Raw genomic sequence first — 72,089 nt, 5'->3', positions numbered from 1 at the left:
ACCCTGTCTCAGTGTATATTAACCTAGGCCCTGCATCAGAAATTACTGTACTACACTCAGTATCAGATTATATCAATTCAGACTGTGTATCAGTAGTCGCAGTAATACACCCTGTCTCAATTTACACCAGCCCAGACCTCGTATCAGTAAACACGGTAATAGACTGTCTCATATTATATTAATGCACGCTTTGTATTAGTAATCAATGTAATGGATCCTGCCTCAGTTGATGTTAATCCATGCCTTGTATCAGTAACCACTAAAAGAGACCCTATCTCCATTCATATTAATACAGACATTTTATAATTAGTCACTGTGTAAGACCATCTTTAGGTCTATTTCAATCCATGCATTGTAACAGTATTCACTGTAACAGACCCTGTCTCTGTTGATATTAATCAATGCATTGTATCAGTGACCACTGAAGTAGACCGTGGCTCAGTTTATATCAATACAGGCCTTGTGTTGGTAATCACTGTAATAGATCATGTCTCTGCTAATCTTAATACACACCATGTATCAGTAATCATTGTAATAGACTCTGTCTCAGTATATATTATCCCCATACCCTGCATTAGTAATCACTACAATAAACCCTGTCTCAGTTTATGTAAATTGATACCTTGTATCAATGATCACTGAAATAGGCCCTGCCTCATTTGAAATTAATCCATACATTGTATCAGCAAACAATGTTAGAGACCCTGTCTCAGTTTACATTAACACAGACCTTGTCTCCGTAATCAGTGTAAAGGACCCTGACTCGGTTTATACAAATCCATTGATTGTTACAATAATCACTGTAACAGACCCTGTCTGTGTTGTTATTAATTAATGCCTTGAAGCAGTGATCACTGAAGTAGACCCGACTCAGTTTATATCAATACAGACCTTGTCTTGGTAATGACTGGAATAGTCCCTATCTCAGTTTATATCAATCCAGGTCTTGTATTGGTCATCACTGTAATAGACTCTGTCTCAGTTTCTTTTAATCCATACCATGTATCAATAACCAATCTAACAGACCTTGTCTCACTTTATTTTAATCCATACCTTGTATCAGTAATCACTGTAATGGACCATGTTTCATTTTATATAAATACAGGCCTTGTATCATTAATGACTGTAAAAGACCCTATTTCAGTTTATATCAATCCAAATATTTTAACAATAACCACTGTAACAGACCCTGTCTCAGTTGATATTAATCAATACCTTGTATCAGTAATCACTGAAGTCGATGCCGACTAAGTCTATATTAGCACAGACCTAGTCTCGATAATGATGGGAATAGACCCTATCTCAGTTTATATCAATCCAGGTCTTGTATTGGTCATCACTGTAATAGACTCTGTCTCAGTTTCTTTTAATCCATACCATGTATCAATAACCAATCTAACAGACCTTGTCTCACTTTATTTTAATCCATACCTTGTATCAGTAATCACTGTAATGGACCATGTCTCATTTCATATTAATACAGGCCTTGTATCACTAATGACTGTAAAAGACCCTATTTCAGTTTATATCAATCCAAATATTTTAGCAATAACCACTGTAACAGACCCTGTCTCAGTTGATATTAATCAATACTTTGTATCAGTAATCACTGAAGTCGATGCTGACTAAGTCTATATTAGCACAGACCTAGTCTCGATAATGATGAGAATAGACCCTATCTCAGTTTATATCAATCCAGGTCTTGTGTTGGTCATCACTGTAATAGACTCTGTCTCAGTTTCTTTTAATCCATACCATGTATCAATAACCAATCTAACAGACCTTGTCTCACTTTATTTTAATCCATACCTTGTATCAGTAATCACTGTAATGGACCATGTCTCATTTCATATTAATACAGGCCTTGTATCACTAATGACTGTAAAAGACCCTATTTCAGTTTATATCAATCCAAATATTTTAGCAATAACCACTGTAACAGACCCTGTCTCAGTTGATATTAATCAATACCTTGTATCAGTAATCACTGAAGTCGATGCTGACTAAGTCTATATTAGCACAGACCTAGTCTCGATAATGATGAGAATAGACCCTATCTCAGTTTATATCAATCCAGGTCTTGTGTTGGTCATCACTGTAATAGACTCTGTCTCAGTTTCTTTTAATCCATACCATGTATCAATAACCAATCTAACAGACCTTGTCTCACTTTATTTTAATCCATACCTTGTTATCAGTAATCACTGTAATGGATCATGTCTCATTTCATATTAATACAGGCCTTGTATCATTAATGACTGTAAAAGACCCTATTTCAGTTTATATCAATCCAAATATTTTTAACAATAACCACTGTAACAGACCCTGTCTCAGTTGATATTAATCAATACCTTGTATCAGTAATCACTGAAGTCGATGCTGACTAAGTCTATATTAGCACAGACCTAGGCTCAATTATGATGAGAATAGACCCTATCTCAGTTTATATCAATCCAGGTCTTGTATTGGTCATCACTGTAATAGACTCTGTCTCAGTTTCTTTTAATCAATACCATGTATCAATAACCAATCTAACAGACCTTGTCTCACTTTATTTTAATCCATACCTTGTTATCAGTAATCACTGTAATGGACCATGTCTCATTTTATATTAATACAGGCCTTGTATCATTAATGACTATAAAAGACCTTATTTCAGTTTATATCAATCCAAATATTTTAACAATAACCACTGTAACAGACCCTGTCTCAGTTGATATTAATCAATACCTTGTATCAGTAATCACTGAAGTAGATGCTGACTAAGTCTATATTAGCACAGACCTAATCTTGATAATGAATGGAATACACCATCTCTCAATTTATATCAATCCAGACCTTGTATTATTAATCACTGAAAGAGACATGGTCTCTATTTACCTGAATCTAGACCATGTATCAGTAAGAACTGTAACAGATACTGTCCCAGTTTATTTTAATCCATACCTTGTATCAGTAACCACTGAAAGAGACCCTGTCTCAGTTTATATTAATACTGAACTTGTCTCATTAATCACTGTAAAAGACCCTGTCTCGGTTTAAATCAATCATGCATTGCAACATTAATCATTGCAACAGACCCTGTCTCAGTTGAAATTAATCAATATCTTGTATCAGTAATCACTGAAGTAGGCCCTGACTCAGTTTAGATCCATCAAAGCCTTCTATTGGCAACCACTGTAATAGAGCCTGCCTCTGTTTTAATTAATCCAGACTCTGTATCTGTAAGCATTGTAAGAGACCCTGTCTCAGTTTATTTCAATTCATACCATATAACAGTAATCACTGTAGTAGGCCTTGTCTCATTTTATATTAATACAGACCCTGTATCAGGAATCACTGTAATAGCCTCTATCTCAGTTGATATGAATCCATATCTTGTATCAGTGTAAACACTGTAATAGACCCTGTCTCAGATTATATTAATAGAGACACTGTATTGGTAATTAATGTAATAGAACCTGTTCCAGTTTATGTTAATCCAAGACTTGTATCAGTAATCAATGCAATAGACTATGTCTCCATTTATAGTAATGCAGGCCTTGTATCAGTAGTCAGTGTAATAGACCCTGTCTCAGTTCATATAAATACGGACATTGCTTTGGTAATTACTGTAATAGAACCTGTCTCAGTTTATATTAATCAATAAGTTGTATCATTACTCACTGAAATAGACGCTGTCCTGAGTCCATATTAATGTAGATCCTATATCAATAATCATTCTGATTGACACTGTCTCCATTTATATTAATCTAGACCCTGTATCAGTAATCACTGTAATAGACCCTGTCTCAGTTCATATTGATACTGACTGTGAATTACTAATTAGTCTAATAGATGCTGACTCAGTTTATATTAATCTAGACCCTGTTTGAATAATCGTTGTAATAGACCCTGTTTCAGTTTATATTAATCTAGACCTTGTATTAGTAATCACTGTAATAGACCCGATCTCAGTTGATATTAATCCATGCCTTGCATCGGTAATCATTGTATTAGGCCTTCTCTCAATTTATATTAATCTTGATCCTGTGTCACTAATCATTGTAATAGGCCTTGTCTCAGTTGATATTAATCAAAACCTTGAATCAGTAATCACTGATGCTGACCCTGACTTAGTTTATATCAATACTGGCCTTCTATTGGTAATCACAGTAATATACCTTGTCTCAGTTTATATTAATTCAGATCTCGTATTGGTAATTATTCTAATGGACCCTGCCTTAGTTTATATTAATCTAGACCCTGTATCAGAAATCAATGTAACAGACCCTGTCTGAGTTTATTTTAATCCATACCATATATCATTAATCATTGTAATAGGCCTTGCCTCAGTTTGTATTAATCCATAACTAGTATCAGTAATCACTGTAATGGACCCTGTCTCAATTTATATTAAGCCAGATGCTGTATCAGTAATCACTTTAACTGACCCTCTATCAATTGATATGAATCCATATCTTGCATCGATATGGTCTGTAATAGGCACTGTCTCAGTTTATATTAACACAGACATTGCATTGGTAATTACCGTAATAAATCATGTCTCAGTTTATGTTAATCTAAAAACTTGTATCTGTAGTCACTATAACAAGCTCTGTCTCAGTTGATATTAATCCATACTTTATATCAGTAATTGCTAATTAAGACAGGCATTCTATTGGTAATTACTGCAATAGGCCATGTCCTTAGTCTGTATTCATCTAGATTCTGTATCAATAATCATTGTGATTGACCCTGTCTCCATTTACACTAATCTAGACCGTGTTTAATAAGCACTGTAATAGACCCTGCCTCAGTTGTTATTAATCCACACCTTGTATCAATAACAACTGTTAGATACCCTCTCTCAGTTTATAGTAATAAAGGCATAGTTTTTTGTAATTAATGTAATACACCCTTTCTCAGTGGATATTAAGCCATTACTTGTATCACTAATCACTACAATAAACTCTGTTCATCAATTTATTAATCCATACCCTTCATCAGGAACGACTGTAATACGCCCTGTCTCAGTTTATGTTAATCCATTACTTGTAACAGTAATTACTCCAATAGACCTTGACACAGTTTATATTCATCTAGACCCTGTATCAGTCATCACTGAAATTGACCCTGACTCAGTTGATGTTAATCAACACCTTGTATCAGTAACCACTGTAATAGACCATGCCTTGGTTTATATTAATGCAGACCTTGTCTCAGTAATCAAAATAAAAGTCCCTGTCTCAGTTGATATTAATCAATACCTTGTATCCATAATCACTGAAGTAGACTCTGAATGAATTTATATCAATCCAAGCCTTGTATTGGTAATCACTATAATAGACAATGTCTCTGCTTATATTAATCTAGACCCTGTATTGGTAGTCATTGTAACAGGCCCTTTCAAGTTATGTTAATCAGTACCATATATCAGTAATCAAAGTAAAAGACCTTGTCTCAGTTTATGCTAATCCAGACACTGTATCAGTAATCACTGTGATAAACCCTATCTCAGTTGATACAAATCCATGCCTTTTATCTGTAATCATTGTAATAGACCCTGTCTCAGTTTATATTAATCCATAATTTGTATCAGTAATCACTGTAACAGACCCTGTCTCAGCTTATATTAGTACATACCTTGTTTCAGTAATCACTGTGATAGACCATGTTTCAGTTTATATTAACATAGACATTGTATTGGCAGTTACTGTAATAGACCCAGTGCTAAGTCTATATTAATGTAGATCTTGTATCAATAATCACTGTGATTGACCCTGTCTCCATTTATATTAATCTAGACTCTGTATCAGTAATCACTGTAATAGACCCAGATATAGACCCTGCCTCAGGTTATATTATTCTAGACCATGTATCAGTAATTACCATAATAGACCCTGTCATAATTGCTCTTCATCAATACTTTGTATCAGTAATCACTGAAGTAGACAATGACTATGTTTGTATCCATCCAAGCCTTGTATTGGTAATCATTGTAATAGACCTTGTCTCGCTTTATATTAATCCATACCCGGTATCAGTAATCACTGGAAGAGACCCTGTCTCAGTTTATATTAATCTAGACCATTTATCATTAATAAATGTAACAGACCCTGTCTCAGTTAATTGTAATCAGTACCATGTATCAGTAATCACTCGAATATACCCTGTCCAAGTTTATATTAACCCAGATATTGCATCAGTGATCACTGTAATAGATCTTGTCTCAGTTGATATGAATCCATTCCTTGAATCAGTAATCACCGTAACATACCATGACTCAGTTTATATTAATCCATACCATGCACCAGTAATCACGGTAATATTCCCTGCTTCAGTTTATATTGAGCTAGACCCTATATCAGTAATCACTGTAATGGGCCATGACTCAGTTGATATTAATCCATACCTTGTATCATTAATCACTGTAATAGACTCTGTCTCAGTTTATATTAATACAGACCTTGTTTCAGTAACCACTGTTAGAGACCCTGTCTTAGTTTATGTTAATCCATACATTGCATTGCTAATCGCTGTAATAGTCCCTGCCTCAGTTTATATTCATCTAGACCCTGTATCAGTAATCACTGTATTGGACCCTGACTCAGTTATGATTAATCCATACCTTGCATTGGTAATAACAGTAATAGACCCTGTCTCATTTTATATTAATCCAGGCCTTGTATCAGTAATCACTGTAATAGATCCTGTCTCAGTTAATATTAATAAGGACATTGTATTGGTAATTACTGTAGTATACTCTGTCTCAGTTCTTTTAATCCATACAATGCATCAATAATCGCTGTAATAAACCCTGTCTGATTTTTTTATTAATCCATACCTTGCATCAGTAATCACTGGAAGAGACCCTGTCTCAGTTTATATTCATCTAGACCAATTATCATTGATAAATGTAACAGACCCTGTCTCAGTTAATTTTAATCGATACCATGTATCAGTAATCACTCGAACGTACCCTGTCCAAGTTTATATTAACCCAGACATTGCATCAGTGATCACTGTAATAGACCTTGTCTCAGTTGATATGAATCCATTCCTTGTATCAGTAATCACTGTAACATACCATGACTCAGTTTATATTAATCTATAACTTGCACCGGTAATCACTGTAATAATCCCTTCCTCAGTTTATACTAATACAGACCCTGTTTCAGTAACCACTGTTAGAAACGCTGTCTCAGTTTATATTAATCCATAAATTGCATTGCTAATTGCTGTAATAGTCCCTGCCTCAATTTATATTCATCTAGACCCTGTATCAGCAATCACTGTAATGGATCCTGACTCAGTTGTGATTAGTCCATATCTTGCATCGATAATCACTGTAATAGACCCTGTCTCGTTTTATATTAATCCAGGCCTTGTATCAGTAATCAGTGTAATAGACCCTGTCTCAGTTAATATTAATAAGGACATTGCACTGATAAATACTGTAATATACTCTGTCTCAGTTTATTTTAATCCATACAATGCATCAATAATCACTGTAATAAACCCTGTCTGATTTTTTTATTAATCCGTACCTTGCATCAGTAATCACTGAAGCTGACCCTGACTTAGTTTATATCAATCCATATCTTGTATTGGTAATTGCTTGTAATAGTCCCTGTCTCTGTTTATATTAATCTAGACCAGGTATTAGTAATCATTGTAACAGTCTCTGTCAGGTTATTCTAATCCATACCATATATCAATAATCACTTTACTAGAACTTGTCTTTGTTTATATTAATCCAGACCCTGTTTCAGTAATCACTGTAATCGGCCCTGTCTCAATTGATATGAATCCGTACTTGTATCAGTAATCATTGTAATAGACCCTTTCTCAATTTGTATTAAAACATAATTTGTATCAGTAATCACTGTAATATACCTTGTCTCCGTTCATATTAGTCTAGACTATTTATCATTAATAACTATGACAGACCCAGTCTCAGCTTATATTAACCCAGACAATGCATCAGTGACAACTGTAATAGACGGTTTCTCATTTGGTATGAATCCATTCTTTGTGTCAGAATTACTGTAATAGACCCTGCCTCAGTTGATATGCATTCACAGCTTGTATCAGTTATCTCTGCAATAGACACTGTGTCAGTTTATATTAATACGGGAATTGTGTTGGTAATTATTGTAGTAGATCCTGCCTAAGTTTATGTTAATCTAAAACTTGTAGCAGTAGTCACTGTGACAAGCACAGCCTCAGCTGATATCAATCCATACCTTGTACCAATAATCAGTGTAATAGACTCTATCTCAGTTTATATTAATACAGACCTTGTATCAGTAATCACTGTGATAGACCATGTCTCTTTTTATATTAATACAGACATTGTATTGGTAATTACTGTAATAGACCCTGCCCACAGCCAATATTAATTTAGACTCTGTATCAATAATCATTGTGATTGACCCTGTCTCAATTTATATGAATATCGACCCTGTATCAGGAATCACTGTAATAGACCCTGCCTCAGTTTATATGAATCTTTACCTTGCATCAGTACTCTCTGTAATAGATCCAGTCGTAGCTTAAATTAATCTCGGCCCTGTATTAGTAATCAATGTAAAAGGCCCTGTCTGAGCTTATATTAACCGAGGCACTGTATCAGAAATTATGCTAACAAACCCTGTCTCAGTTTATATAAATCTAGGCCCTGTGTCTGTAATCACTGTGGTAGATGCTGTCTCAGGTTGTTTTATTCTAAGTCATGTATCAGCATTCACTGTAATAGGACCTGTCTCCGTTTATAGTAACCGAGGCACTGTATCTATAATTGCTGCGCAATGACCCTACTCCGCTTATAATACTTAGGGTCTGTTATGTTATTGGTGCACTAGACTCTATTTTAGTCAATACCAATCTCTCCCCTGTTTCTGTAATAGACGTACAGATTAATCTAGAACCTGAATCAGTAATCACTGCACGATGTTCTGCCTCGGTTTAAATTCATCTAGAGACTGTCTCCTTCTTCTCAGTCATTCCCTCAGGATCGAGGATGACATGCTGCCATGCCACTTCGATATGTTCTGATTTGGCTGTTAAGCCCAATGCACCATCTGCAGACTCTGCTAAAGATGGTTGGACCTAGGGCATTACTCTAATTAACAACTGCAGTGATGTTCTGGATAACTGAGATGGTTGATCTCCAACAACCACAACCATCTTTGTCTGTGTTACATATGACACCGAGCAACAGAGAGTTTCCCCGCAGATTCCCATTGACTCCAGTTTTGCTGAGACTCCTTGATGCCACAATCTGACAGATGCTGCCTTCATATCAAAGGCAGTTACTTTCACCTCAACTTTAGATTTTAGCTCATTTGTCCATGTTTGGGCCAAGGCTGTAATGGGATCAGAGCTGAGTGACCCTGGCGTGACTCCCCTGAAGGATATTAGTGGACATCAGCCTTCCGAATAAGCTTCTTTGATTTTGGTCAGCCACAAACTAGGGACCCCCATGAACTGGCAGATATTTTCGAACATTTCTGGGATGCTTTGAGCACATCCCTCAAGCACTCTATTTGCCTCCTGCCATGACAGAGTTCCAAGTGGATTAATGACTCTCGGAGTTTTGTGTTCGGCATACGAACCATACGTTCCACCCAGCAGAGCTGGTATTGAGTGATGAGGGTCTCTCTGTTGGGCATGTTGGTTTGAGAGAGGACACTGCTGTTTGACTGCCTTTCCTCACAGTGGGTTTGTAGAACCTCCTAACGGCACCGCTGGTGTTAATCTTTCAGAGCATAGAGGTGCCTACTCGACGTTGTCCAAGTCTCCGAAGCATTTAGGTGCACAGAGATCACTGCTGCCCAATATACCATGGCCAGAGACTTGGGTTTGGAATTCTAGTCCTCAAATACACTGATCGTCTGTCGACCAAAGGCTGGCCGGCCTCATTAGACTCGATGATGAGTTTTGCTGCCTATTTCTGCCTTCCTAGCGAGGAGTCTTCCAAGGTATTGAAGAAGGTCCACATTTTCCGGATCTTGCCAATGGGGGAGGTTTTGTGGTCTGGGGGCTGTTTGGAAGTGAGTCTTATCTTTCTGGGTGTTTAATGAAAAGCCAATTTTTTCATATCCTTCAAAGAAGTTGTCAGCAATAAACTGGAGCTTGGTTTTCAGTAAGGGCGCACACAAGAACCAGAAGATTACTGAAGCTTGATGAATGATGCTGGGAGATTTTGGTTTTGGATTGAAGGTGGTGTAGGATCAACAGTTTCCAGTCTGTTCACTTGATAATCTCCACAACTGTGGGTAATCTTCTGGAGGTGAGGTGAACTATTCCATAGAGAAAACAATGAGGAGAGGGTTGTTGCAGTGACACAAGCCTGTTTGACCCCAGTTTTCACTGATGTAGGGTCCGTGCTGGTTCCACTGGTGAGGATCAGGGCTTGCAATCCATTGTGGAACAGATGGAGGATGGTGAAAAATTTCTGACGGCACCAACTTTGAGGGGATACTCCATATGCCTTAATCGTCGGCAGAGGAAAAGATAATTGTGATGCGGAGCAAGGCTGTTTGCAGAGATTGGTGGTTCTCCTGGCATTTCTGGTGGATTTGCCATGCAGTGAACACCATGGAGCCTCTCGATGGGAGGAAATGTCACTGCGCCTCTGTAAAGAGCTCTGTGGTCATGGTGAGGGTGTGACTAAGGAGGATGCTTGCAATAATCCTCCTTCTGGAAGACAGCAAAGGGGCTGCTTTCTGGTTACTGCAATCGGACTTGTCTCCCTTCTTGAGTAGACTCATAATCAGAGCATTCCTGAGCTCCCTCAGCATGCAGTCCCCTTCCCATGTGAGGGATATGAGGTTGTACACCCATGTCAGGTCATGTATCATTAATGGCTGCACTAGATTCTGTTCTGTTCATTTTAACCCAGGTCCAGTATCAGTAATCACAGAACCTGACCTTCCCTCACTTTATATCAACCTAGGCCTTACATCAGTAATCACTGCACTTGCCCCTGCCCCAGTTTATATTCACCAAGGCTCTTAATCAGTAATTCATTCACCAGGCATTGTCTCAGTTTACATTAATCTCTGCACAATAACAGTCATCGCTGCACTAGGCACTGCCCCAGTTTATATCAATCTAGGTCTTGTATCAGTAATCATTGCACTTTATCATGCCTCAATTCATTTAAATCTAGACCCTGTTACACTAATCACTGCTACTAGACCTCGTCTCAGTTTATATTCACCCAGGAGCTTAATAAGTAATTCCTTCACTAGGCCCTGTTTCAATTGATATTAATCTAGGCCCTGTATCGTCAATCACTGCACTAGGCCCTGCCTCAGTTGTTACTGATCAAACCCTGTATCATCAGCCAGTGGACTTGACCGTGTCTCCGTTTATATTGATCAAACCCTGTATCATAAATCACTGCCCCTAGGCACTGTATGAAAGTATTTTCCTCCAGTTACTTTATATGTAATGGCTGCAGTGGATTCAGCCTCAGTTTTTCTGCTCTAGACAATGTCACTGTTACTGTTACAGCCGAACCTATTTCATCTAATATTAAAATAGTCCATATCTCTATTTCTATTAAATTAGGCTAGTCTGAGTTATGACCTTCAAGCCGGAGTGCTTTTAAATTACACAAGGATGTTCCTCAGTTAGACTGATCCAAACACTGTTTATGTTTACACCACACTAGGCCATAGCTCATTTAAGACTAGACTAAACACCATCTCATAGACAGATAGATAGATAGATGGATAGATAGATAGATAGATCGGAAGATAGATAGATAGATAGGCAAGCTTCATGAAACACATTTAATCTCTTATCTCTCTCTCTCTCTCTGTCTGTCTGTCTCTCTCAACAGCTCAGCATTTGACCTCTTTTCTTTCCAAAACAGCAACTTACTCACTTAAACTGTCTCAGACATAACATAAATTATTTAACCCCGCTCTTACACAGAGGCGATTTAACTCTCTTGTCCCTTTACCAGACAATACATGATTCATTTAAAACATTCTTTACCCGAAGAGTCATCCGTGAAGGATTTTTTTATTTTTTTATTTTTTCTCCCAGCGATAATCCTTAATCCACCTCCACCTTCAATAAACATGCTACAACCAATAGAAACTCATATGTTTTGTTATTTTATATGGGAATGGAGGTGAATGCAATGTAAAAACTAGGAACAATCTATGCTGTGCTTCTTGATGCTGTCAGAGTGAGTTCACCCTCACAGGCAGGAAGACTGTTCATGGTGATAACATCAAACTGACGGCTGCTGATTCATTCTCAGGTAACACAACTTCCTGTTTCTCTGCTGCTGGTTCCTAACCGCACATCTCACTTCTGAGCAGTAAATAAATCTAGGGGCCACAATCTGGTGGAAACATCTGTCAAGGCGGCCTATATCTGGCCACAGAGTCACACAGATCACATTGCGGTGAGATTTACAAATGGGGCTGCTGTGATCTATTTCTATTTCGAGTTGCCATTCCAGGACCTAACTGGATGTGTCTGTGGATCATTCACTGAACTTCCCCTGTTCTCTAAAGCCGGGAAATGACCGCTTGCTCCCTTATATTTTGTGACATTTCCTCTGTGTTGCTTGTTGGCTTTAATTCTGAATTTACCTCTCTCGCCGCCTCTTCCTTATTTCTCCTTAATCTCGCTCAGTCTTATGCTCTGTGTCAGTTCTGGCATCTCTCTCCATCTCTATATCTCTTTCATACACATGTTCAAAATCATTAAGAGTTTGATAACGTAAATAAAGAGACCCCGGTTCAGCTGGCACAACAATCAGTGATCAGAGTTGACAGAATCAGATTAATTCAACTGGATGGTGAGATCAGAACTGATTTTGTTAACACGGTGAGTTGTCATGAGCTGGAATGAACAACCTGAAACAATTGGGACATGACGTTTTGTCATGTTAGCTGAGACATGGTTCCTTGCAGTAATAACTGAGTGTCTCACAGAACAGAAAGAGGGCCTTGGTTGAGTAAGCTGACAGCAGAGATTGGGCCGAATGCAGAAATAAGTGAGGCATAGCCTTCTCTAATATAATCAATGACACGACCTGGTGTTATTTAAACAGGCACGAGGTCTAGTTTGATATGAGTAGAGACAGGGCCAATGCAGCAACCATTGAGAAATGCCTGCTCACGCAATTTGAACAATCACGGTTTCGGTTCCATCTGCTGGACAAACCTTGCTATTGCAGATGCTGTGAAAATGCTGACTTAATTTACTGTATCTGATATCAATCATAGAATTGAAGAATTCTTACAGAAAAGTAAGAGGCCATTTTTCTGACCCGTGCTAACCTTCTAAAGGAGCAATTAACAAAGTTCCACTCTTTTCCCTCTATCGAGCATTTTTTCCCTTTTCCGAAAAAGATGCACTTTATTTTTGAAAGCATCAATTGAATCTGCCTCCACCACACACTCAGCCTGTCTACTCCAAATCCTAACCACTCACTGCGCGAAACAAATTTATTTTTAAATGTCGCCGTTGCTTCTTTTACTGATTATCTTAAATCTGTGCCCTCTTGTTCTCGAATCTTCCACCATTGGGAACATTTTCTCCCTGCCTACTCTGTCCGGACCGTCATGATTTAGGACAACTTTAACAAATCTCCTTTCAAATAGGGTATGGCAAGAGAAGAGAACGCTAATATGATTGTGTTGTGGATACAAAATAATAACATATATGGTGAGTGAAAATGAGATCCAGTGAGGGCATCACAACTGATGCTTGGCGGTCTATAATTGCGGTAAATATGTACTTTTGTTTCATCTTCTATGAAACAGGGAACAGTTAGTATATATATTTGATCCGCAAATGAGACCATAGGACTTTCAGTGGTAAATTGCTACATTTATTACGTTAGCACCAGCAGGGTTGATGAAGAGCTGTGGAAATTCAGCTGAATCACTCCACGGCCCAGATAAGATACATCCGAGGATTTTTATGGAAATAAGCGAGAAATCTGCAGGTTCTCAGTCATAAATCTGTGAAAAATGATTGAATTCTGCAAAGACGCCTGGAGAGCAGGTAAAATAAAATGCAGCGTTTATTGTTCTTTGGTAAAATGTTCGCAAAAGTGAGTCAGGAAATCACAGACCATGAGTTGCCCCTCGTAAACCAATATCAACGGAATGTTTATGGGGCACGTGGAGAGAAGGAGAACCTTTCATTGTAACCAGTACGTGTCCATGAAGGAAAGGACTTGCTTATCTAGTTGACTGATCACTTTGAACGTGAGCAAAATGAGCTTCATGGGGCAAGATAGACAGTGGATGTGATGCATTTGGATTTCTGCAGGCTTTCCAGTTCCTCTGGAAAGGATGGGACCCTGGAAGAAATATCGCCACAATCAGAGGGAGGACGGCAAGGGAATCGGAATTAGTTGACTGATAAATTCCAGATTGTAATGATACAGGGATTGTATTCGGACAGGAAGGATATTAACGGTGGGATCCCACATTGTTCTGTTTCATTCCTCATTAGTTTAAGATGATAATAAATGAAGCCAGAAGATCAATGCTTAAAACTGCAGCGGGGGAAAAGGCTAATGAAGATCATAGGTGCACATCTGATCAGGGTAAACTATGGGCGGATTTAAATACTTGAAAAATAGGCAGAAAGGCAATGGATAACATTCCTCGGAGAGGAATTCAAAAATTGCCACATGGAGATAAGGAATGAAGGAGGAAATATCACATATGGAAAAAAAAACCTGTATGGTAAAAAGAAAAATAAACTGTGGTTTCTGACTGACAAGAGTTGATTATCTTTCAACAATAAGCAAAGCAAATGAGGCCCTGGGACGGACACAGATTACCTCTCTCCACGCTTCCTGACGCCTTCCCCGGCATAGAGCCAACCTTGCCGCCTTCCAGCCTGCCTCTAATGGACCTGGAAAGTTCAGGTTAATATTCCACTGGCTTCTCGATCTATTGAGCAGACTCTCGAAAGCGTGGAAGCCGTTAACATTGATTCTTACAGGAACACAAGAATAGGAGCAGGAGTAGGCGGAATGGCCGTCGAGCTGCTCTGTCATTCTGAACTTGTGCTTCAACTCCATGTTTCCGCCGTTTGCCCATATCCCTAAAATCCCCGACACACTGTAACTCTGCCTATCCCGAACTAAAGTGGATGGAGAATCCAGATCTCTCTGAGGTAGAGAATTCCAAAGGTTCACAACACTTTGAGTGAAGTAATTTCTCCTCATCTCAGTGCAAAATGTTCGGCCCCTTATCCTGAGACCGTTCCCCGTGTTTTAGATTCTCTGACCAGGCTGTAAAGATGTGAAAATAAATTCTCTCCCATATATTGTTTGTGTTTGATATGTATAATTTCCCCACTAGAACAAAGAATGTGAAAATTGAGAACATTATCTTGGAGACATAAGTGGTAAAAAAAAGCTTTAACAAGATCCAATGTGTCGGGTTGAACATTGACAATGTATTGCAGGGGAATTACAGAATACAGCAAAGTTTAAATACTCCCATTGTGAATGAGATCAGAGTCTGATAACTGCACCAAATATGCACATTGCTGTCTGAAATAACTCCCAACAACCAGCTCCAGCCAATACCTCCAATGGCGAATGATGAGAGAGTTCATGTACAGCGTCAGGTGGTAAAAGAGCGAACGCTGCTGCAAAATTCAATCCGACACAGTATTGTTCCATATTCATAATTCATCAGTATGTTTTCAAATGCAACCAAGCAGTCACTGAACTTCTCTGAGGCTGGCAAACAGCAGCGCCTGTAGTGGCGGTGAGGTGCCAGCAGAGGGTGGGGTTGTATTACTTTAATCACAAGACAATGAAACGGGTTTGAGACAAGGCTTTGACCCTTTTAATTCATTCACGCGGTACTCTTTGCCACTGAATAATTCCACTTATATAAAATTCTTCAACTGAAACACTTGCATCATAAATGCATCGTCAGAATCCTGGAGGTTACCATTGACTAGAAACTAAACTGGGCTAACCATATAAATATTGTGGCCACAAGAGCAGGTCAGAGAGGCTGGGAATTGTGCGACGAGTAACTCACCTCCTGACTCCCCAAAGCCTGTCCACCATCTAAAGGCACAAGTCAGGAGTGTGATGGAGTACTCTCCTCTTGCCTAGATTTGTGTAGCTCCTAAACACTAACACAAGAAGCTTGACACCAAAGCATCTCACTTGATTGGCACCCCATCCACAAACATTCACTCCCTCCACCACCGACGCACAGTAGCAGCAGCGTGTACCATCTACAAGATGAACTGCAGGAATTCATCAAGGCCCCTTCGACAGCAACTTCCAAACCCATGACCACTACCACATAGAAGGACAAGGGCAGCAGACACATGGGAACACCACCACCTGGAAATTCCCCTCCAAGTAAGTCAGCATCCTAACTTGGAATTATATATCCGTTCCTTCAATGTACCTGGGTCAAAATCTTGAACTCCCTCCCTAACAGCACTGTGGGTGTACCTACACCACATGAAGTGCAGCGGTTCAAGAAGGCAGCTCACCACCACCTTCTCAGGGGCAACTAGGGAAGGGCAATAAATGCTGTCCCAGCCAGTGATGCCCACATCCTGTGAAATGAATTAAACATGCCAAAGTACCAATAAATCAACAAATGTCCCAGGTTTATGATGTCACTGCAGTTGCACCCCTGTTAGCAAGTTAATGCTGTTCCATGTACGAGTCTCTGATATGGGACTGCAGTGTGATTAACCAGCAAACTGAGAGTCTGGTCACTCCCTGCTCACTACATGAATATCAGGATCGCAGCTCCAGTTTACTGACCACCGCTAGGGGCCGTGGGGGGCTCAGTGGTGTCCAGGACAGACTGAGGGGGTTGGGAGGTTAGCCTGACAGATCTCAACCCTCTTGGGAATGAATTCTTTCTCACCAGTCTTCCCCTCTTTCTGTGTGATTCCTGGTGAAGAGGACAATCTGAAGACCAGTGAGCCTCGATTTATCCTGGACGAATGTGTCTGCCATCTTATGGTCTTCGAATTCGTCACCACTCACTTGTGCTTGAACTTGTCCTTGGGCGACTGCTGGTGAAATGCAGAATGGAACGCCTTCTGCCCCATCGGCATCCGCCCGCCAACATAAACTCTTCTCAGTCAAATATTGCTAACAGCCGAGAGTTTGCCAAGTACCATACACTCTCTCCTTAATGCATTCATGGCTCATATTTGTCACTAGGTCAGTTCACATTTTTTAAAGTTTCTTAAATCGCTGCCCTCCATTTGTCCCTTTGTTCTATTTTCGGTCAAGTTGACCAGTTGAAATGACTTGAATGGCGATGGGCTGATCTGAATGACCATGTCCATCGTGTCTGATATTGCTCACGTGCTCTCTCCCTCTCACTGCCTGAACCTGTTCCCACATTTCCCATCACTGTTGGGCTCATCCTGGGGCACTGTAGCCATTTGCGAGACATGAGATTTTGGAATTTTTGAAATGCTTTAATCTTTCCTTAATATTAAAGATTTTCATTGAAGTATCTTGTCTTTAGACCCTGAAATGTTTTACTCAGTGCAATGTGAGTGTGATGTAGTCTGTCAGATCCTCAAATTATTGCTTTAGCCTTTGTTATTCTACCGAGGATGATGTCCGGATTGAAGCCCCCTAGGCCCAATAGGGCTGTTTGGTTTTCCTCTATGGTTTGTGGACATCACTGGCAAGGCCAGCATTTTCTGTCCATTCCTAATTGCCATTGAACTCAGTGACCTGCTGGGGCAAATTTCATGGGGCATTTAAGAGTCAGCCACATTTGCGGTGGGTCGGAGTCACATGTAGGCCAGACCAGGTAAGGACAGCAGGTTTCCTTCCCTAAAGGGATGTCACTGAACCAGATGGGTTTTTACAACAATCGATGAGTTTCATCGGCGCCATTACTGAGACGAGCTTCATTTTCTAGATTTGGTGAATTTAAATTGCACGAACTGCTGTAGCGGGATTTGAACCAATGAGCATTAGCCTGGATCTCTGGATTACAAATCCTCCATCTCCCTGAGGTGGAATTCAGAGGAGGGGGGAGAATTCAGAACCATGAGACATGGTGAGGGGGCATTTTTTTATGTTTGCAGGATGTGGTCTTCACTGCCTGGGCCAGTGTTTATTGCCCATCGCTAATTACCCTTGAAGGTGGTGATGAGCTACTGCCTTGAACCAAGGTCAGCATTTGCTGTCCACCCTAATTGTGAGGGTTATGTCAGGGGATAGTGAAGTGTCAACTACACTTGCTGTGGGTCTGGAGTCACATGTAGACCAGGTGAGAATGGCAGGTTTCTTTCCCTAAAGGGGAAATGAAACCAATCCTTGTGGTGTAGATACACCCACACTGCTGTTAGGTAGTTCTGGGATTTTGACCCAGCGACAGTGAAGGAATGTTGATATATTCCCAAGGATGGTGAGTGACTTGGAGGGGAACTTCCAGGTGGTGGTGTTCCCATGTGTCTGCTGCCCTTGTCCTGCTAGATGGCAGGCTGTGGGTTTGGAAGCTGCTGTTGAAGGAGCCTTGGTGATTTTCTGCAGTGCATCTTGTAGATGGTACACACACTGCTGCTGCTGTGTGTCGCTGGTGGAGGGATTGAATGTTTGTGGATGTGGTGTCGATCAAGTGGCTGCTTTGTCCTGGATCGTGTCTAGATTTTTGAGTGTTGTGGGAGCTGAACTCATCCAGGCAAGTGGGGAGTATTCCATCACACTCCTGACATGTGCCTTGTAGATGGTGGACAGGCTCTGGGGAGTCAGGAGGTGAGTTACTTGTCACAGGATTCCCATCCTCTGACCTGCTCTGACAATCAGAGTATATATATGGCTCGTCTAATTCAGTTTCTGGTCAATGGTAACCCCCCCTCCCCCGATGTTGATAGCGGGGGATTCAGTGATAGTAATGGCATTAAATGTCAAGGGGCGATGGTTGGATTCTCTCTTGTTGGACAGCGTCATTGTCTGACACTTGTATGGTGTGATTGTTACTTCCAACTTGTCAGCCCAAGCCTGGATATGGTCCAGGCCTTGCTGCATTTGGACGTGGGCTGCTTCAGTATCTGAGGAGTTGTGAATGCTGCTGAGTATTGTGCAATCAGCAGAGAACATCTCCACTTCTGACCTTATGATGGAAGGAAGGTCATTGAAGCAGCTGAAGATGGTTGGGCCGAGGACACTGCCCTGAGGAACTTCTGCAGTGATGTCCTGGAGCTGCGATGACTGACCTCCAACAGCCACAGCCACCTTCCTTTGTGCTAGGTATGAATCAAACCAGCAGAGAGTTTTCCCCCAGATTCCCATTGACTCCAGTTTTGGTTGGGATCCTCGATGCCACACTTGGTCAAATGCTGCCTTGATGTCAACGGCAGTCATGCTCACCTCGAGTTCAGCTCTTTTGTCCATGTTTGAACCAAGGCTGTAATGAGGTCAGGAGCTGAGTGGCCCTGGCAGAACCCGAACTGGGCATCAGTGAGAAGTTTATTACTAAACGAGTGCCGCTTGATAGCACTGATGACCTCTTCCCGTTACTTTACTGATGATCGAGAGTAGACTAATGGGGTGGTGATTGGATGGCTTGGATTTGTCCTGCTTTATGTGTTTTGGGCAAATTTTCCACATAGCCGGGTAGATGCCAATGTTGCAGCTGTACTGGAACAGCTTGGCTAGGGGCACAGCAAGTTCTGGAGCACAAGTCTTCAGTTTTAGTGCCAGAATATTGTCAGGGCCCATAGCCTTGATAGTACCCATTGCCTCTTGGGTGAGGAGTGGCAGCGGAGTGGGGAGGTGGGGCGATGAGTGTTTTGACACAGCCAGTGGTAATGACCTGGATCTCGTTTCTCAAGGTGATCCAGATGGAAATGATTGATTTCTAAATGAAACAGGGCCCTTGAGGCAAGGCAGCTCTCTGGGCGATAGCAACTGCAAGGGAATGAATGGGGTTACTCTGTGGGAGCTGTCATACAATGGGCTGAATGGCCTTCCGCTGGGGCATAAAGGACTGACTCCAAGTGGGAAGACGAGGTTGTGTCAAAGGTTTACGAATGAACTGATTCTCCGCTGTACTAACTTGGCCTAACACTCGTGTCTCTCCCTGAAGCCAGGAACGATCACTCTCCCTGGTGAGGGGCCATCGTGTTCGATGTTGGGGATCAGCGAGACCCTAATGTAAGAGTTGGAGTGACCCTGACTTAGAGTCAAAGTCAACAGGGCTGAGCGACATTGAATGTCGGATATCGCTGATTTTTTTGTGCCTAACATTTAGCATGTTGCGGGGGGAGATAGTGTCCTCATGGTAATGTTGTAATTGTTTAATACAGCCTGGAATTATAAAGCTAGTCGCCATACTGGTGACCAGGACAATTATAACTAACTACAACTTTTAAAGAAACATCAGGTTCACTAATGTCCCTTTCGGGAAGGAAATCTGCCATCCTTAAACGGACTGGCCTACACATGACTCCAGACCCAGAGCAAGTAGTTGACTCTTAAATGCCCTCTGGAATGGCTGAGCCCGCCACTTGGTTCGAGGACAATTAGGGATGGGCAACAAATGCTGGCCTTGCCAGTAAAACCCACGTTCTGTGGGGATGTTCTGCCATGTCTCTTACAATATATTCTGCTACGCTTAGGTTTTAAATCTTCAGCAATCTTAAATCTGTTCTGACACATTCCTTTTAATACTTTCCCCCTCCATATTCGCCCCTTCCCCCAACACCACGTGCTGTTTACCCAATAATTGGTACATTTCCACATCGCCAAGTACAAATCCGTATTGGAAGCTTAAATAAGCCGGCCCTAAATATATTTTTCAGTTGAATACATTGTACTTTCTACACCCGCTGCATATGAATTACATTGTCTACCAACTGCAATTGATCACTTTGTCCCTTCCAAACCAGTCTCCCACCTTTTTTACAAAAGGTTGATTGTATTTGTTGATTTTATTTTGTATCAAACTGAGTTTGCAGAAACTACATCGAGAAACAGTTTTGCTTTAATGAGTTATAAACTGACTATTAATTTATCTTCAGCTTTATTTCAGTGGTTACAGAAACTAACTGGTGAGACAGGTTGTTATTACTGCAGTCAGAAGCATTTTCAGAAGCAATCTGCTAGTAGGTTTCAAGTTATTTTGACTAATTCCTTCCTTACAACACGGTTTGGAATTGCATTGCAGCCTTAAGCTAAACATAAACACGAGTGGATAATGAGTGTGCAGAAGACGGGTGCAGTATTCAGTCGTGTATCATCGATGCACGGTTTTCATGCTGGAACCACCCATCATTCTAGCTTTGGTCTGTCAGATGGAAGTGACTTCCTGAATGTAGATGTGTTCAGCAGGAAGCTGACTTAATCATTGTCACGTGGAGCCACTAAATTAACTGGAAGAAAGAGAGAAGGATGTAAAGCAAAAGTAGAGAATAAACTCGAAGAAACGGCATTCTATTGATCAGAGCTTTACATTTTGCAGCGTTGATGTTTAAAATAATGAAACCCTTGTTACCATCCAAAGACATAGTGGAATTAGTCTGGGAGCTCAGATGAATCAAGTTAATATTTAATCATTAATAACATTTCGAATTAGAATCCATCAGGAACAAGAAATGGAAAACGATTGAAGGAACTCTGTAAGTTTCAAATGGATTGCAATAGTCAATTGTACAAATCTAAATAACAGACCTTCAGGAGGAGAAAAGAAGGAAGAAAGCTTGAGGAATACTTGATGGAAATCTGTCAGGGCCAGTGAATGTGGAGGGACAGGAACAGATGTAATTAATTGAGGAGCTTCAAGACGAGGCAGAAGCCCTAAATATTCTTATTTCATTGTTCCAAATTGTCAACAATGCCTCAATCTTTAATTAGAAATAAAAACAAAATACTAAGGAGGCTGGAAACCTGAAACAAAAGCAGAAAATGCTGGAAAAAACTGAGCAGGTCTAAGAACATTCATGGCGAGAAAAAGAGAGTTAATGTTTTGAGTCTGTAAGACTATTCAAGTCGCATGACTTGTAACAAGGGTTTTTGAAACAAGGGAATAAGTTTTTGATATCATGTTCTATCGGGGTTATCACTTCTGTAACTGACGGACAAGTGTGGAATTTTACAGTGGGATGGTGTAACTGTTAAGTTGCTACTAACATGCACAGTCACAACCTTAACCTGGAGAGTGGGTTTGGTTCACTCCTATCCCTTTATGGAATGAAATCTGCCTTCTTGCCTGACCTGGCCTACATGTGACTCCAGACCGACGGTGATGTGGTCGACTCTGAACTGCCCTCTGAAATGGCCGAGCAAGACATTCAGTTCCAGAGTAGTTAAGGATGGGCAGCAAATGCTGGCTCTGCCAGCGACACCCACATCCCAAGAAAGAATGAAGATAAGGGAAGTATTCCCTGGCAATTGACCTTAAACAGTCTCACTCTAATTTAAATTCAATTAAAAAGCCAGTAAAATGAAGCTGGCCTCAGTCCTGGTGACCATGAAACTATCGTATATTGTTGTAAAAACCCATCTGGTTCACTAATGTCCCTTTAGGGAAGGAAATCTGCCGTCCATATCCGGTCTGCCCAACATGTGACTGCAGACCCACCGCTAATGTGGGTGACTCTTTTAACTGCCCCCTGAAATGGCCCAGCAAGACACACAGTCCTCAAGGGCGATTAGGAAGGGGGCGATATATGCCGGCCCTAGTCGGCTCTGCTCCAATCCTATGATCGAGTAACGCTAACAGTAATAATAGATAATGAAAAATCTATAATCACTGGCTGTGCAGAATTGACCAGAAACAGTTCGGTATGAGTGAGGCAGAGTGGCTGGAAAGTTCTCCAGCTCCTCGCAATCCACATGGACAGCGGCGGTTCAAGGAGACTGTCCACCATCACCTTCATTAGGAATGGCCAATACATGGGTGGCCTCGCCAGCGATGCCTAACTCCTGTGAAAGAGGAACAGAAACTGAGAAGCGGAGAAAACTGAGACACGTTTTACCTGGGACTGTGACAGCGGAGAGGGCGGTGTAGTATATGGCATAGAGCGGGCCTCTTGGTGGAAAGTGCATCTTCTGAGAGGAGCAGCGGCGAGAAGCACCCAAGCTCTGTTCGACTATTGAAGTAGGAATTATTATACCTGAGATTTAAGCCCCCCAGAGGCACAATTAAGGAGCCAAGAATGTGCTTGTCTAACTTTGAACAAACAAGTGAGGTTGTGTCACCCATTCATATTAATTACGGACATTGAACAAACACGTACAAGTGCATCCCCTTGGACTGTAGTTTCTGATGCAGGAGAATGATCTCGGTTGATCCCCAGAGAATGCTAGACGGAACTGTCGAACACTTATGCTGATCATACTGGAAGCCGACAGCGATCCCTAGAACATTTTCAGGGCATAAATTCAAAACTCTTGATCCTCTCCCAAAAGGTCATTAATCTGTGGAATTCTCCCTCCAATACTGAAAATAACCCTACTATTCCACAACATATGAACTACGGCATTAGGCACCTATAACACAAAGTTACTGTTAGATCGAAGTATCAGGTGGATGTTCAATATTAGATCGGCATATCAGGTAGAAATTTATTCTTGGCCTCAAGTTATAGATAAAGGTGGCTGCTGGACCGGACTGTCAGGTACAGGGTCAAATGTAGATCGTGATAGATGTTACAAGGTCATTGTTGGACTGGAGTGTCGGGTACAAGGGCAGTAAAACACCACATTTCAATCACATGGTCACCGTTTGCCGGTGACATCACTTGAACCGGTTCATCAAATGCCAAGGTCATCGTTAGAACAGGGCACCATTTCCATGGACACCAATATTCAATGGTTATCAATTGCAAGGTTATTGTTACACCGGAGTATCACTTATAAGGGCAGCTTTAATGTTAAACTCTATTATCAGCTCAATGATCACTGTCAGTCCATGGTCTTAGTTATAAGATAGCTGGTAGAGCTGACAACAGTTTAAAATGATCAATCCCCTAGTTTCCTTTTTGATTATTAGCTAATCAACACCCTTTCATCCTTTCGGACTATGACTGCTCCTGTCCATCCTGTGACACTTGTGCTATCTTCATCCCTTGAGAAATGAATTGAAAGCCTCAATTTACAAGTATCATTTTATCTCAGAAATAATCAGAACTCCGGAATCGAAACTATTCATTCCTGATCAGTGCTGTAAGCCTGCAGGGTTCCATAAGTCTGCTCTTTTTCACAGTGTAAGATGCTGTATTCAGTTAATATTCAACAACAAACGCGAATTACTGATTTCTGGCGGCTCGGAGATTAAATGCATTTGGCAGTGTTTCTGTCCCATTTTGAACGGGGGTTTGTGCTTCTGTTGGGCGAATATGACAACCAGGACACTACAGAAACCCCGCGCAGCGAGTTAGCCAGAGGGGCTTGTATAGAATTTCAAACTGTGTCCCCATGTTGCAGTTCTGGATTATCCTTTGCAGAAATAGGATTGGGCTGGGATATTTAGGAACACCGTAGAGAAATTGATCGAGAAATGGAATCATGAAAGTTCATAGCTCATTAGGACCCATCGTGCCCTCGCCAGCTTTTTTGAAAGAGCTGTCCAGTTAGTCCCAAAGTCTTTCTCTTTATTTATAACCCAGCAGCTTTTCCATTTCAAATATTTGTCCAATTCCCTTTTGAAAATTCGGAGTTAAGGAAAACAATATTGAAAAAGGCATAGGACCTTCAGCAGTGACCATGCTCAGTGTGTGAAAATTAACAAAGTTTCCCTGGCCCATTCTCGGCACGTTATTTTATTCAAAATATATTACAGTTCATATAGTGTCATAAAAATTTATTGAGACCCCATTGACCAATCTGCCACCAAGGAATCATGGCTGACGCCAGTGATCAGTGAAAAATGTAAACGGACCAAATGCAGGCAGTAGCGGGCGCTCCAGTGGTGCAATCGGTTAGCAGCGTATTCAGTGGGCTTTGCCAAGGTTGTGAGTTCGAGCTTCACCTGGATCAGAGTTTTTACTGGAGCTGCTACATGTGGACCCACATTTGGATCCAAGATTCTTGAATTAATGGAACGGTTTTCAGCAGGTAGCATTGCAATGACAGAGCATAAGCGCACCCCGACCCCTGTACTGGTTTATTAAATTCTGTTACACAGAGTTATTGTACAGGAAGATCAACAGTGACTCATTTACCGTCTCTCGCATGGTTTTAACTTGTTCTATTTGACTAAAAACGTCAAGAAAATCATGTTTAAAGTGTTGCACTTCCACCACTGATCACACAATGTAACACCCGGCTGGATGTGATCAGTAAATCCTGCTCCCCAGGTTCCTCGGTGACAGACAGTCTGATCCTTGATGCAGTTCCTGATACACACACGGGGAAACAGATATCACCTGACTCATGAAACGTGCATGAATTAACATCAAGCTGACCTTTGACACCAAGCCGATGGTGTATTAGGGCTGTGTCCTCAGTACCTTGTTGTCTGGCTGTGAAACATGGACGACTTACAGCTATCAAGAAAAGAAGCTCCGCAATTTCCATCTGCACTGTGTGCGGTGGTTATTGGGTATCTCCTGGCGGGACACAATCAGGAAGCGGCAGCCCTCTCAAAGACAGAGCTCCCAAGTCTGTTAGGCTCAGCAAACAGAGGGAGGTTGGATGGCTCGGGCCCGTTTACAGGATGGAAGGTGGTCACATAGCTAAGGGCCAGGCGGACAGTGAGGCGGCCAAATCTCTGCTTGTAGGACCGTTACATTCGTGACATGGAGGCCCTAATTAGCGATTATCAGACATGAATTTCACTCGATGACTACAGAGGAAGGTGGCAGCACTTTCTGTGAGCTGTTGGGCATCACCATGATGCCCATTTGCTACAGCGGCATGGCAACAGACGCCAAGACTAGAAACAACAACCCATAACATCGCATTTAGCTTCATTTGAGGCACTTGTGATGGAAACTGCCCCTCAAGGATTGACCTCCTCAGCCATCAGAAACTGTGCAGCATATAGAGACACCCCATCTGAAATAGATTTGTTTGCTGTGTGTCCGTCATCTTTCATGAATGGAAGGATGACAAAGATCATTGTGATATTCATTTGCAAAAAATATGACGTGTTTCATACACAAACACACACATTCACACACACGAACACAGCCAGACACACACAGACGCATATGCACACACACACACATACACACATAAACACATTCACAAACATGCATCAATATATACAGATAGACAAACACGCACACATAGACAGACACACACACACACATGCACACACAAACAGACGTATAGAGGTGTACACAGACATACAGGCACACATGCACAAAGACACACAAACACACGCACATACACACACATATAAACGCATGCTCACACAGACACAGAAACACAGAAAGACACAGAAAGAAACACACACAAGAGCACAAACACACGGACACACACACAAAAACACACACACACACATGCACACACAGACACACACAGACGCACACGCACATACCACACACACTGACACACTCTGACACACACATACACACTCTCTCTCACGCACACACGCACATACACCCACAGAAACAGACACACACGCACACGTGCACACACACACAAGTACACACACACACACACACACAGATGCACATGCACATTCACACACATACACATGCATAAATACATTCACAGACACACACTGATACACACAGGCAGACATACATGCACACACAGACACATAGAGTCAAAAAACAGACACAGACGCACAAAGACACACACACAAACACATGCACATACACATAACCACACACACGCACACACACACGCCAATATGCCATCTTGCTCTAACGCCAGAAAAACCGCATTTCAAATTAGAATTCCCATCTTGACGACCTGGGCGGCTCCGTAGCACTGAGGAAAATGTCACCCAGTATCTTTCAGGTGGTATCATGAGCCAATAGACACTGGCATCCTGTTTCTTGAGGTGTAATCGTTGCAAGGGTTGCATTAAGGGGCCACCTATCATTCAATTTCTAATGGAAACTTCTTTCATTATTATTAGTGGAAACCTTGCGCTTGTCAGTTTTCAATAGGAACTTTTATCTTTTATTGCTGAAGTTGATGCTGCTGCTGTTAATTGCTTCAATGAGACCTCTTCATGTGTTACAATACAAACCATTTATCTTCCATTCTTGCTGATACAAAGACTTGCATCTTCGAATGTATCATCAGGATCTGTCCCTCTTCTCTCCAAACTAGCCCATATCTCATTTGTATATTAAATCCAGGGACAGTTATTGTCCTCGCTGCACAAACCCATATCCCTGCTTATGTTACAGCAGGTCCTGCCTCTCCAATCACTGAATTTGCCCATATCTATGTTTATAACGTATCAGCCCCAGTTACTGTTATGACTGTATTGGCCCATATTTCTATCTATATTACAGCAAATCCTGTCTCTATTATTAATTCACTAGCCCATGTCTCTATTTATATTACACGAGATCATGTCTCTGTTAATACTGAACAAGTAATGTCTCTATTATGACTGCACTAGCTGATACCTCAGTTTCTGTTACAGTAGAGCCCACCTCTGTTATTGCTGCACTGGCCCATATCTCCTTTTATATTGCACCAGGTCGTTTATAATTTTATGCCTCGCCAGGCCCTGAGTCATTTCAGATAAGTTTCCATAGATTATACAAATTAAAGAGACAGATAAATTAGTCCAAAAATGATTAGAACGTTCGGGGTGGAATTTGTAAAGCTCACAGTTAAAAACCGCAAAAAGAGAACAACGAGAGTTTCAATCCTTTCCAACAATTGGAATAATAAATCGGATAATTTCAGGTGCGTGAATATTATGTCAGGTAAACGTACAGGATCATTTTTTCCGTCGCTTGCATAAATCATCACACATTTGATGTAAATATCAGGAGCTTCAGTGAGATGCTGAGGTGAACATTTTCCAATAAGCTGCTCGTCATTCTCGATGTGATTCTAATCCCTGAGTTCCTCAGGGCAGTGTCCAAGCCCAAGCATCTTCATCTGCCTCTTTAATCTCCTCCCCTCCCCCATCATAAGGTCAGAAGTGGGGATGTTCGCTGATGATTACACAATGTTCAGCACCATTCATGACTCCACATATACTGAAACACACCATGGCCAAATGCAGCAAGACCTGGACAACATAGACTCTTGGGCTGATTAGCATCAAGCAGCATTCGTGCCGACACAAACACCCAGTAGTGACCATTTCCAACAAGAGAGAATCCAACTATTTCCCCTTGACATTTAAAGGAATTAGTATCACTGAATCCCCGACTATCAACGTTGTGGCGCTTTACCATTGAGCAGAAACTGAACTGTACCAGCAATGTAAATATTGTGGCGACAAGAGCAGATCAGAGGCTGAGAATGCTGAGGAGAGTAATTCACCTCTTGAACCCCCAAACTCGCGCAGCACCTACAAGGCTCACGTCAGGAGTGTGATGGAATACTCTCCACTTGTTTGAGTGAGCACGGCACCAGTAACACACTAGAAGCTCGACACCATCCAACACAATGTAGCCCACTTTTTGACACCTTGCATACCACCTTCACCATTTACTCCCTCCACCACCGAACACAGTAGCATCAGTGTGTGCCATCTACTCAACAATGCTCCTTCGACAGCACCTTCCAAACCCACGACCGCTACCATTTAGAAGGGCAAAGGCAGCTGAAAGATGGGAACATGACCACCTGGGAGTTCCCCTCCAAGTCATTCACCATCCTGACTTGGAGATGTATCACCCTTCCCTCACTGTCGCTGGGTCAAAATCCTGGAACTCCCTCCCTAACAGCACTGTGGGTGTACCTACACCTATGGGCTGCAGCGGTTCAAGAAGGCAGCTCACCACCACATTCTCAAGGACAATTAGGGATGGGCATAAAAATGTTGGACTAGCCAACTACGCTCACGTCCCGTGAAATAATAAATAATAATTTTCCAAATGATCTTTGGGAACAGAAAAGCCGATTCTTGGAAGCGAAATGATCAGTCTGACATCACTTTGTAAACAATGGAAAACAACCGAATAGTTATCAATAAATAGTTGCAGTATTAAACTATCTGCAATTAAAATGCAGGAACTCTTTGGGATTTAACACATTCCCTGAAGGTTGAGATGGGCTGTAGTTTATCATTGAGGTTAATGTCAGGGAATTATTCTTTATTAAGTTTATTTTTTCAAAAAAGCATTATTAGAAAACCGGAGATTTAAATGAATGGGCAATTCCCAGAGACAGCGAGAGAGAGAGAGAAAGAGAGAGAGAGAGAAGAGCGAGAGAGAGCTATACTTTCAGTGAGTTAGACGCTGTCTCAGGTAGAGAGATGACAGACATTAAGTGAATGTGGTGACAAAGGTGCCCGTCTTAGCAAATAAATGGTTGGTAGGACATGAATTTCTAAACAAGAGCGCACAACAGAATATACTATCAATAAATATTTACATTATTAGATGATCTGTAGTTACAGTTTGAATAAGAGAAAATAAAAAAAGCTGAAACATTCTGGTGAAGATAAATCTTTTATCTTTGCGGAATGATGCAGCATGATTTCTTTTCACACGGACACACAGAGCAGGCGATGTCTCATATGTAATACTGTTGGCTGTAATGAAACTGAATATCAGGAGCTGCACGGAACAAATGGTCAATTGGAAACCTGTAGTTTTAGGCCAAAGTTAGAGGCCCATTTCGAACTCAAAGTCCACCTTATAGAAACATAGACTAGTGCAGTAACAACAGAGACAGAGTCTGGTGTGGTAATTACTGAGACAGGGCCTAGTGCAATTTAAGCAGAGACATTATTAGTGCAGTAATAATAGAGACCATCTAATGTTACTTAAGCAAAGATGTGACCTAGTGCACGATAGTGTCTACTGCTGTAATAGCGGAGACTGGGCTAGTGCAATTGTTACTGATACAGGGCCTGGATCAACACCAAGTGAAATATGGCAGTTATTACAGGCACAGGGCACAGATTAATTGCTTCCTAGAGAGAGTCTAAGTCGTAAAAATGGAGAGTACCGACAGTGTAAGAGAGACAGAGATGATCTCATGGAGTAAAATCAGGGAAAGGGAGAGTGGAGTAGAAGCAGAGACAGAGGTACAAAGACAAAGCCTCTGCAGAGACAGGATCCATTTTAATTGAAAAGACAGACAAGCTCGAGTGTGATGCAGTTTGATACAAACTCTAGTGTGAAATGTTCTGAAATATGGTCTAGAGGAATATAAGTGCAGACATGATTGAGTGTGTTATAAGCAGGGCTGCGATTAGTGGAACATAAGTGAGACAGTGCAGAGTGCAGTAATAACTGAGACAGGATCTTGTGTAATACGAACCTGCCTAGTGTAGCAATAACACAGACCAGATCCAGTATAAGAAAACTGATACACAGTCTAGTGGAGCTTCACATAATCCAGCGCTCTTTGTAATATAATCTGACGCAGTGTCTGGTGAATTAAATACCTGCAAAGGTACGAGATTAATAAAAACAGGGACATGCACTAGTACAGCAATAAGAGAGTAAAGGTATAGGACAATAACAACAGAAACAGGGAATTGTGTGATATGAATGGAGGCATGTATTGGTGCAGCATTAACTGAGACAGGGTCCAGTTTGATAGACACGTGGCAGGTTCTACTGGAGTAATAGCTGAGACAGAGACTTGTTAAATGCAAATAAAAACATGTTCTAGTTTTCTATAACCAGAGACAAGCTCTAGTGCAGTGACAACTGGGGCATGGCTTATTGTAACTTTAGCCGAGACCTGCTTCAGTGCAGTCATGACTGAGATAGTGCCAACTGTATTGTGGCCCTAGTCCAGTACATAAACAACTGTGACTGAGCCAATTACAGAAACAACTGAGAGATGACCTTCTCTAATATGATCAGACACATGTCCTAGTGTAATAGAAACAGAAACGGCGTCTAATTTAATATGAACAGAGACAGTGCCAAATGCAGTAATAATTGAGACAGCGCCTGCTTCATGTGATGTGAGCAATCACGGTTTCACTGCCACCCACTGGTCAAACTTTGCTACTGCAGGTGTTGTGAAAATGTCGATTCCATTTACTGTTTCTGAGATCAATGGTTAAAATCAGAAATAATGGAAAACTTAATCGACAGGATTTGAACCTGCGCGGGGTAATCCCAATGGATTTCAAATCCATCGCCTCAACCACTCGGTCACGACAACAGACCTGGAGAGTAAAACATATATATTTCATATATGAAATCATAGAATAGTTACAGCAGAGAAAGAGGGTCTTCTTCCCACCCTGTCACTGCAACAACCCAACCTTTTCCCAATAACCCTGCAATTTATACTGCCCCTCCTCGTTCTCCCTCCCAAACTGAGAATGAAAGAGAGTGAATGAAAGAGGAAGAGAAGTGACGGGTTGTTTAGATCCCAGGGAGAAGAGACTCCGGGAACAGTTCATTGTGACAGTTCACAAAGCAACAAGAAAATAACATTCCCTGAGGAGGGCCAGGAGTGGGAGCGTGTTTAGTTCAAACACAGAAGACCTGTTCAGCCAATAACAGCATCGGGTCTGTTAGACATAAACATGAAGTGAACAGTGACGTGAAATAGTGCCACAAGCTGCGGATTGCAACTTTCAATTTCCAAGACCCACCATCCTCATCAATGCGGCTCCTCTGAAACTTTCAAGGTAAATGTTGATCCTTTATAAGGTGCCGTTCCCAGAACGAGACACAGTCCTCCAGGTGTGATCTAACCAGGGCTTTGTATAGCTGCAGCAAACCTTTCCCTCTTTCCTATAACAGCCTCTGTAACATGTTGTACAGACAGGGGGATTAGATTGTATCGATCGAATAAGAAAAATAAGGAGATGCTTCATCAGACTAAAATTCCTTTTCAAATTCCATTTGAAATGAACTTATTTTTTTGAAAGCTGTGTAAGAATCCCCAGCCTAACTCTTCATGTCACTGGGTCAGGGAAACTTTGTTAATTTTCACACACTGAGCATGGACACGGCAGCAGCTCCTGCACCTCTTTCAATATTGTTTTTCTTAACTCAGAGTTTTCGAAATGGAATTGGACAATGACTTGAAAGGGAGAAAAACGATCAGGGTGATGGAGAAAGAGAAGGAAATTGAGACTAATTGGAAAGAACATTGTAAAAAGCTGATAATGATATGATGGTTTAAATGGTCTCCTCGCACACTCTGCCATTTTATGATGACATCATCAGATTAATTTGATGACAACATTTCTAAATTTGCCACCCGAATTCCATTTCTGTAAAACAAAGACCCAAAGTGCAGCTGCAGGACCTCACAGTTTAACATAGTGTGCAGGTGCCTCTGGCTTTGTCAGGTATTGTTCTGTAGGGGAGTGGTTATCACATGTGCATGAAATCACCAAGCCTCCTTAGACAGAACCTTCCAAGCCCACGACAATTACCATCTAGAAAAACAAGGGCAGCAGATAGATGGGAACACGACCACCTGGAATTTCTCCTGCAAGGCACTCACCATCTTGACTCGGAAATATGTCGCTGTTTCTTCACTGTTGCTGGGTCAAAATCCTGGAACTCCCTTCCTAACAGCACTCTGGGTGTACCTACACCACAGGGACTGCTGCGTTTCAAGAAGGCAGCTCAGCAGCACCTTCTCAAGGGACAATGGGATGGGCAATAAATGCTGGCCCAGCCAGCGAAGCCCACATCTCGAGAATGAATTACAAACTGTCTGCAGAATTAATCATAAATCTTCTTCTCATCCGTGTTACTCAAAGTTATTTCAGTTGCAAACATTCACTAAATTTGGAGTCTGAAACGGAACAATCATTGGCCAATTTGGTGACACCGTTGTTTTCTGGGTCTTTGTCTCTCCTTAGGCCTCTGTCACTCTCGGTGTACATGTCTGTGTGTGCTCCTCTCTGTGTGTCAATGTGGTTCAGTCCCCCGAGGGGTTGAACACATTTTTTCCCATCACAAACTTTTTACACATTGGTTGTGCAGCTTCACATTACAATGTAACAGAGAAAAGTATCAAGATGAAAGAGGAATTTGCAATGTTCTCGCATCCCAGATCTTCACCTCTGTGTTTGCTCTTGATCTGTTGCACTGATGCAATTCCCGAGCTCTGATACCAAATTCCAGCTCTTGCTCCATTCATTCTGATAGAGGTGATATGCAGGATTTCCTGCGTTTTTTATTACTCAGGTTCATCCTAGCACTTCGCCCAAGGTTATCAAATCACTGCTCCTAAACAGGAATCGAACCCACGCCCTGACTATGAAAGGCAGAATCCTAGCTATTGGGCCACCAGAGAAGGTGCTCACAAGCCTCACAACCTGGGTAAGCCATGCTACCTGTGCCTTTTATTTTCATTTCAGACCTCTTTCATTAGAGACACGTTTCTCCCTCAAATTGACACGTTTATATAAAACACAAACAACATCCATTGTCAGACAGTTCCGGGTTGTTATTGGGTCCTTAAGCGACAAAGAGAAAAGAATCCAACTCTCCTGTTGCCCAGCGGGTTCCAACAGCAGTGATGTTTTTTTTATCTGAATATAAATTTAAAATATAATTTAACAACTGACCAACCATGTACCTACAAATCTATGAAGTTATTGGATTCAAATAGACCCGTTAATGATTCTCTCTTCCTCAGCTCCGCAGTGAGTGAGACAGGGAAAAGCAGAAAAGCAGCAATATTCCGGCCCCGCACTCTCCAATCACCCGCTGCCAGCAAACAGATACACTCACTTTCCTGAGTGTTTATTCTGTGAAATGGTGAAGAGCGAATCTAAGTCGCTTGTAAGATACTGCGCTCAGTTAATATCCAACAACAAACAGGAACAAGGCAGCTTTCCTCTCACTTAAAAGGGCAAGTTTTGATAATGCTTCTGCATATAATAACTTATATTTATAAAGCGCATTTAATCTGTTGAAATGTCACAAGGCGTCCCCCGTGGTCATTATTAACAAAGTGTGACACCGAGACTCATATTCGGTCAGATGACTAAAAGCTCGGTCAAAGGTGGAGGCTTTAAGAACTGTCTTAAAGGAGGAAAGTATCGATTTCATGTTCCAGCTAACAGCAATGTTTCTTCTCATTGGCTAAAGAAGTCTCCTGTGTTCAACCTAAACAGACCAATTAGTCGGAGAAAGTTCTCTCTGGTGAAAAGATCGGGAATGAAACAAAAAGTCGAAAGAGCCCTCTAAATGTCAAACCTTTTTGGTACTTTCCCTGATGTCTCATGACTGGGGATCGGCGCTTCCATTGGCCCACAGCAAATAGGGTGGAGGTTTTGGAAATTGAAAGTTACACATGTGCAGCTTGTGGGACCATTTCACCTCACTGTCAATTTTATGTTCCAGCTCGAAGCAACTGTTGTTCTCATTGGCTGAAGAATTCGTTTGTGTTAAGCCTAAACAGGCAGTTTTGAGGTGAAAGAGATCTGAACTGAAAAACAATAGGCAAAAGCAGCGTGGATACGCCAAATCAAAATATATTTTGAAGGATTCCCTGGTGGTCTAGTGGTTAGGATTCGGCGCTTTCATCGCCGCGGCCCGCGTTCGATTCCCGGTCAGGGGATTAAGGTTTGTTGAGTGTGGTCACTTTCTATTTGCAAACAGCTCCACCGAGAGTTGAAAGTTTAGCCTCACAGCAAGAAATGTCACACTTCGAACAAGTCGAGAACAAACAGACAGGAAGAAGGGCTGGTTGCAAGGCGAAATATAGGTGGGAGAAGGACGAATGTTACTGTCTCCCATTTGCACCGGCACAAATATCACTTCTGATCAATCAACTCCGCTTTGGAAGCAGCGCGCCGGGCCCAATGGGCTCTTTCTATGCTGTAATTTTCTATAATGTTGTTTCCCAACACCACCAACACTGCCACTTTATAACCCATTCTAGCGAAATGCGCTTTCTTACCTTGTATTCGGCTCGTCTGAAACCAAAACACGGAGCAAATTCAGCGAGTTTTCTTGTCATTTCCAGCACGAGATTAGTCACGAGACTAAATGAGCGACACATTAATGGTGCCAATCCTTCACTGGAGCTCACCGTGTCCAAAGAGCACTGTTACCATCAGCCTGTTAGGCACCTTCCTGCAATACATCTGCTGAACAATATAAGCTTCTCACAGCTCTGCTTTCTTCACATTGAAATCCAGTGTAAAAATGTGAACAATTTCAAAGCTGATTAACGTAGACAAGACTGGAAGGAGAGTGTGACTGTGGATAATCGGCACTGTGCACATTCCTGAAATCAGTATCTGGGAGAATCAGGAAGATGAGATCCTGGTGTCTTTTTACTCTATGGTCTGCAAACCCATCTTATTGTGTCTTACATTCCCACGTACTGACTGTGTCTGCATCAAGCAGCTAATTGACCTGGGAGCTGTGAGGGCAGAGGGAGCTGGAGGCGAGACAGGGACAGAAGCAGAAAGAAAGGCGACATGAAAGTGCTTTGAATTTGATGTCTGTCAGTTGGTGCCAGTGGTGAATGTCTGCCTTGTAGGTGTCACTGAATGAGGTTGTGTTTTTTTGTTTTAGAGCAGCAAGATTGTAAATGACAACAGCCCCCAACATGGGGCTCCAACACGTGACCATGAAATTAAGCGTTTTATATTCTATTGACTGAGTTAGCCGGGAATGAGGGAAGGAATCCTTCATATCCCAACACATATGGCGACAGACGTTTTTTTTTTTCACCTGGAGCCTCAGCTTGTTCTGAATCTTAGAGTGTAGAAGGGAATCGACCTACAAAAGCCCCAAGGTTGCAATGCATTCCTCTCAGTCATCAATAACATCATTCCCATCTTCCACTTCTTAGTTGCACCTCCTTCCAAAAATTTCAAACTCTCTCTTTCATTTTTCATCCTTATATTTTTCTCTAACATTTTAACATGAAGTTGCACAACTAGTTTAAACAAAGTTAGTGATGGTAAAAATGTGTTCACCCCTCGGGGAACTGACTCACATTGACACACACAGAGGAACACACACAAACATATGCACCGAGAGTGACAGAGGGAAAGGGTTTGTCTCTAAGGAGAGGCAAATATCCAGAAAGCAAGCATGAGGCCAAGATTTATTCCAGTTCCAAGTTTCGTGAGTGTTTTCGTGAATGAACAGAAATAGAAAAACCCCCAAGTGTCTGGATGGATTTTATTCAATTTAACCGATAATTAACTCTGTAGACACAGTTAAAAACAGGAATAATGAGAAGCGGGGAATCCCAATGGACTTGGGCTCCATCACCTAAACTAATCAGCCACGACAACTGGCCCTGTGCACAGGTTAATGTCGATGGTATAAAATCATAAATATCTACAGCAGAGGAAGATGACATTCAGCCCATCATGACAATGCCGGCTTATGGCAAAAGAAATTCAGCTAATTTGATAACCCCACATTTTCTCTACTGCAATTTAAATTTATATTGTCTCTCCTCGCTCTTCCTGTTAAAATTAAGCATGACAGGCATCTATTTTGACAGTGAGCTGGCACCTTTTGCATCATTCGCGTTTGTAGTTGTATGTTAAGTGAATGTAATATCTCTCAGTCACATTACATTTCCTATTCACCATTTCACAGGATAAACCCTCAGCAAAGTGAGAAAATCTTTCAGCTGGCAGTGGGTGATTGGAGAGTGCGGGGCCGGAATATTGCTAATTTTCTGCTTTTCCCTGTCTCACTCTCTGTGGAGCCGAGAAAGAGAGAATCATTGACGTGTTTGTTTGAATCCAATAATTTCACAGGTGTCTTATGAGTTAGGTGTAATTACATAGTCGTTTATTGTTTTTTAGTGTGTTTGAAATGAACATTCAAAACAAAAACATCGGTGTGGGAACACACTGGTTAAGGGTAAAGTTTGCGGAATATTTCCTCGCAGCTCAAGTAGCCAATGAGAGCCCAGAGCTGTGTGACAATGAAAGCTGATAGGGAGAAAAAAGTGAAACATTCATCCCTGGGTAGTTTCGAACCACCAACCTTTTGGTGACCAATTGAATATGTTAAACAATTGCGCCACAGAGACTGACGTAAGGCTGACCTGCCAGCTTTCCTAAACCAGGGTGTCAGCGAGTTTAAGCTTCAGATTGCTGCTACTGAGATGACAATTGTTCTCTTCATTTTTACTCTTCCAAAATAAAGGTTAGGACATTCACTGTGGATACACAGAAACAGTCTGATCCCACCCACTGCAGGCACATCCATGTCACCGGGAACCAGCTCTCCGACAACTGGTGCCATCTCCCTTCGAGACTTTCGGTGTCTTGTCTGTTACCAAGAATGCTGATTGTCCTGAAGCCGATGTTAGGTTTGAATTCCTGATGTGCAGTAACAAGAATCATTTCAGTCTCTCAGGTCAGATAACTTCACTGATAACATCAGAGTTAATGTTCCAGCGTCTTAAAGAAGGGAAAGGTGCCTTGAATGTCTCTGGCCAGTCGAACAGATCACCCTTCATTGCTCCTCAGATTCTGGTTCCCAAAGAGTTTCTAAAGATTCACAAAACTGGAGACTGGGTTTTTTGTTTTGGTTCCTTCTCCATTTCCCCACCTGCCAACTGACAATATTTTCCAAATATTGAACAGACCGCAAAGTGGCCCCGAGACCACAATCAGATCAGCCATGATCTTACTGAATGGCAGAGCAGGGTCAAAGGGCTGAATGGCCTCCTCCTGATCCTCATTCCTCTCTTTCCTGCGACACTGCCCGGATCAGCTACTGACTTTAGCAAACTGCCTTCGGAATTAATGATTAGTTAAATGAAATAAAAACCATCCAACTATTTCTGTGTTTCTTATTTCCGTTCATCTGCAAACATTCACTAAATTTGCAGTCTGAAATGGAACAATAATTGGCCAAGTTGGTGACATCCTTGTTTTCTGGGTGTTTGTCACTCTCGGTGCAAAGGTCTGTGTGTGTCAGTGTGGTTCAGTTCCCCGAGGGGTTTGAACACATTTTTCACCATCACAAACTTTAGTCATATTAGCTGTGCAGTTTCATATCAAAATGTTACAGAGGAAATATCAAGATTAAAGATTGAAGAGGAATTTGCAATGTTTGGAAGGAGGTGCAGCTAAGAAGTGGAAGGTGTGAATGATGTTATTGATGATTGAGAGGAATGTATTGCAACCTTGAGGCTTTTGGAGGTCGATCACCTTTGAAATTCGGAACAAGCTGAGGCTTGAGTTCGAAAACAGCCGTGATCTCCATGGATGTTGGGATGTGGAATACTTCACTCTTCTTACATGCCTGGCGAGTTCAGTCGACGGCGTCTGAGACTCTTAATGCCAGGTTGTTAGGTTTGCGACCTGTGCTCAGTGAAATTCCCTTTTTAAACTTTGCTGCTTTCATGGGTGATCCCCAGGTCTCCATTCCTCCGGCAGTGTCACCGCTGAAACTGACTCTTTCTCCATCCTGCTTTGTTAATATCACAGCTGCTGGTTTCTGAGTGAAACTGCTCTCTGCATCATTGAAAGTCAGAGTATTTAATTCTGAGCATTTGGTGCTTTCACCGCTGCAGCCTAGGTTTAATTCGCATACAGGTAAAAACCTTTTCCTTTCCGTTGTGTGAACTATCACAAGGAACAGGAATTCCTTCTTGAATCAAATCGGGTCTGGCAGCGTCTGTGGAGTGAGAAAGAGTTAATCTGGTTGATCTTTCATCAGAGCTGGAAAAGTCAGAGATGTAACAGGTGGAAAACAAGTCCAGAGCGGAGGGAGAGGAGTGAAAGGACAAAAGGGAAGGACTGTGATAGGTTACCAGGCACGAGAGAGAAACTGACTAAAGAGATGATGGTGCAAAATGTGGGTGGGACAGATTTTTCTTTCTGCTGTTCAAACTGGGACAAATATCACTGATCAAGCAATCACAACTGCTTTTTCAAAGCAGCACGCCGGGCCGAATGGCCTCTTTCTGTGCTGTAACTTTCTATAATTGTTTCATTTTCACTCTCAATGCTGCTGCCTTCACAGTCATTCCATCATCTTACAACCCATTCCAGAAAATACCCACACACATCCCTTGTGTTCTGTTCCTTTAAGATCATGGGACTGAGTAAATGCAGTGGGAAATTTCCTTCTCATTTAGCACGAGATTTGGAAACAGATCTGGGAAATATTTGTGTCAGTGCAAACAATGAAATATCCCCTATCACCTCTACATTTTCCCATGCACCACCATCTCTATGGTCACTGCTTTTCAGCCTATCACAGCCCTTCTCTGATTTCTGATCTTCACCTCTGTATTTGTTCGCGACCTGTTGCACGGGTGACATTTCCGGCTCTGATGCAAAACTCCAGCTCTCACTCCACTGATTCAGGCGGAGCTGATATGCGTTTTCCGTTTTCAATCAGGAAGTAATGCATATTTATATTAATCATTCGCATGACATTTATAAGCGCCGAATCCTAACCACTAGACCCCCAGGCTTGCAAATTCACAGCCCGGCTTATCTATGCTACCTGTGCATTTTATTTTCATTTCACATCTCTTTCACCAGAGACACTTTTCTCCCACAAAATGACGCGTTTATGTAGAACACAAACGACTTCTTCAGCCTATGACAACAGCGATTGCTGTTAGCTGGAGCAGCATTCATTGTCACACAGTCCTGCGATGTCATTGGGTCGTTAAGTGACAAAAAAAGGCAGAAATCGCCAACTCTCCTGTTACCCGGCGAGTTCCAACAGATATGTTTTTATTGAATATTCATTTTGAATATTCTCCACTCACCCGCTGTCAGCTGAAGAATATCCTCACTTTGCGGAGTGTCCACTTTGTGAAAAGACGAAGAGTAAGTGCAATCCGGCTGTGAGATTCTGCATTCAGCTAATATCCAACAACAAGCCAGGAGCGAAGCAACTTTCCCTTTTGCCGAATTGAAGTAGTTTCAAAAATGTTTCTGCCCGGTTTTTGAACCGGGGACATTTCGCATACAAGGAGAATAAGATAACCACTACACTACAGAAACTTAATAAGCCAGACATCAAGTGCACCTGACTATGATGCAGTTCCGCAGCAGCACTTTGGGTCCTTGTTTTGAAGAAATGGAATTCGGCTGTTCTCATTAGGAATGCTGGAGACAGACTGATCAACAATGTCATCATCAAATGGCACAGCGTGTTGGAGAGTCTCTCTGATCATCGCAGCTTCTTTTTTAAAGAGCCATCAATTAGTCTCAATATTCCCCTCTCTTTCCATAAGCCTCAATTTCTCTATTTCAAGTAACTGTCTAATTCACTTTTGAAGAAGGAGTTTCTGCAGAATCCATGCACAGTTTCCCTGACCCAGTGACATGGAGATTTGGACTTGGGTTCCTTCCAGTCCCTCGAGGAGTTGATCCTAATCCCAGCACTACCACAGTTTAAGTCACATTCCCACTTTTCGGCACGTTAGGAATTCCCTTTCGGAGAACAAGAGGAGATTCTAGTTTATTATAGGGCGGGTTGTGGTCCTTTATGTTGTTTGGAAAAGCACGGAGAGACAATACAAATATAAATTGTTGTGGGGGTAAAGGCGGGTGTGTGGAATCGGTAGAGCTGCTCTTCCAGACAGCCAGAACAGACATGGGCCGATTGACTTATTTTGCAGCCATCTCTGATTTGATAAGAACACCTTTGAGCTCGCGAGCAGCTGTTAGTCGAGCTGAGTGTTTAAGGTGACGGATTTGAAATCCATTGGGGTCTCCCCCTGAAGGTTTGAATCCTGCTGACTGCAGTTCACATTATTCCTCATTTTAACCAGGTGCCGCCAACCTCATCCCTGCGGCTCCTGTGAAACTGACAAGGCGGCACACGGCAGAAATTCATCACTGAAAGTAACTGACACACATCAAATTCTGCCACTTTCATGTTGCATCTTTTAACTTCCTGTTCTCCATCTCAGACATTTCCACGTCTATCAAATGTCACCCACCTGGGACTTAGCATCTACCTCAGTCTATTGAATATGGTCGACTTTCTCATGTAGCCTTGTTAGCTGGTGGCTCCATAGATCAGTGGTTGGAGCACTGCCCTTGTAAACCAGGGTTTTCTGAGTTTGACCTTCACTAGAGCCTATCATTGACCTCTGGCTGAGAATACGAAGCTATGTGGAAAGCTGAAAAGCCGCAGAACAGTACCTAAGAAGAAAAAGCAAAGTACTGCGGTGAAGCATTTTGCTTTTAAGTTAAAGTACTGTGGATGCTGGAAATCTGAAGTAAAAACTCAGCATTTGGCAGCATCTGTGGAGAGAGAAACAGACTCGACTGCACTTGTGCAAAGAACGCCGAAAGTTCCATCAGTCCCTACAGCACAATTGATCAGTGTGTTCGACTAACTGAAAGTTTGGTGGTTCTCAGGGACGAAGCTTCCAATGTTTTTTCCTCCCACCAACATTCATTGTCACACAGATTTGGGTTGTCAACGGCGACAAGAAATGTTTCCATAAGTGTTGCCAGTTCTACTTCTCTGCAGTGAGTTTTGAACCAGAGAATCTTCCCCATGTAAAGCAAATGTGATAACCCTTGGATGACAAAAACTACACGCAGCTCCTTGCAGAACGACCTAGAACTTTGCTGTCTTATTGCAGTTCCGAACCTTTTTTTATGGAAGTACAATTCGGCTGAGAACCTTAGCCCTGCGGCAGAGAAATTGATCTAACGTTAGAATCATCAGATGACACAGTACATCAGCAGCTCATTGAACACCTCACACATGTGCAAACAACCTTGAAGTAAATCCGTCCCCATGTTGCTCTCTTTTTTCAGAGCCATGCATTTTTCAGAATATTACTCAAAACCTGGAGAAGTATAAATATCACTTGGTTTTCAAATGTTGTATCCAGTTACTATTTAACAACAAACGGGAACGATGCAACCTTTCCTCATGCTGAATTCTGTTAATGCTTCTACCCCATTTCGAGCAGGGAATCTTTCCATGTGTGAGAGAGCGTGATCCCTACTATCCTACACAAACTCTGCAATGTAACGGGGAAACTTTCCGTGTGTGAGAGACCGTGATCCCTATTACTTTACACAAACCCTGCAATGGGAAGAGCCCAATGTAACACACAGAAGGCAGAGAGCCGGGAATCTTCAGATTAGAAAGATGTAACTAGTGAAGTGTCACAAGGATCTGTCTCAGGGACTCAATTATTTACTATCTATACTAATGACATGGAAGAGGGAGCAGAGGGTAATGTATCCAAATTTTCTCACGATACAAAAATAGGTGGGAGGGGGTTAGGTTGTGATGAGGACTTGAAGACTCTTCAAGGGGATATCGATAAGTTGAGTCAGTGGGCAAAAGTTGGCAGATGGAGTTTAATGTAGGAAAGTTTGAGATCATACACATTGCTAGGAAGAATTGAAAGGCAGAATATTATTTAAATGGAGGGAGACTCCAAAAACGTGCAGCACAGAGGAATCTGAGTGTTCCTATGCATGAAACATAAAAACTTGGCATGCAGGTGCAGCAGGTCATTAAGAAGGCAAATGGAATTTTGGTCTGTTTTGCTTCTGGTTGGAGTTTAAAAATCGGGAAGTCTTGTTACAGCTCTACAGGGTGTTGGTGAGGCTGCACCTGGAGTTCTGTGTACAGTTTTGGTCCCCATATTTAAGGAAGCATATATTGGCATTGCAGGCAGTTCAAAAGAGATGCATTAGGCTGATTCCTGGGATGAAGGAGTTGACTAATCAAGAACTGTGAAGCAAGTGAAGACTTTATTCATTAGAGGTTAGAATACTGAGGGGTGATCATATTGAAACGTGCAAGATTCTGAGGAGGTTGACAGGATAGATGTTGAGAAGATGTTGGGGGAATCTCCAACTAGGGGACATAGTTACAGAATCAGGGGGGCACTCATTTAAAACGGAAATGCGAAGGAAATTCTTCTCCCAGAGGGTAGAGTATCTTTGGAATTCTCTACCCAAGAGCAGTTGTAGAGGCTAGCTCAATGAGAGTATTTAAAGAGGAGTAGATAGATTTTTGAAATTGAGAGATTGAGATTGAGGGCTATGAGGAGCTGGCAGGAAAGAGGAGCTGAGGCCTGGGTAGAGTAGCCATGAACTTATTGAATAGTGGGGTAGGCTAGAGGGGCCGAATGGCCGACTCCTGCTCCAATTTCTAATGTCCTTATGTTCTTATGAAACGCGTCTCTGGCGAAAGAGGTCTGAAACAAAAATAAAAGGTCCAGGTAGCATAGATAAGCCGGATTGTGAGGCTTGTGAGCAGCTTTCTTGGTGGTCTAGTGGTCAGGATTCCCCGCTTTCACTGCTGTGGTCCAGGATTTATTCCTGGTCAGGGAATGGAGATTTATTGACTTCGTGCAAACTGTTAAAATGAGTCTGAGTTGTTTCTTGATGAAAAACAGAAGACGCTCATCTCTGCCAGAATCAGTGGAGTGAGAGCTGGAGTTCTGCCTCAGAGCTGGAAATGTCACCCGTGCAGCAGGTGGAGAACAAATATAGAGGTGAAGATAGGGAATGAGAGAAGGTCTATGATAGGTTTCAAAACCCTATCCAGAGAGATTTTTGTGCAAGGCAAAATATAGCGGGAATAAGGGAGGCTTTACTGTTTACACCGACACAAATACCTCCCAGATCTTCTTCCAAATCTCGTGTTATGTGAGAAGAAAACTTCTCCCTGAATCTTCCCCCTTTTTAGCTGCACCTCCTTCCAAACATTGCAAACTCCTCCTGCATCTTCCATCCTGATATTTTTCTCTGTGAAAGTTCAAACTAATGTGAATAAAGTTTGTGATGGTAAAAATATGTTCATCTCCTCCGGGAACTGAACCACACTGACATACACAGAGGAACAAACACAGACATATACACCGAGAGTGACAAAGGGCAAGGGATTGTCTCTAAGGAGAGACAAATATCCAGAAATCAAGCCTGACAACAACCTGGTTCCGTTCTTGTTCCATTTCTCGTGCAACTTTTGTGAACGTTTGCAGATAAATAGAAATTCGAGAACGCTGGAGGTTTTAGATGGTTTTTATTCAACTTATTCAGACAATTAATTGTTCAGGTACACTGTAAAATTCAGGAATGATAAGAAGCGTAATTAACAGGATTCCAGCCTACCTGTGGAGATCCCAATGCATTCAAAACATGCCACGTTAAACACTCAGTCACGAATCCAAGCCCCAGATTTGTATTAATGATGTTTGTATAAAATCATAGACGGCTGCATCAGACGGTTATTCAGCATGTCGTTCACATGCCGACCCTCTGGAAAAGCAACTCAACGACTGCAATTCCACACCCCGCCTTTCCCTACAGCAATTCATATTTATATTGCCACTCCTCGTTCTTCCCATCAAAATAAAACACCGCACACTCCGCTGGTGTGAGCTGGTATCTGTTGGTTTGAATGGGGCTGCTGCAGACTCCAAAACGTAGATCACCTGAACGCTTGGCAGTGGTGGGATTCGAACCCACGCCTCTGTCGAGACTGGAGCCTTAATCCAGCGCCTTAGACCACTCTGCCACACTACCACGTTGCTTTTATCTTTAACTAATTCCCTTCACTGGTATTATCATCGAAATAGAACAGGAGCAAAGGAGCAGGAAGAGGTCATTGGGAATCTCGAACCAGCTCCGCCAGTTAATCAGATCATCCTGCACTTTGTAACAAATAGAAATCATCTCCACTATTAACTACATTATTTCAATGTTTCACTATTTCAATGTTTCAAATGATGTGTTTTTTCCTGTGGTGATGTGCGTGTTTGCTCAATGAAATGTTGGTAAAAGGTATGGACTGAGGAAAATGAGGAGATGATTGGTCAGAATAGACATTTGTTTTCTGAAAATTCGATTTGAAATCAACTATTTCTAAAATTTGAATAATTGTAAAAAGAATTCAGAATCCAACCCTTCATCTCAATGAGTCAGGGAATCTTTGTTAATTTTCACACACTGTGCATGGACACGGCAGCAGCTCCTGCACCTCTTTCAATTTTGTTGTTCTTAACTCAGAGTTTTCAAAAGGGAATTGGACAATGACTTGAAAGGGGGGGAAATATCAGAGCTATGGAAAGAGACAAAGAAATTGAGATTAACTCGAAAGCTCTTTGTGGAAAACTGACATCGATACTATAGGCCTCTTGTAGAGCTGTGCCTTTTGATGATGATATTCTTGGATCAGTCTCTCTCCCAGCATTCCCAAAGAGAACAGCCGAATTCCATATCTTCAAAATAAAGGCTCAAAGTGTTGCTGCATGACGTCACTGCTTAACATTTAAGTGAGGCCCATTGAGCTTTTCTCCTGTCCCTTGTTTCTGCAGGGCAGTGGTTATCATGTTTATCTAATATGTGAAGAGTTTCCTCGTGCGAAACTGGCTAGAACCATCATCATAACTTGCAGATTGAAGTTTGCTGAAGACAGTGGGATGTGGTCATGTGTCCTGGTCACTGTTTATCCTTCAACCAAGATTATAAGCTCTGCGCTTTGTCAAGTCCCTGGCTTTGGGTGTTTGTTGAGCATGATTCGCTGCCGTGTTCCCTGCATTAAAACAATGACTCTCCTTCAGAAAGTACTTCAATAAAACCAAAATACTGGAAATCTGAAATAAAAACATTAAACGCAGGTATAACTCAGCAGGTCTGACAGCGTCTGTGGAAAGCAAAACCTGCTGAGTTTGTCCAGTATTTTCTGTTTTTATTTCAAAAAGTGCTTAATTGGCTTGAGACCGGTTTCAGAAATCCGCTAGTCAGGAAACGCGCTGTATAAATGCAACCTGTCTTTCCTTAACTATCTTTAAATCCCAATCCTATGGTTACTGGCCTCCTCAGTGGAAAGAGTCTCCCCCCATCTGTACCATCAAGCCGCCCGTCCCCACTGCCCCCACCCACCTCATTTTGAACAGGTCCATGAAATCTCCACTTAAACATCTTTGCTCTAAAGAGAACAATCCTGGTCTCTATAATCTCTCCACAAAACTGAATTTACCCATCCCCGGATATGATGCAAGGCAATTGAGATGAGATTTTGGAAAATATTGTCAGTTGGCAGGTGGGAAAATGGAGAAGGAACCAAAACAGAAAACCCAGTCTCCAGCTTTGTGAATCTTTAGAAACTCTTTGGGAACCGGAATCAGAGGAGAATGAGGGTTGAACTGTTCGATTGACCAGAAACAGTCAAGGTACCTTTCCCTTCTTTAAGATGCTGGAACATTGACTCTGATGTTATTATTGAAATTAACTGATTTGAGACATTGAAAGGATTCTCGTTACTGCACATCAGGAATTCAAACCTAATTTCGGCTTTGGGACAATCAGAATACTTGGTAACAGTCAAGGCACGCAAAGGCTCGAAGGGAGACAGCACCGGTTGTAGGAGAGCTGGTTCCCGGTGACATGGATGTGTCAGCATTGGGTGGTATCAGACTGTTTCCATGTATCCACAATGAATGCCCCACTCTTTATTTTGGAAGAGTAAAACTGGTAGAGACAATTGTCATTCTGGTAACAGCAATCTGAAGATTTAACTCACTGATACCCTGGCTGAAGTCTTCACCTGTCTCTGGGGCACAATTGGTCAGTGCATTCGGCTGTTAACCGAAAGGTTGGTGTTTCGAGACAACTCAGGGGCGAAGCTTTCACTGTTTTCTCCCCATCAGCATTGATTATCACACAGTTCTGGTCTGTTATTGGCTACTTGTGCTGAAACGAAAGACCCCCAAAATGTTGCCAGTTCCACTGTTATCCAGTGAGCTCCCAGGTAAGTGGCTTTTCTCGAATATTAATTTCAAATATAATGAGAAAACAATTAAACCTACCATGTATCGATATCTAGCCCCTTTGAAATTTATGAAGTTATTGGATTGAAACAAACCCATTAATGATTCTCTCCTCCTCAGTTCCACAGTGTGTGAGACAGGGAAAAGCAGAAAAGCAGCAATATTCCGGCCCCGCACTCTCCAATCACCCGCTGCCAGCAGAAAGCAGCAACTGCAGCTTCAATCAGCGGGTTACTGCCCATCCCTGGGACACAAGATACTCCAAACCTCCCAATACACCGAGCACAGGCTCGAAAACACAGGTAGATTATATCCTGTTCACTAAACCTCCGATCAGCATTTACAGAATACCCGAGTGAGTGAGTAGCAAATAAATGTCACACCAACTTTCTGAATCGTTTCACTGTAAAATTCCTTCAATTTATTGAAAAGTTAACTGCTGTGAATCTGAAAATGAGCATCACGGGACTTGTGTTACTGAGTGACATTTTTCCATTGTTTGTCCGTCAGGTTTGCAATTCAAATTGTGTTGGATATGGAAGTGATTCTGATGTCAAAATGAGGACACAAAGCAGCTAAACATTAAATCCAGAAACAAATCCTGAGGAAAATGGATCACAATGTTTGGAAGGAGGTGCAGCTGAGAAGCGGAAGCTGTGAATGGTGTTATTGATGAATGAATGAAAAGCATTGGATCATTGGTCAGTCACTGTAGCCGAGTGGTTAAATGGATGGTTCTAATTTCCATTGGAGTCTCCGCAGGTAAATTCAAACCTTACCGAATGTTCTTCTTATTATTGCTGATTTCACCCAGGTGTCCACAGAACTCCCGGATCAATGGAAGAAAACACATCCAAAAATTCTCCTGATTTTTGGACTCTAAGGGGATGAAGGGCTATCGGGATCGGCTGGGAAATTGGTGTTGAGGCAGGAGATTTGCCGTGATCTTATTAAGTGATGGAGGAGACTTGTGGGGCCTTATGAAGTATTCCTGCTGCTTTGCTCCTGTTCTATTTGAGTAGCAATACCAGCCAAGGTGGTGGGCACTAATAGCCTGAGTCCGGTAGATTGGCTATAGGTGGTTGAAGGTGTCACTCTGAATTGAGTGGTGAAAACGATGCTTTTAAAATCCACTGGGGTTTCCCCAGGAAAGTTCCAATCTTACCGAATGTTCTTCTTATTATTGCTGATTTCAACCAGGTGTCCACAGAACTCTCAGATCAATGGAAGAAAAAACATTCAAAAATTCTCCTGATTTTTGGACTCTAAGGGAATGAAGGGGATTGGGTTTGGGTGAGAAATTGGTGTTGAGATTGGGGATCTGCCATGATCTTATTAAGTGACAGAGGAGGCTTGTGGTGCCTTATGACGTATTGTTGCTGCTTTGATTCTGTTCTGTTTCAATAGCAACAACAGACAAAGCAATGGGCAATACCATCCTGAGCTCGGTAATTCAGCTGAGTTGTTGTAGGTGCTGGTTTAAGGTTTCACTCTTTATTAAGGCATGCTTTCTAATCCCACTGCTGCTAAAATTGTGCTGCTGGTCGAAAAGGTGCCAGCTCACAGTTAGAGCAGGTGTGTGCGGTGTTTCACTTTAACAGTAACACTGAGGAGAGACAATAAAAATATAAATGGCTGCAGAAAAAAGGCGGGATGGCTCAATTCCTCATCCATGAGCTGGCACGGACACGATGGGCCGAATGTCTTCCTTCTCTGCTGTGGCCGCCTATAATTTTATACCAACAAAATTACCCTGTGCATAGGGGCAGTCAGCGTAGATGAGTGTTTTAGGCGATGGAGTCCAAGACCATTGGGGTTTCCTGCTTCTCATTAGTCCTGGTTTTAACTCTGTGTCTACAGAGTTAATTATCCGCTACATTGAATAAGATTCATCAAAACAAGCGGGTGTTTTCCTATTTCTGTTCATTCACGAAACCTGCAATGGAAATGGAGCGAAACTTGGTGTCATGCTTGCTTTCTGGGAGTTTGTCTCTCCTTGGGATTTGAAACTACACCTCAATAAAGAGCGAGACCTTAAACCATTGACAAGCACTACAGCTGCGCTAGCAAGCTTATGATGCTACTCCACATCACCTTGACTGGGTCTGGACTCCATCTGCTGAACCACTGGGCCACGATGACTGGTCCTATTGATAGGTTAGTGTTGTTGGTATAAAATTATAGATGGCTACAGCAGAGGAGGAGGAAATTCGGCCCAGTCTGTCCATGCCAGCTTATGGAAGAGGAATTTAGCTAATTCGACAACCTCACATTTTCCCCACAGCCATTTATATTTTTATTGTGTCTCCATGTTCTTACTGTTAAAGTGAAACACCGCACACACCTGCTCTAACTGTGAGCTGGCACCTTTTCGACCAATAGGGCAATTTTACTCTGCCACTTTCGATGTTTCTCCCTGTGTGTGTTCCTCTGTGTGTGTCAATGTGATTCAGTTTCCCGAGGAGGTGAACACATTTTTACCATCACAAACTTTATTCACATTAGTTGTGCAGATTCAGATGAAAATGTTACAGAGAAAAATATCAGGTTGAGAGATGCAGAGGGGTTTGCAATGTTTGTAAGGAGGTGCAGCTTAGAGGTGGAAGGTGTGAATGATGTTATTGATGATTGAAAGGAATGTATTGCAACCTTGGGGCTTGTGTAGTTCGTTTACGTTCTACATTATGGAATTCAGAACAAGCTGAGGCTCCAGGTGGAAAGCAACAGTTGTCTCCATGTATGTTGGGATATGGGATACATATGTTATGTGTGCCCGGCTAGTTAAGCTGGTAGATCAAAGGCTCTTAATCTCAGGTCGTAGGCTCGCCGCACGTTGAGTGCAGCTACTTTCAAACAACTAACAACCAACCTCTGTTCCTTTGAAACTGGCACACGACGGATATTCACCACTGATTCAAAGCACTTCCATGTCACATCTCTTTCTGCCTCACCTCCAGCTCTCTCCCTACTTCCAGGAGCTGTTTGACCACACACAGTCAGTTAGTGCGAATGTAATACACAACGTGATGGGTTTACAGATAACAGGCTAAAGAGACACCAGGACCTTCCTGATTCCCCCAGGTACTGATTACAGGAATGTGCACAGTGCCAATTATTCACAGTCACACACTCTTTCCAGTCTTGTCTACGTTGTTCAGCTTTGTAATTTCTCGTATTTTCGCACTGGATTTCAATGTCAAGAAAGCAGAGTCGTGATAAGTTTATATTGTTCAGCACATATACTGCAAGAAGTTACATAACAGGCTGATGATAACAGTGCTCTTTGGTCGCGGTGAGCTCCAGTGAAGGATTGACACCATTAATGTGTCATTCAATTAGTCTTGTGATTGGTTGATCCATCAGGAGTGATATTTTTGTCAATGCAAACAGTAGGCAACAGAATTTGCCCTTCTCCCACCCATATTTTGCCTGACACCACCATCCCTATGGTCAATGCTTTGCAACCAACTCTTCTATTGCCCTTCTTTCACTCCGCTTCTGTCTTTGTTCCCGGCCTGGTCCAAGTGTGATATTTCCAGCTCTGAGGCAAAACTTCAACTGATTCTGGTGGAGCTGCTAAATGGTATCAATCAATAAGTAATTAATGCTCATTTTGACAATTTCACAAGATCAGAAAGTCTACATTTCCTAACGGGGAATTGAGCCCAGGACGCTGTGGTGAGAGCACCGAATCCTGACCACTAGACCACCAGGGAAACTGGTGATTGGTACATTCGTTTCAGTTTGGTTTATTTACCATGTTTCCATTTTAAATGGAATGAATTCTTCAGTCAATGACAACAACGTTTGCTGTGAGCTGGAACATGAAATTGACAGTAAGGTGAAATATCCCCACAAGCTGCTCATGTGTAACTGTCAATTTCCTAAACCCATCAACCTGATCACTGCGGCTTTTGTGAAGCTGACAAGGGAACACATGGCAGACATTCATCACTGAAAATAACTGACACACTTCTAAACACTTCTAAACATTTTCATGTCGCATCTGTTTCTGCTTCGGTCCCTGCCTCGCTTCCAGCTCCATCTGCCCGTCCAGCTCCCAGGTCAAATAGCTGTTCGATGCAGACACAGTCAGTTCATGAACCCAAGCTTTCCCTGGAAATCAGGGCTAGGGAATGTGTGACCCAAGGATTTTAGAAAAAATGAATTTGCAGATGACATGGTAAAGATAATCTGGGATCTCATCTTCCTAATTCTCCCAGATACTGGTGACAGGAATGTGCACAGTGCCGATTACCGACAGTCGCCGACTCCTTCCAGTCTTGTGCATGTAGTTAACCTTTGAACCCACTCGCAAGTGAATTATAAAATGGCAGAATGACTGTGAAAGAAGTAACCGTGATGTTGGGAAATATCAAATTATAGAAAGTTACAGCAAAGAAAGAGGCCATTCGGCCCCGTGTGCTGCTTTCAAAGAACTCTGAAGAGTTATATGGAATTGAAATATTAACTCTGTTTCTTTCTCCAGAGATGCTGCCAGATAGGCTGAATCTTTTTCCAGCGTTTTATGTTTTTTTTTTGTTCAGACTTCCAGCGTCTATAGTATTTTGCTTTTACCCCCGGATTCCTAGCCCAGCGACAATACCACTATGCCCCTTCCCGAATGCTCATCACTGAATAAGAAATATGGATATGTTTGTACGTGTTTTCTACTATTTAAATGATCTGTCCTTAGACGGCACGATTCAAACCCTTGTGTTCATTATTAACAACAAATGTAAGTTATTTAACATTCACTCACACTTAAAGGAACAAGCTTGGATTATGTTTTTGCCCGGTTTCAAACCGCTACTCTGTCACATGTGAAAAGACCATGACCCCCACTGTTCTGCACAAACCGTGCGCTGTAAAGATCCCAATGGAGCTGTCTGGAATGTTAAGCGGTGGCGTCATGCAGCAGCACTTTGGGTCTTTTGTTTTGAAGAAATCGAATTTGGCTGTTCTCATTAGGAATGCTGGAGACAGACTGATCAACAATGTCAACATCAAATGGCACAGCGCAGTAAGAGGCCCTAAGATGGAAGTAAAATACTCTAGGTGCTGGAAATCTGAAAAAAAAAAACAGAAAATGCTGGGAAAAAACTCATTAAGTCTGGCAACATCTGTGGAGAGAGAAGCTGAGTTAACGTTCCGAGTCCGTATGTCTCTTCTTCAGAGTAAGGCCGACTCGAAGCATTCACTCAGCTTCTCTCTCCACAGGTGTTGTCAGACCTGTTGAGTTTTTCCAGAATTTCATGTTTTTACTACACCGTGAAGCCCTTCACCCCATCGTATCTGTGCCAGCTATTTTTAAAGAGCTAACCAATTCATCTCAAATTCCTTCTCTCTTTACTTAAACCTGAGTTTTCCCCCTTTCAGTCATTGTCCATTTCTCGCTTGAAGAATGAGCTTCTGCAGAATCCATGCACAGTTTGCCTTAGTTAACAAAGTTTCCTTGACCCAATGACATGTAGAGTTGTACTAGGATTCCTCATACAGTTTTCGATACAAACATTATTTATTTATGCAATTGATTTCATATCGAATTACAAAAGAACTTTAGTCTGATCAAGCAGGTCATCATTATTTCTGAGCTGCTGTCTACAATCTAATTCCATTTGCTCTATAAACTGGAGAACTGGATTAAGGTTCAGTCTCTGGAGGATTGGGTCCAACTCCCGCTCAGTTTTCAGCTGTTTCCCACTTTCAGGCACGTTAGGAATTCCCTTTGGGTGAGCAACGGACAAGTCCAGTTTAATACGGGGAGTGGGGCGGGTTGTGGTCCTTTATCTTGACAGGGTGAATGAGGAGAGACAATGTAAATAGAAATTGGTGTGGAGGAAAGGCGAGTGTGTGGAATTGGTTTAGTTGCTCTTCCTGAGAGACAGCACAGGCACGATGGGCTGAAAGAGTTACTTTATAGCTGCCTCTGGTTCAATATGAACATGTTTTACCCAAGGAATTGCTGTTAGTCGTGGACGAGAGTTGAGGACGATGTTCCTGACATCCATCGGGGTTTCCCCAATGTTGGTTTGCTGACTGCGGTTCTCATTATTCCCGATTTTAACCAGGTGCCAACAGGATTAGTTATTGATTAAATAGAATCAAACAAAAACTCCCGTGCTTTCTTATTTCCACTCATCTGCAAGGATTTGCGAAATCTGCAGACGGAAATGGAACAAAACTTAGCCGGTTTGGTGACATCCTTTCTTTCTGGGTGTTTGTCTCTCCTTAAGCCTCTGTCACTCTCGGTGTACATGTCAGTGTGTGTTCCGCTGTGTGTGTCAATGTGCTTCAGTTCCTCATTTTCACCATCCACACTTTATTCACCTTAGTTTTGTGGCTTCATATTAAAATCGTAGAGAGACAATAAAAACAGGTTTAAAAGGTTCAAGAGGAATTTTGTTTCTGCATTTTTGGGTGGAGACTATTCAGCTACTAAGTGTCTGCACGCTTCAAAGAGAAGGATGTTTGAAATTTTCACTGAGCAACATTTGAACAAACAGACACCGAGACCTTGTGGTCGAGTGTTTAAGGAAATGGATGCTGGAGAGAGATAATTTGTAAATACAAATAGCCCAAACTCATTTCCCTCGGACATTAGAAACTGTATTTCTTCTCGAAGCTGTTCCACGTGTGACATTTGCAGCTCTGATGTGAAACTTCAACTCTCACTCCACTGATTCGGGCGGAGCTGTTGTGCGTTTCGGTTTTCAATCAATAAGTAAATCAGGCTTGTTTTAACAGTTTGTACCAGATCTATAAACTTTCATTGCCTGGCGAGGAATCGAGTCCACAGTGAAAGGGCCGAATCCTCACCTCTAAATTAAGAGGAAAGCTATCTATAATCCTTGCAACATGCTTTATCAGTGCCGCATTTGCCCTTTTCAGATACTTTCACCAGAGATAAGTTTCTGCTACAGAATTTTTATCATAAATGACATCTTCGGGCAATGACAGCCACTGTTTTTAAGGGGTGAGCTGCAGTGAAGGATTGGCACCAATAAAGTGCCCTTCAACTGGTCTGGTTCCAAGGCCTGTGCTGAAATTAAAGAAAAACTTTGAGTTTGCTCAGTGCCTTGACTTCAAAAGCGAGGATGTAAGAAAGTACGTTCCCATAGAGTGTAATAAAATGTCGGAATGACTGGGAAATGATGCTGGGAGACATAAAATTATAGACAGTTACAGCAAAGAAAGAGGCCATTCGGCCTGGCGCGCTGCTTTCAAAGAGCAGTAGTGATTCATTGGTCAGGAGTGATATTTGTGTCAGTGTAAACAGTCGGCAGTAAAATCATTCCCACATTACCACGGCAGACATTCATCAGTGAAAGCCACTGACGCACATCAAATTCTGCCGTTTTCATGTTGCATCTTTCAATTCTCTGTTCTCCATCTCAGACATTTCCAGGTCTATCAAATATCATCCATGCAGAAACTTGTCCTGTTCCTCGTTCAACTAGAAGACTTATTGCGAGCTAGGAGCAACAGGTGGCTCCATAACTCAGTGGCTAGACCACTGGTCTTGTAAACCAGCAGTCGTGTGTTCAATTCTTGCTGGGGCCTGTGGCTTAAATTTATGAAATTTGGTAACAAGCTCACCTTTGAGGAGAACACTGTAAAAAGATATCAGAAAGTGATTTGAGTGGGCAACTAGGTGGCTGATGTAATATAATGTCGGCAGGTGCGAATATGTTCACTTGGCTGTGAAGAATGTAACAGCAGAATGCTTTTAAAATGTGAGAAAGTGAAAAGTGCTGATGTTCAAAGAGACTTGTGTGTTCCTTGTACAAGCAATGTAGAAAGTCAGCATGCAGGGGCAGCAAGAAGTTAGGAAGCCCAATGGCATATTGGCCTTTATTACAAGGGGATTGGAGAGCAAGAATAAAGAGATCTTTAAAGAAGGGTTTCGGTGAGACGGCATCTCGAATCCTGTGTGCTGTTTTCATCTCCATATTTATAAAAGGATACACTGTCAGTGGAGATGGTACAGAGAAGGTTCACTAAATTAGTCTCTGGAATGAGATGGTTGTCCTATGATGAGAGGCTGAATAAATTGGACTTCTATTCTCTGGAGTTTAGAAGAATGAAAGGCAATCTCATTGAAACCTACAAAATTCTGAGGGGGCTTGATAGGGTGGACACAGAGATTGTTTCCACTGGTCAGGGAGTCTAAAACACTGGGGCACAGTCTCAGGGTAAAGAGCCGATAATTTAGGGCTGAGATGAAGGGAAATTAGTTCACCCAAAGGGTTGTGAATCTTTGAATTATCTATCCAGGGGGTTGTGGATGCTCCATCATTGAATACAGTTAAGGTCGGGATGGACAGGTTTTTGCTCTCTCGGGGAACTGAGGGATATGGAGAATGGGCAGGATAATGGAGTTGAAGCCCAAAATCAGCCATGATTGAATTGAATGACGGAGCAGGTTCGATGGGCCCTGTGGCCTACTCCTGCTCCTATTTCTTGTGTTCATGTGTATGATAAAGATGGTAATTCATGTTATGATAAAAACAGAAAGTGCTGGAAGTTCTCAGCAGGCGTGACAGCAAATGTGAAGGGAGAAACAGAGTGAAGGTTTCGAGTTTAATATGACTCTTTTCCAAACCATAAATTGGCTGCTGGTTACGACATTTTGCACAACACCGAGACAGGGAATAGAGCCCAGGCAGTGACAGCACCGAATCTGAACAATTAGGGTGTTTCTATAACATACTTTTTGAACGAAATTTGCTTTCAACTGAAGGTTTAATGGTTTAAGACCACCTAGGATCAAGTAGATTCCCTCTCTTCCTGCTTCTACTTATATTACCAGCATCGTTCTGCTTTGTGTCCTTTGGCTACAAGGAAATCTTGTCCAAACTTTGCCATGTCTGCTGTTATTCAGTAAATTCCCACACAAATAGATTTATGAATATTCATTTCAAAAAAGCGAGAAAATGGGGGAAACATGTGCATAACATCAATCCTTTTAGAAAGATTGGGTTCAAAGAAATGAATAGAAATTGATTCTCTGATTGCATATACCGAACTGGAACACACCATCACACCGAGTGAATCCACTGTCTGTTCAAATGTTCCTCAGTGAAAATTTCAATCTTCCTCCTCTGTGTCACATATGGACACTGCTTTAATAAGCAGTCTCCACTTAAATAAACACAGAAAGCATCAATCTCCTCTTTTAACTTTTAAACCTGTTGTTATTCTTTGTACCATTTACCATGCAGATATATAATGCAAGTGAATAAAGTTTTGTGATGGTAAAAATGTGTTCACCCCTCGTGGAACTGAACCACATTGACACACACACATTAACACACACAGACATATACACCGAGCGTGACAGCGGTCTAGGGTTTGTCTCTGAGGAGAGGCAAAGTCTCAGAAAGCAAGGATGTCACCAACTTAATTCAGCTTTGTTCCATATCTGACTGCAGATTCTGTGAATGCTTATGGATGAAGAGGAAAGAAGGAACACAGAAGTGAAACAGGAAAAACAGACCAGAGTGTTTGGAAGGTTCTGACTCCATTTAGCCAATAATTAATTCTGGAGGCACCAAAAGGAAGGAACACTGAGCAGTGCAATCGGTAGGAAGCAAACATACGTGGGCAGATCCCAGTGAGTTCGAATCCATCGCCTTAATCACTCAGCCATGACTGGAGACCTTACCCTGGTGTAAATATTGTTCATGCAAAACCATGGAATGGTTACAGCAGAGACTGAGAGCATTCAGCCCCACCTATTAGCAATTGCCTTGCAATTCGGACAGATTCCCTTGTTCTTCCTACCCATACGAAACACATCTTATGTCAAATGCCCCGATCCTATCCTAAGAGATTTGATGAAACGTCTGAAAGGATGAACCAACTGAAACTTTGGCAGTGATAAGATTCAAATCCACGACTCGATAGAGGCTGCAGCCTAAATCCAGCGCCTTGGACCACTCAAACACGCTACTGCTGGCAATATGATAGTAACCATTGCCTTGAGTGGTATTGGTGCTGAATAAGAACATTGGAAATTGGAAGCAAAATTAATAAATGTTTCCAGGTCCAGACGAGAGCATGAAGCAGCACCGAAGCAATCATCGATGTACAGGTGAAAGAGTTGTGGGAGGGGGCGGGAGTAGGACTGGAACAAGGAATGTTCCACATACCCCATAAAGAGACAGGCGTAGCTGGGACCCATGTGGGTACCCATAGCCACACCTTTTATTTGTAGGAAGTGAGAGGAGTGTAAGGAGAAATTGTTCAGTGTGAGAACAAGTTCAGCCAGACGGAGGAGAGTAGTGGTGGATGGGGATTTTTCGAGCCTCTGTTTGAGGAAGAAACGGAGAGCCATCAGACCATTTCGGGCTCGGCACGATGCTGAACTCTTTTTTTGCTTCCAATTTTCACATGCTCCATTTCTGACACTTCCCTTCCCTTCCTTGACCACTCTGTCTCAATTTATGGTGATAGACTATCCACCAATATCCATTACAAGCCTACCGACTTCCACAGCTACCTCGACTACAGCTCCTTACACCCCGCTTCCTGTAAGGACTCTGTCCCATTCTCTCAGTTCCTTCGCCCCTGTCGCATCTGTTCTGATGATACCACTTTCAAAAGCAGTTCCTCTGAGATGTCCTCCTTCTTCCTGAACCGAGGTTTTCCACCCAAGGTGTTTGACAGGAACCTCAACCGTGTCTGGCCCATCTCCTGCGCATCCACCCTCACACCTTCTTCTCCCTTCCAGAAACATGATAGGGTCCCCCTTGTCCTCACTTATCACCCTATCAGCCTCCGCATTCAAAGGATCATCCTCCACCATTTCCACCAACTCCAGAATGATGCCACTATCAAACACATCTTCCCTTCACCATCCCCGGTGGAATTCCATAGGGATGGCTCCCTCCATGACACCCTGGTCCACTCCTCCATTACTCCCTACACCTCAATCCCTTCCCACGACACCTTGCCATGAAACCGCAGAAGATGCAACATCTGCCCCTTTACTTCCCCTCTCCTCACCGTCCAAGGGCCCAAACATTCATTTCAAGTGAAGCAGCATTTCACTTGCACTTTCTTCAACTTAGTCTAGTGCATTCGTTGCTCCCAATGCGGTTTCCTCTACATTGGAGAGACCAAACGCAGACTGGGTGATCACTTTGCAGAACACCTTCAGTCTGTCCACAAGCATTACCCAGACTCCCCTGCCACTTGCCATTTCAACACTCCACCCTGCTCTCATGCCCACATGTCTGTCCTTGGCTTGCTGCATTGTTCCAGTGAAGCTCAATCCAAACTGGAGGATCAGCACCTCATCTTCCAACTAGGCACTTTACAGCCTTCCGGACTGAATATTGAGCTCAACAATTTTAGATCATGAACTCTTTCCTCCATCCCCACCCTCTTTTCGATTTTCCCCTTCCGTTTTGCTTTTTCCAATAATTTATATAGATCTTTCTTTTCCTACTTATTTCCATTATTTTTAAATGTATTCCTATCCATTGTTTTATCTCTACCTTTTAGCCTTTTTCGATTCCTTCACCCCACCCCACTCCCAGTAGGGCTATCTGTACCTTGTTCGTCCTGCTTTCTACCCTTAATTAGCACATTCCTTAAATAATATCACCACCTTCAACACCTCTTTGTCCTTTTGTCGGTGACATCTTTTGGTTATCTCCACCTATCACTGGCCCTCTCTCCAGCTTTTCCTGTCCCACCCACCCCCTTAAACCAGCTTATATTTCACCACTTTTCTATTTTCCTTCGTTCTGTTGAAGAGCCATGCGGACTCAAAATGTTAACTGTGTCCCTCTCTGCAGACGCTGCCCGACTTGCTGAGTTTTTCCAGCTACTTTTGTTTTTGTCTTATCTCTTTCATCCTCATATTTTTCTCTGTAACATTGAAATGTGAAGTTGCACAACTAATGTAAATACAGGTTGTACTCGAAAAAATGTGTTCAATCCCTCAGGGAACTGAACCACATTGACCCACACAGAGGAACACACACAGAGATATACACAGAGAGTGACAGAAGCCTAAGGAGAGACAAATGCCAGAATGAAATCATGTCACCAAATTTGCTCAGTTTTTTTTTCATTTCCCACTGGAGATTTGCAGAAGGCTGACAAATGAATGAAAATAAGAGATCAGGGATATGTTTGGAGAGCTTTTCCTTGATTCAAACGATAATTCATTCCACCTGCGCACGGTAAAAATCAGAAATAATGAGAAACATAGTCGGCAGGATTCGAAACAGCACAGGGCAACCCCAATGGATTTCAAATCCATCTACCACATCCACATCCAGGTTTACCTGCAAATTATATTGCCTTGAACTTCTGACCAAATTAAAGCACTGCAAACGTCAGTGCCTGGAGCAAGGCTAATGTATTTGCGCAGGTGAGGAACCAGCTGAAGCTTTCAATATTGGTTTCCTAAACACCGATTTCCAAATGGGAATTGTTCAATGGCTTGAAAGTGAAAAAAACAGGGCGAAGGAGAAAGAGAAGGAAACTGTCATTAATTATAAAGCTCTTACAAAACTGACATAGATACGATGTGTGGAAGGTCCTCTTACTGTGCTGTGCTATTTGATGTTGACATTGTTGATCAGTCTGTCTCCAGCATTCCTAATGAGAACAGCCGAATTCCATTTCTTCAAAACAAAAACCCAAAGTGCTGCTGCATGACGTCATCGCTTAACATTCCAGACAGCTCCATTGGGATTTTTACAGCGCAGGGTTTATAGAGGCGAGTGGGGTCATATTCACTTCACATATGATGGAGCTGCGGTTTGATACCTGGCAAGGGCATTATTCAAGCGTGTTTATTTGAGTGAGTGAAATTTACGTTTGTTGTAAATATGAACATGACGGTTGGAATCTTGCTGACTAAATTTTTCACCATTTGTGATTTTAACCACATTGATTATCAGTTAATTAGATGGAAATACGTCTGTATTTTCTGATTTCCATTCATTTGTCAGCATTCAGGAAATTTGCTTTCAGCAATGGGACAAACACTGAGTCAAGTTGGTGACATCCTTGCTTTCTAGGTGTGTCACTCTCGGTGTATATCTCTGTATCTGTTCCTCTGTGATTGTCAATGAGGTTCAGTTTCCTGAGGGGGTGAAAACTTTTTTAACGTCACAAACTTAATTGAAATTAGTTCAGGTTAAAATGTCGATGAGAAAAGTATCAGCGTGAAAGGTAAAACAGGAGACTGGCCCTCTCTATATATATCCTACAACAACAACAACTTGTATATATAAAGTGCCTTTAACCTGTTGAAACGTCACAAGGCATTCCCTGTGAGCATTTTATCACAAAGTGTGACACTGAGCCTCATATTCGGTCAGATGACTAAAAGCTTGGTCAAAGGGGGAGTCTTTAAGAATTGTCTTAACAGAGGAAAGTATCGATTTCATGTTCCAGCTCACAGCAATGGTTCTTCTCATTGGTGAAGAAGTCACTTTTGTTCAACCGAACACAAGTCCAGTGACTCGGGATTGGCGCTTCCGTTGGACCGACAGCGAATAGGGTGGAGGGTTTTGGAAATTGAAAGTTGCACATGAGCAGCTTGTGGGACTATTTCACTTCACTGTCCATTTCATGTTCCAGCTCAGAGCAACCGTTGTTTTCATTGGCTGACGAAGTTGTTTATCGTGAACCTAAACAGACAGTTTTGTGGTGAAAGAGATCTGAAATGAAAAACAATAGGCAAAAGAAGCGTAGATAAGCTGAACCAAAAAAACTCTCGTGCAACTTTCTTGGTGATCTACTGTTTAGGATTCAGTGCTCTCACCGCCGCAGCCCGGGTTCAATTCCTGGTCCGGAAATGTTTATTTATTGATTTTTTTTTGAAACGAGTGTTGATCACTCATTGATTAGAAACGTTTAAAGGCTTCACCATAATCAGAGGAGTGAGGGTTTAAATTTCGCCTCAGATCTGGAAAACATCACACTTGTGAGTGGCAGTGAAGGAAGAGGAGAGGAGAAGGGCTGTTTACAAAGCACTCACTATAGAAATGTTGGTGTGAGGCAAAATATGGCTGGGAGAAGTACGAATTTTGCTGCCTACTGTTTGCACTGGCACAAATATCACTCCTGATGGATCAACCAATCACTACTGCTCTTTGAAAGCAGCATGCCCGGCCGAATGGCCTCTTTCTGGGCTGTAACTTTCCTTAATTTTATGTTTCCCAACAGCACGGGTCATTCTGCCATTTTATAACCGACTCGAGTGAGATGTACTTTCTTGCCTTGTATTCGGCTCTTTTGAAACCAAAACACGGAGCAAATTCAGCGAGTTTTCTGCTCATTTCCAGCATGAGATTTGTCACGAGACTAATTGAGCAACACATTAATGGTGCCGATCCTTCACTGGAGCTCACCGCGTCCATAGAGCACTGTTACCATCAGCCTGTTATGCACCTTCTTGCAGTACATCTGCTGAACAATATAAGCTTATCACAGCTCTGCTTTCTGCACATTGAAACCCAGTGTGAAAATCAATTTCAAAGCTGAACAACTGGGAGGAGAGTGACTGTGGATAATCGGCACTGGGCATATTCCTGTAATCAGTATCTGGGAGAAGCAGGAAGATGAGATCCAGGTGTCTCTTTACCCACGAGTTTTACCCATTCCCACGAACAGACTGTGTCTGCATTGAGCAGCTAATTGACCTGGGGGCTGGACGAGCAGAGGGAGCTGGAGGCGAGGCAGGGACAGAAGCAGGAAGAAATGCGACAATAAAGTGGTTTGAATTTGATGCGTTTCAGTTGTTTTCAGTGGTGAATGTCTGGCGTGTAAGTTTCACAGGAGCTGCAGTGATTAGTTGTTTTTTTTTAAGCAACAAGATTTAAAAGAAAAAAGATAAAAGCAAATTACTGCAAATGATGGAAATCTGAAACAAACACAGAAAATGTTGGAAAAACTCAGCAGCTGGAGGGAGACACAGAGTCAATGCTTCCAGACTGTACGATTCTTAATCAGATTTTAAAAATATTGCAGCGCCTAACATGGGACTCGAATCCACGACCCTGAAATTAAGAGTCTCATGCTCTACCGACTGAGCTAGCCAGGGATAGTCAGAACAGTCTCATATCCCAACATACATGGATAAACCTGTTGCTTTCCACCTGATACCTCAGCTTGGTCGGAAGTTTAAAGTGTGGGACGTAATCGGCCTTCAAAAGCCCCAAGGTTGCAATGCATTCCCCTCAATCATCAATAACATCATTCACATCTTCCACTTCTTAGCTGCGCCTCCTTCCAAATACTGTGATACATTTTCCTCAGGATTTTCTCTTGGATTAAATGCTTAGCTGCTTTGTGTCCTCATTTCGAAATAAGGTTCACTTCATTATCCAACACAAATTGAATTACAAACCTGACGGACAAACAATGGAAAACAAGTCACTCGGTAACTCAAATCCCATGGTGCTCATTTTCAGATTCACAACAGTCAGCTTTTCAATAAAATGAAGGAATTTTACAGTGAAAAGAATTAGAAAGTTTGTGTGACTTTTATTTGTGACTCACTCACTCAGGTATTCTGTAAATGCTGCTCGGAGGTTTAGTGAGCGGGATATAATCTACCTAAGTTTTCCTGAGCCTGTGCTCGGTGTATTGGGAGGTTTGGCCCCGGTTGGAGTATCTCGTGTCCCAGGGATGGGCAGTAACCCGCTGATTGAAGCTCCAGTCGCTTCTTTCTGCTGGCAGCGGGTGATTGGAGAGTGCGGGGTCGGAATATTACTGCTTTTCTGCTTTTCCCTGTCTCACTCACTGTGGAGCTGAGGAAGACTGAGTAATTGATGGGTTCGTTTGTTTCCAACAATTTCATGGATTTCTAATGGGTTACAGAGTGGGTCCAAATCTTTTCTCATTGTATTTGACAGAAAACGTAATGTTAAAAAGAAGCTGTTTTTGTGGGACCTCACTGGACAACAAAAGACCTGCCACCGTTTTGGGGATGATATCTTGCAGGCCAAGTACCCAGTGACAATCCAGAACTGTGTGGCAATGATTGGTGATGAGGGGGAAAAACAGTAAAAGCCTTCACCCCCTGGGTGGTTTTGAATCACTGAACTATTAGTTAACAGGCAAACACGTTGACCAATTGCATCACAGACACTTACACAAACCTAACCGACAAGGTATCCCAACCAGGCTGTCAGTGAGTCTAATCTTCAGATTGCCACTACCCAGATGGCTACCGTACTCTATCAGTTTTATACTTCCAAAATAAAGGGTGAGACATTCATTATGGATACATGGAAACAGTCTGATCCCACCCACTGCAGACACATCCATTTCACCGGGAATCAGCTCTCCTACAACCGGTGCCATTTCCTTTCGAGCCTTTCATTGTCTTGTCTGTTACCAAGTATTCTGATTGTCCCGAAGCCGATATTAGGTTTGAATTCCTGATGTGCAGTAACGAGAATCCTTTCACTGTCTGAGATCAGTTAATTTCACTGAGAACATCAGAGTCAATGTTCCAGCGTCTTAAAGAAGGGAAAGGTGCCTTGACTTTCTCTGGTTCACCTCATTCGCTTTGGATTCCATTCCTCAAAGGGGATTTTCATTTCCTTCTTGAGCTCCCTGACCACATCTGGCAACTTCTTTGGGTTGAGAGCCTTAATTAACATTTCAGATGCAGTGCAGTTCTAATGAAAGGCTACAGACCTGAAATGAAAATGATGTCTCTCTCTCCACAGACGCTACCAGATCTGCTGAGAATTCCAGCATTTTCTGTTTTTATTTCAGATAACCAGCATCTGCAGTGCTTTGCTTTTCTTTTCCTGATTAGTGAAACATATAAGACCCTGAGTAATACTTGACAGGGCGGGTTTGGGGAGGATGTTACCTCTTGTGGGAGAATCTAGAAATCGGGATCGCTGTTTAAAAATAAGGGTTCACCCATTTAAAATGGAGATGAGGCGATTTTTTTTTCTCTCAGTGGGTCGTGAAACTTATGAACTCTCTTCCTGAAAAGGCTGTGGAAGCAGAGTCATTAAATATTTTTAAGGCAGAGGTGGATATATTCTTGGCAAGCAAGGGTGTGACAGGTTATCGGAGATAGGTGGGGTACAGATTTCAGGTGACTATCAGATCAGCCATGATCTTATTAAATGGCGGAGCAGGATTGAGGGGCCGAATGGCCTACTCCTGCTCCTTTTTCTTATGTAGTGCTAAGAATGTGGAACCCATTACCAGTAGATTTCGAGATCATGTCTGAGCTGAAAATGTGTAGGTAAATTCACACTGTAAACAGATTGTTCACCATCTGGACTTGGAAAGGGATTCAATCTCATCCCATTTACTGACACAGGAACACAGTCTTGCTGGTGCGAGACCATTCAGATACTTCACGTGTGCAAAGGGCTTTATTCAGTTTTCCCACAAGTTAACACTCCAACTTTAAAAGTTCAAAGGATTTGATCCACAATCAGAGAAATGATAATAGCATGACACGGATTAAATGTTCCACGTATAGGGGGAAAAGTCACGAGCTCACCCCATCTGCTGAGACTGCACTGAGTTCAGATCTAACTGTAGGATTATTATGTCCAGGCGAGAATTGTGGTGGAGCCCTGATCAATTTAGCTGCTGCATCAATTGATTCAACAATTTTATGTCTTGCCCCAATGTCACCCAACCTATTCTGAATACAGGACATAGGTTTCTGTTCTATAATATGGTCGTTCAATGACGGAGCGGACACCCAGGTTTCACTGCGAGACAGAATATACCCTATCCTCACTTCAGCAACTCGCTGCGCGTGCGCGTTTCCGCGTGGGCTGGGGCATGCGCATTTCGGTCTGTTTGTTGAGCATGCGCAGTGCTGGTCTGTGACAGAAGCCGCTCAGAGCGGTTGAGAGAAAGGTGAGTGGAGCAAACTAACAGAGTTAGTGGGTGTGTGAGGAGGAATGGAGCCAGCGGAGTGGGCAGGGAGGTTTCATAAAGACACAGTGCAGGCCGCAGATCCCAAATAACAAGGTACCGGTCTTGTGTTTGCAGAGAACGGGCCGAAAAAGTCTGGATTTCTCCCTTCGCCAGGCCCGGGGTAACGGCCGCCATCTTTATAGTGGGTAACGTGCAGCAGGGCGCATGCGCGGTCATCCTGGTCCAGGTAGCAGGAGGAGAGAATATTGTGAATTTCTATCCTGGACTGACAGGGATGGATTTTGGAAACTCCTTTTACAGGGGGTTAGAAGGGGAGGATTTACACACAGCAAACTCAAACCAAGAGAAATGTTTGTCTCTTCTGAATTTATGTTCGGGATTGACAGTGATGGATCTTGTGAACTCTATTTACAGGATGTTAGAAGAGGAGGGCAAACTCGAGGGAGATGAGAAACCAAAACCAAACATCACGTCAAAATCTGAAAGTCACTTGTTTCACCAGGACCTGAATATCACCAGCCTTTGAATGTAAGCATTGAGTTCCAGGTCATTACCATTCACTGGGTAAAATAAACTCTTCCTTGCATCCCCCTTGTGGAACTTGCCCAAAATCTTAAAACTCTGTCCCTTAATCCTTTCATAATCAGCTAATGGGAGCAGCTTTTATTTAACTACCTTTCTTAATCCTGTACCCCTCTATCAAATCTTCCCTCAACCTCCTTTACTCCAAGGAGAACAACCCCAGTTTCTCGAACCTCGTCTTACAGTTGAAACCCCTCATCTCTTGAACCATTCTGGTTAATCTCCTCTGTACCCTTACATCCTTCACAATGTGTGGTGAGCACTAGTTTGCACGGACCCTGATGTTCTGTTTTTGTGCCTGTGACATCATCACACATCGACAATTACACAGTGACATCATCACACATCGGCAATTACACAGTGACTTCACTCGGCTCCCCGGGTATTTCTTCAACTACGAGATTTTTCTCTGACTCCAGTGCTTCTGATATCTTTCCAGCTGCAGGCTCCAGCAGGAGAGTTTAAAGTTGAAAACTGAAACTGTTTCAGAGTTGACTGTTTTTCACCATCCACCTACAATTTAGAGCTTTCAGGTCTGTGCTCTGTATCTGTGAGAGGCTCCATGGCTCTGGGGCTGGTGTGGCTCCTTTACTGTGGATCTGAATCCATGTTCATCCATTGATCTGTTTCACCTCTGCCCTCCCTGATCACCTCTCTGCCATTTTTTAACTTCCCCTGTCTCTAATAATGGATGTATTTGAGTTATGTTTAGTATTTTACTGTTACTACTGTCGATTGTGTCTAAATGAAGTTTCCACCACTGTCCACCCCCCGACCATGTGCTGCTGGCTTCCCAGCTTTATCTTCCCACAGTATCTTTCACAGTCAGGAATTGCTTTTCCTGACCTATAGTCCATTTCTATTCCACTTCTGAGCTTATATTGACCATCAAATTCTGCACCATTTTTACTCCCTGGGAGGAGGGGATAGTGTAATGGTATTGTCACTGGACGAGTAATCCAGAGACCCAGGGCAATATCCTGGGGACCCAGGTTCAAATCCCGTCATGGCAGATGGTGGAATTCCAATCCTATTAAAAAAATCTAAAATTAAAAGTCTATTGATGACCAGTGATGATTGTCGTAAAAACCCACCTGGTTCACTAATGCCCTTTAGGGAAGGAAATCTGCCGTCCTTAGTCTTGGCCTACACGTGACTCCAGACCACAGCAGTGGTTGACTTTTAACTGCCCTCTGAATGTTGGCCTGCCAGTGATGCCCACGTGAATTTAGAAAAATCATTCTGCACACCTTGAAACGTTAACTCTGTCCCTCTCCACAGATACCAGCATCTATTGTGATCCCCAGTTGCCTGTGGAGAAGATGATGTTTGACCTTCTTGAATCGCTGCAGTCCATGTGGTGAAGATGATCCCACAATGCTGTTAGGTAAGGAGTTACAGGTTATTCACCCAGCGATGATGAAGGAACTGTGATAAATGTCCAAATCAATCAGTAACAGTTTGTATTTATATGGCACTTTCAGTGTAAGACAATATTCCAGGCATTTCACAGAAAGGTTAAAAGCAAGGTTTGACACTGAGCCAAACAAGGAGATATTGGGGCAGGTGACCAAACGTTTGGTCAAAGAGGTAGGTTTTAAGGAGTGTCTTAAAGGAGAAAAATGAAGTAGAGAGGAAGAGAGGTTTGGGGAGAAAATTCCAGGGCTTGGGGCCATGGAAACTGACAGAATGCTCAGCAGGTCAGAACGAAAGGAGCACAAACATCTCAGAGGGTTGTGAGACTGGATTACAGTGATAGGGAGGGGCGAGACCAACATGGAATTTCAAAAAGTGGATGAGAATTTTAAAATGTAGGTGCTTCTTAACCCGGTGCTTTTGTAGGTCATTGAGCACATGGGTGATAGGTGAACAAGACTTGGTGCGAGTAAGCACACGGGCAGCAGAGTTTTGGATGACCTCAAGGTTACAGGGATGTTGAATGTGGGAGGCCAGCCGGGAGTGCATCAGACAGATCAGGACGGTGTGTGACTTGGAGGGGAACTTGGAGATGATGATGCTCATTTATAAACCTGCTACCCTGGTCCTTCTGGGGGTGGAAGTTGAGGGATTGGAAGGTTCTGTCAAAGTTCTGCTTATGTTATAGATATAAACAATACATCTCCTTCGCCTCCTGCGCTACCTGCCTCTTTTTTTTTCTCTCTCTCTCTCACTCTCTCTTTCCATAGAGGCCAGTGTCGATCCAGACCGGGTGGCAGGTTCCCTTCCCTGAAGGACATTAGTGAACCAGTTGGGTTTTTATGACAATCCAGCAGTTTTCATGGTCACTTTTTCCTCGTGCCAGCCCCACAAATTCCCAGATTCATTCAGCTCAATTTCACAACCTGCCTTTGTGTTTTTGTGGGTTCACTCTCACTCTCTTTTTTCTGTTTTAAATCAATTTCACAGGGGAGTCGAAGGGGAGGATTTGCAGTCGGGAAACTGAAACCAAACATCACATCAGGATCTGACTGAGCTGCCCAATTTATCATAACCTGAATATCATCGGATTTTGAACATGGAAGGAAAAAGCACCGTTCACAGTGGGGAGAAACCGTACACGTGTTCTGTGTGTGGACGAGGCTTCAGCCAATCACCTGGCCTGTCAAGACATAAATGTAGTCATAGCGATGAGAAACCAGAGGGTGGTGGGAGTCTAGAAATCACTGCCTGAAAGCGTGTAAATGATTTGGGTGGTTGAGTCAGAAACTCTTCTAACATTTAAGATCTATTAAAATGTTCACTTGCATTGCCTTAGCCTCCAGGGCTATGGGCCAAGCGCTGGATAATGGGATTAGTGTAGTCAGAACTTTGTGAGCAGCGTGGACAGAATGGGCCGAATGGCCTTCTTCTGTGCTCTATGAGTGTATATGTGGAGACAAGCACTGAAATTTGCTTCAGCGTGTTTCGAGGACCATCTACACCAAACTCAACATCCGGCGTGCCCACAGGAAGGTCAGAGGTGGCACAGCTGCAGAAGTTAACCCAAGCACCACCAACAACAATATGACTGGTCAGTTCTGTGGATGTCCATGTCGATCCCACACCGAACTCTTCAGTCAGGAGAGGACCCACAGAAAATGATTATATCATTTACAGTTTGGGCACTTGAACAATGAGGAGTCTACCCCAACATTATCCCTGTTCTCCAGATCAGGGAACTATACTCTGTCTGTATTATTGCGGTGCTGTTAATAAAGTCAGCGTGTGACAATCTGTTGTGAGCTTGATTATCTGGTGTCTGAATCCACAAGATTCACCATTTAGAGTCAACAAGATGAACAAGGAAACACATCACGGCCCAAAACACCAGCTCGATATTCACAGGAGAAAGTCTGTTATCGAACACCTCGAATGGACAGAACAGAGAAAGATCCCAACTGGAAGAAACCCTCGAATCATTTGTAAATATCTTTCGAATGCTGAGAGATTCCAGCTGTCAGTTTCCATCACATTGAAGTTAATGGAAGGTGAGAGCGCAGTTATTCTAGAACTATAAAAAAACACTAGTTAGAGCACAGCTAGAGTACTGAGTCCAGTTGTAGTCAGCACATTACAGGAAGGATGTGATCACACAGGAGAGGGCACAGAAGAGATTTACCTGGATGTTGCAGGACTGGAGAATTTTAACTCTGAGGAAAGGTTGGAGAGGCTGGGGTTGTTTTCTTTGGGACAGGGGAGGAAGAGGGGAGATTTAATTGAGGTGTAAAAATTATGAGGGTCCCAGATAGGAAGGACCTATTTCATTTACAGAGTTCAGAACCAAGAGGATAGAGATTTGAAGTAATTAGTGGAAGGATTAGAGGGGAGTTCAATAATGCTTTTACCCAGAGGGTGGTGGGTCTTGGAACTCACTGACTGAAAGAGTGGTAGAGGCAGTAATACACAGATTTAAAAAGTACTGGGATATACACTGGATGTGCTGTAACCTACAGAATTACGGACCAAGAGCTGGGAAGTGGGATTAGACTGGATTGCTCATTTTCAGCCAGTACAGACATGATGGGCTGAATGGCCTCCTCTGTGCTATAATTTCTATGTTTCTGTGGTGACAAGTGGTCCTCGTGTTTTTATCTGAGACAGGCCTCAGCCCAGTCATTTGCCCCGAGTGTCGATGTGATGGTTCAAGCTAAGAGATGCCGGGTACCGGGAGCAGCAGGAACAATAAATCAAACCGAGGTGTCAGTAAATATTGATATAGTTTATTTGTATCTAGTTCCATTTTTATAAGTTCTGCTGAATGTGGCCCTCGCCCAGTGTCAGGATATTGGATCAGAGCCACCATGGAAAATGAATTTGACACCGGTGAGATAGACAATGTCAACCAGATCCTCCGTATCTCTGTAACCTCCTCCAGCCCCACAACCCTCTGTGTAAATACAAGGTGTTGTTCTTGGATTACACCCTGAGATAGACAATGTCATTATATTTTAACCTTTATTCTTCAAGTAAAGTATCTTTCTTCAGGCTGTTCTCAAGGTTGTGCAAGATGAAACCAAACAGTGATTTATTTGTACTTCTTGCAGTTTAGTTACTGTATTCACTGCTCACGATGCGGTCTGCTCTACATTGGGAAGACTAAACACAGATTGGTTGATCACTTTGTTCAGTCTGTGAGCTTGACCCTGAGCTTCCGGTCACTTGTCATTTTAATTCTCCGCCCCACTCCCACTCTAACCTCTCTGTCCTCGGCCTCCTGCACTGTTCCAGTGAAGCTCAATGGGGGCTCGAGGAACAGCAGCTCATCTTTTGATTCGGCACTTTAAAACCTTCCTCACTCAACATCGAGTTCAGCAGTTTCTGCACCAACAGTGAGTTGTCAGGATCTGGAACATTCTACCTGAACAGGTGCTGGAACCTGATTCAGGAATTTTAAAAGGGAGTTGACAGGGATTTGGGATTGAGGAACTTACAGGATTACAAACAGAAAGTGGGTGTGTGGGACTAAACATGACTGCTCTTTCAAAGAGACAGCACAAGAACAAAGGGTTGAATGGCCTCTCTGTGCTCTAAGTTTCGATGATTCTAGTAGTTGGCCATTTAGTCCCTCGAGCCTGTCTCACCATGCAATCAGATCACGGCTGATCTGTGACCCTTTGTCTCATGTCCCTTAATTTATACCTTGGGTTAGGAAGGTTCTATCAATGCCAGATTGAAACTGAACATTGATCAAGCATGAACTGCCAATTCAGGAAGAGAATTCCAAACTTCTCCCAACTTTACCTGGAGAAGATTTTCCTAATCTCACTCCTGAAAGGTCTGTCTTTAATTTTTAGACCATGTTCCTCAGTCCTGGATTCCCCAACCAATGGAAATAGTTCCCCTCTATCTACCACACCATTTCCAATTAATATCATGAAAACTTCCAGAAAATCCTCTTCAATCTTCTAAATTCCAGGGAATACAAACCTCACAGTGAGATGATGAATTTTAGCAGAATGAATAGGGTACAGTCCTAAAGTGTGTGCAGGGACTCAGGGAACTGGGGGTTGATGTGCATACACATTTGAAGGCGAAAGGACATATTGAGAGAGCAGTTCGCAAAATAGATGAGATTGTGGGCTTCATAAGCAGATTTAATGTGTATAAACGCAGGGAAAAAAAGCTGACCAGTTATAAAGCTCTGGTTAGGTCACAACAGGAATATTGCATCCAGTTCTGGTCTCCAAACTTTAGGAAAGGCGTGAGGGTCCTTGAGAGGATGCGGAGGAGATTTACCAGAATGGTTCCAGGAAAAGGGGAATTCAGTTACAAAGTGAGATTGGAGAAGCTGACATTGTTCTTCTTGGAGTTAGAGTTGAGGGGAGATTTGATAGAGGTGAGCAAGTTTGTGATAAGTTTAGATAAGGTGGACAAAGAAAATGTTGTTTCCAATTGGTGATGGTACAAGGATTAGGGGGACACATATTGAAGGTTATGGGCAATAGATACAGGGCAAATGCAGGGAGGAACATTTTACACAACAAGTGATAATAACCCGGAACTCACTGCCTACAAGCAGGCTGGAAGCAGACATGATCAATGCTTTAAAATTAAATTGGACCAGCATTTAAGAGAAATAAACATGCAGGGGGTTGAAGACACAATGGAGCAATGAGACAGACTGGACTGCTCTACAGAGAGCTGGCATGGACTCAATGGGTTGAATAGCCTCTTTCTGTGCTGTAATTACTCTGATGAATTTGTTTGACCACTCCTCATAAGTTAACCCTTGGAGTCCAGTTGTTATTCAGGTACATCTGCACTCCACTCCCACTAAGGCCAATAAAGTTTATCCATCCTAAGGTGTGATGCCCAGAACTGAACACAGTATTCCTGTCCTGATAGAAGCCCATGCTGACTCGAAACATTAACTCTGTTTCTCTCTACAGATGCTGCCAGGCCTGCTGAGTACTTCCAGCATTTTTTTATTTTTATTACAGTGATTCAGGTGGAGTCTAACCAGGATTTTGAAGATCTCGGTGCTTTTCCCACAAACAGAACAGACAAACCTTTTTCCTTCCACAGTCAAAGTCATTTAGATCCTGATGACTCGAGTGACCTGTCAGATCTTGATGTGATGTTTGGTTTGAGTTTCTCCATCTGCAAATCCTTCCCATTGGAAATCCTGTAAAAAGGAGATTATAAAAAAATTCCCTGTCAGTCAGGGGTAGATATTGAGAGACAAACATTTCTCTTGGTTTGAGTTTGTTGTGTGTAAATCCTCCCCTTCTCACCCCCTGTAAAAGGAGTTTCCAAACACTCGGTGTAAACTGGGCTCCGGGAGTTTCTAATCCGGGTGTGGAGTCCTACACCGGGTGTTTGTGAACCCTCCCAGTCCACCCTCCAGCTCCATTCCTCTCCTGCACTCGGCCCTTTCTCACCC

At 42.4% G+C, this 72,089-nt stretch overlaps 1 long non-coding RNA gene and 3 other non-coding genes across 5 annotated transcripts; 2 read left to right on the top strand and 2 right to left on the bottom strand.

Moving 5' to 3' along the window:
* The first annotated feature begins 34,522 nt into the window (after positions 1-34,522).
* Positions 34,523-34,594, top strand: trnae-uuc. The gene has a single exon. It is a non-coding gene; the product is annotated as a tRNA-Glu (tRNA).
* A 9,825-nt stretch (positions 34,595-44,419) lies between these two features.
* On the bottom strand, positions 44,420-44,501 carry trnal-aag. Its single transcript has one exon. It is a non-coding gene; the product is annotated as a tRNA-Leu (tRNA).
* A 17,246-nt stretch (positions 44,502-61,747) lies between these two features.
* On the bottom strand, positions 61,748-61,820 carry trnak-cuu. The gene has a single exon. It is a non-coding gene; the product is annotated as a tRNA-Lys (tRNA).
* A 2,776-nt stretch (positions 61,821-64,596) lies between these two features.
* Positions 64,597-66,615, top strand: LOC121273435. Of its 2 annotated transcripts, none has more exons than XR_005942028.1 (3): positions 64,597-64,738; positions 65,060-65,173; positions 66,509-66,615. It is a non-coding gene; the product is annotated as an uncharacterized LOC121273435 (long non-coding RNA). The 2 variants fall into 2 exon arrangements; XR_005942027.1 differs by having other exon boundaries at positions 66,516-66,602.
* The last annotated feature ends 5,474 nt before the right edge of the window (positions 66,616-72,089 follow it).

The sequence above is a fragment of the Carcharodon carcharias genome (genome assembly GCF_017639515.1).
Source record: "Carcharodon carcharias isolate sCarCar2 chromosome 21 unlocalized genomic scaffold, sCarCar2.pri SUPER_21_unloc_1, whole genome shotgun sequence".
NCBI classification, from domain to species: domain Eukaryota; kingdom Metazoa; phylum Chordata; class Chondrichthyes; order Lamniformes; family Lamnidae; genus Carcharodon; species Carcharodon carcharias.
Note: the sequence above shows the minus strand (reverse complement) of the source record. Positions and strands in the feature narration are given on the sequence as shown.